This window comes from Anabrus simplex, chromosome 11 (genome assembly GCF_040414725.1).
Source record: "Anabrus simplex isolate iqAnaSimp1 chromosome 11, ASM4041472v1, whole genome shotgun sequence".
NCBI classification, from domain to species: domain Eukaryota; kingdom Metazoa; phylum Arthropoda; class Insecta; order Orthoptera; family Tettigoniidae; genus Anabrus; species Anabrus simplex.
In genome coordinates this window covers 45,525,147-45,597,235 of record NC_090275.1, presented here as the reverse complement: position 1 = coordinate 45,597,235, position 72,089 = coordinate 45,525,147, and the positions used below count along the sequence as shown (strand labels likewise).

The 72,089-nt window shown below is 38.9% G+C and overlaps 1 protein-coding gene across 2 annotated transcripts; it reads left to right on the top strand.

Annotated features, from left to right (window-relative positions):
• Window positions 1-15,526: 15,526 nt before the first annotated feature.
• LOC136883361 (N-acetylated-alpha-linked acidic dipeptidase 2-like) lies at window positions 15,527-66,481 on the top strand. Of its 2 annotated transcripts, XM_067155623.2 has the most exons (9): window positions 15,527-15,568; window positions 26,281-26,409; window positions 33,398-33,486; window positions 40,933-41,029; window positions 45,921-46,059; window positions 49,227-49,343; window positions 55,669-55,750; window positions 60,357-60,449; window positions 66,297-66,481. In XM_067155623.2, the coding sequence occupies exons 1-9, from the start codon at window positions 15,545-15,547 to the stop codon at window positions 66,463-66,465; spliced, it is 939 nt and encodes a 312-aa protein (XP_067011724.2). In that variant the 5' UTR covers window positions 15,527-15,544; the 3' UTR covers window positions 66,466-66,481. The 2 variants fall into 2 exon arrangements, with proteins under 2 accessions (XP_067011724.2, XP_068085792.1); XM_068229691.1 differs by lacking the exon at window positions 49,227-49,343.
• Window positions 66,482-72,089: the final 5,608 nt, after the last annotated feature.

Sequence of the window (72,089 nt, the reverse complement as noted above, 5' to 3'; positions counted from 1 at the left end):
ATACGGTCAAAATGAAAATAGTCACTTGTAAACCAAAGACATGGCACAACAGCCTGAAGAACATGGACAACAGCAACAGCTCCAGGCGTGAAAGTCTAAGAATCAAGTTCCTTTCTTCTGCCTGAAGCTCTGAGAAATGTGACAGGTACAAAATGGTTTAAAGTTGAAACTGGTCTCTGACAGGGAAGTGTACTATCCTCCATATTATTCATCATAGTCATAGATGAAATTCGTAAGAACATTAAACAGAGATTGGGAAGACAGGCAACAAAAGCCATGTTGTAGATGAAACGGAAGTGCAAAAACAAATAGATGTATGGGATCAAGAGATAGAAAAATTTGGGATGAAAGCAAGCACAGAGAAATATAAAACAATAGTGGTGACAAGGGGAAGGAAGGAAGGAAGGAAGGAAGGAAGGAAGGAAGGAAGGAAGAGGAAAGATAAAACTGAATGGTAAAATTCTGGAAGTGGTTAAAATTTCAAGAGATTGGGAAGTGTGATCACAGAAGATGGAAAGATAACCGAGGAAATTGGGAAAAGAATACAACAAGCAAACAGCTTCTACCAGAGTGTAAGGGGTATTTTGTGGAACCAAGATGTCCTGAAGAAAAGTAAGAAAGTGTTATATTCAACCTATTATGAACCCATACTAACTTATGCAGCTGGATCGTGGACTACAACAAAACAAGAGTAGAATGCAGGCAGCGGAGATGAAATTCCTAAGAGGTATCGAGGGCAAGACTAGAAAGGATAGAATTACGAATGAAGAGAGAAGGAAAAGGACAGGAATCGTGAACAACAAAGCTAAAGTTGTATGGGCATATGATGAGAATGGGAGAAGAGAGAAGGAAGGAAGGAAGGAAGGAAGAAAAAGGAAAGATAAAACTGAATGATAAAATTCTGGAAGTGTTTAAAATTTCAAGTAATTGGGAAGTGTGATCACAGAAGATGGAAAGATAACCGAGGAAATTGGGAAAAGAATACAACAAGCAAACAGCTTCTACCAGAGTGTAAGGGGTATTTTGTGGAACCAAGATGTCCTGAAGAAATGAAAGAAAGTGTTATATTCAACCTATTATGAACCCATACTAACTTATGCAGCTGGATCGTGGACTACAACAAAACAAGAGTAGAATGCAGGCAGCGGAGATGAAATTCCTAAGAGGTATCGAGGGCAAGACTAGAAAGGATAGAATTACGAATGAAGAGAGAAGGAAAAGGACAGGAATCTTGAACAACAAAGCTAAAGTTGTATGGGCGTATGATAAGAATGGGAGAAGAGAAAATGCCAAAAAAAGCTTTTTAAGAGAAGTTAACAAGAAAGAGACCACAAGGAAGACCCCGAAAGAGGTGGACAGATTTAGTGTAGGAGTGCATAAAGAAGAGCGGAGGAAAACCAGAAGATGTACTTAAAAAAGGAGAAGAGTGGTGGAGAGACAGGCAGCGATGGAGGTCCTTGATTCACAACCCAAACTGGGAAGCTGGAAACGAGAAATGAAGATGATGATGATGACTCTTCTGTAACAAATGATGGTTAATACAATGTTACACAGAATGTAAGGAACTGACACCTGTCTTATTTTAATTTATAAGTACATCATATGAATGTAAATTTTATTCATGTTTTGTAACTTTTTTTTTTTTGCTAGGGGCTTTACGTCGCACCGACACAGATAGGTCTTATGGCGACGATGGGATAGGAAAGGCCTAGGAGTTGGAAGGAAGCGGCCGTGGCCTTAATTAAGGTACAGCCCCAGCATTTGCCTGGTGTGAAAATGGCAAACCACGGAAAACCATCTTCAGGGCTGCCGATAGTGGGATTTGAACCTACTATCTCCCGGATGCAAGCTCACAGCCGCGCACCTCTACGCGCATGGCCAACTCGCCCGGTTTTTGTAACTTTTAATATATATTAATTTTAAGTTATTTCTAGACAGCTGAAGATTAGCTAATGTGGCCAAAACATGTCCTGTTGTTCTAATATTATATTTTTACAACTTTTAATTGTAAATAAACTTATAGGTATTGACTAGGTGGAACCAATATACTAGCTTTTCAACTTATATAACATAATTGTCAATACGGATCCAAAATGAAATTTATGAAATTTATTTCGTGAAACACATATCAGCTGGCATGACAGGGACAAGCAAGCTCAGACAAAAGAGGGGACTAACCACTAGGGAGGAAGTGATAAAAGTCCAAGTGTGGCCATGAATATCAGAAGGGAGTGGTTGGGGTTGACCTTCGTGACAGCTCTGTTCCCCGTAAAATGGTATAGAATTCCTTCACTGTGTATCACAAAATCACTGCTAACAGAAAGAATGCTGACTTCAAAACTACCATTGAAAAGCAGCTACTAGAGACTGTTCAGTTGCCGGAGTACTCTTTTTGAGGTTGACCTTCAGCGAGCATCACCCCTAGCAGATTACAAGCTAAATCATGGGTCCACTTTCCCATGCATATTCCCCCTACAGAGAAGAAAACAAAAGTCTCAAAAAGGTGTGTTGTGTGCTACAGATAAAAGAAGTGAAAATTGCTGGCAGTGCAAAAAGTGTTGTGTTGCTCTTCACTTAGAAGAATGTTATGAGGTGTATCCCACTCAGCAGACATACCAGAAAAGTGGCATTGGTAAGCTTATTCTTTCATTATCTTGCATGCAAATTTTCAGAAAGGAATCTTTACTCATTGGTTTCTAAATAATATTGTGCTGACGACTGCCATAGAGTGGCATTTAAATGCGATTTCTCAGTGATCTGCTACGGTATTTAAATGCGATGTGAATGGGTTAATTTTATCGTGACAAGTCATTACCCTGTATATTTACTGTGGTTTTATTTCTCTGTGTTTCCTCAGTTTTTCCAGAAAATAAGTACCCTGCTTACAATTCCTCCCTCTTCCTGTATTTATCTGCCCGCCCTGTTGATGAAGCTGAGAAGCAGAAATGAGCTCGGTGGGGCCTGAGAAGAGATGATTGTAGAGGAAGTAGTATTGATTTCGAGTAAGCCTATATACAGTATTCAAAGGCGATGGTTTGTGAAGATTTCCATATTGATCTGGTCCTTCTTTTTTTTTTTTCATTTTTATCCTTGTCTCCTCTTTCTGTTGTTCCCTTTTCCCACTCTGACATAGCCTTGTGTTTTTTCCTATCATGTGTTTCTCTCTCTTGATTTGATACGTGTCTCTTTCCAATACTGTGACATCATATGCTATAAGTTTCATTTTTGATTCGTATTGACACCAATTGTGTATGATTTGATTTTAAGTGGTCCACCTATTCAATACAAACACGTGAATAAAACTGTATTTTAGTATCGGTTATATCTTCATTTTTTATTTTGGTACTAATTTTGACCTTTTTGTGTTCATCATCAGCCATCATAATCATTAGTACATAAAAGCAGTAAACACCTAAATCTGTCTAAAAACATGAACCGTAGATAAAATAAACGCACATAAAACACTTTATAAAAAACACTCCAAATAAGTCTGTGTGGTGATCTTGACAGTGACGATCAGACCGACAGTCATAATTTCCAACTATAACAGTTTTGATTTAACATCAGTATGTATAACACCTGTCTTTGATTGAAGCTTGTAACTTGTGGCAGTCACCAAAACTGTGGTGTATGACCATGAATGAAGGGGGACATCCGTAAAGTAGATCCTTACAGACCAAAAGATCTGCACCTAGCGAGCTGAAGTTCTCAGACACCTCCCGGCACTAAAAGCCATACGCCATTTCATTTCATTATATACGAACCTACTACGCTGGCGTAGCAGGGGGAGAGGTGATAATCCCACGTGGCACATCCGAGGTGGCGGATAGTGGGGTCCTAACAGGCTTGCCGGCGGACTTGAGGGAAATAAAATACCTCTCGCGGACCAAACACACTACCTCCTGCGGGTGGGGGATGCTCATGCAGAATCCCCCCGCGATATCCCCTGCCTGTCGTAAGAGGCAACCGCGGGGCCCTTAGCTGAGTCTTAACATTGCTTCCACTTACTTGTGCCAGGCTCCTCACTTTCATCTATCCTTTCTGACCTCCCTTGGTCAACACTTGTTCTTTTCTGACCCTGACGGTATTAGAGCATTCGAGGCCTAGGGAGTCTTTCATTTCCACGCCCTTCGTGGCCCTTGACTTTCTTCGTCTGTTACTTCATTTTTCTCATATTTTCTCTCCCTTTACCCCCTCTGGGTGGGTGACGTAGAAGAATAATACACCCACGGTATCCCCTGCCTGTTGTGCGAGGCGACTAAAAGGGGTGACTAAGGGATGATTGAATTAGAACCATGAAACTACTTTTGATTCGTACCATCACGCGGGGAACACCATTGGTTGCCTGTACTTGCGAGTAGTACCACTATATTAGGTACGAAATAGGTTTGTGATTAGTAGCAGAAGAGGGGGTTCTCCTGTGGGTTTCCAGTACCTGTGCGTCGTACCCATGTGAGCAACACCGCGGGTCTGTGCATTGCCTGTGAGTTGTACCACTATATGAGCGACACCGTTGGTCTGCGTTGCCTGTGATTAGTACCCACTATGTGAGGAACACCACGGGATAGTACGAGTCCCTGTGGTTAGTAGACCTAGGTGAGGAACCTCATCGGTTTGCGTTGGCTATGAGTGGTGCCATTGTGTGAGAAACACCATAGGTCTGCGTTACCTGTACGAAGTGCAATACTTGTGAGTAGTACCATCTTGTGTGGAACACTGTGAGTCTTTGCTACTTTTGGATTAGTACCCCAATATGACAAATATCATGGTTCTACTTTACTCGCGACATGTACCATTCTGAGGGGCCTTTGACCTTGATTTTTGACCCCTTTAGACATCACGCATCCTCGATTCAGGATCATGCTTTATAAGTGGTCCCTTGGTCAGTACTCCATTAGTTATGATCTTTTTTAAAAAGTTGGATCCACTGTTTTTTTATTTGCTTGTTTTTTGTTTTTTGTTTCATGTCCATCCATTCCTTTTTCATGACATTTTTGGTCAGTGGATTATTTTGAACTTTTGTTGTCATTTCATTTCGTACCATTAGGGGCTGATGACCTCGATGTTAGGCCCCTTTAAACAACAAGCATCATCATCATCATCATCATCATCATCATTTCATTTTCTTTCTTAGAAATATGTATGTGTGTCAAATAGGAGGGTAAACTGTATAGAAAAAGACAGTTGCATAGAATGTGACAAAAAAATGAGCCTCAATTGAACCCTAATTTCATATATGTCCTACTAACATCCTGCGATGTTGAGCGGTCTCTTCCCCTTTACAAGTCAATGTTGCATGAAAATATAGAAGTTCATTCCTATTTGAAAAATTTTAAATGTATGTAATTTGCTATTTTAATTCTTTGTGATCGCCCATCAAAATGCGACATTTATTTCATTCTGTGCAGAGTCGAGAGTTACCTCCAGATTAAGTAATTAAATACATTCAAAATACTATATAATAATAATTAATTAATGTGCTATATTTTAAAGGTATATTTTCAGTATAATGTTAATTTAAACAGCAGCAAGATTTTGAAAATTTCAAAAAAGTTACCAAAATATTTTGAAGTCATATTTATTGTCTTATTTGAATACTTTTTAAGCTCATAAATGCTTACATATTTCTAACTTTTTTAGGTCATAAACATCCGGGCCCTAATTATCATCATAATTCAGAACTGTACATATCTTAAATAGTGGAATATTTTTAATTTAATGTATTGATATCTTGATATATTTATGTTCATGATACATTTAGCAGCTGAAGATGATCTTAACAGAGTATTGAAACTATTCCTGCACTCATAATGTACTTTTAAACATAAATACATACAATTAACACTATATAAGTATTGATCAGGTGGAAAACCCCAAACCTACAATTGTGGACTATTACCCCTGGGGTAAATGGACGTAGTTTTCATAAAATGTGATGTGAAGAAAGCAATTTTCAATGACACTTTCTTCATTATCAAAATTTAGTTCTGGTATTGTGTGGCAGCTGCAAGTGTAGGGAATTACTATCAACAGGGTATAACAGATGCTTTATATGCCCTAAAACTTTGGTGATATCCAAATATTATATGAACACTGATAAAAATGAGTCAAGGAATAAGATTTTTTTAAATCTGTACCTTCATCAGTTTTGTATGACTCAGTAGTATCCATTACCTATCAGCTAGTTTCTTGAATAATATGAGGGCTGATCTACAAAGACTGAGACTGATTTTTTTTTTCACAGATGTTTATTACTCCATTTCAATGTTTACATGATATTATCAAAGTAGTCCCCTCCTACTTCATTGCACTTTTTATAGCATCTCTACCAGTCCTTGAACACATGCTGCAGACCATTCTTTGCCAGGTCCTTGAGTATCGCCTCACTTTTCTTGAGCACTGCTTCAGAGTTCTCAAATCGAATGCCCCTAAGCTTTGCCTTTAGTGATGGGAATAAAAAAAATCACAGGGTGCAAGATCAGGGATATAAGGAGGATGCAGTACACAGGTAATGTTGAATCTAGCCAGAAACTGCATGACTTGATTTGCGTGCATTGTCATGATGAAGTCACCACCCAGTCCAAGAAAGCTCTGGTCGTTTCTTTGCAATGTGCTTCCTCAGTGTAGACAATACTGACGTGTGGTATGCTGCTGTAACAGTAGTGTGAGGGGGGAATGGCATGCTGGTCACCTCCATTGTCTGGTATGTGAAATACACGTAGTGTCTACACAATAGAACATTACTACCAACGTACCAATACGAGAGTGCTGCCGTCTATGGGCATCATACATAAAAACCTGCTGTTTTCAAATATTTATGTTACAGATAGGAAACTATCATGGAAGCTACAGGAAAAATCAGTCTCAATCTTTGTTGATCAGCCTACTTATATTCAGTTTCACAGGATGAACTTTCACGTACCGAGTGAGTTGGCCATGCGGTTAGGGTCATGTAGCAGTGAGCTTACATTCAGGAGATGGTGGGTTCGAATCCCACAGTTAGCAGCCCTAAAGATGCTTTTCCATGGTTTCCTATTTTCACACCTTAATTAAGGCCGTAATCTGGCATCAAAGAAACCTTCGATGTGGTAGTGTGACGTTAAACTACTAGCAAAAGAATAACCTGTGACTGCATTTTTCGAGTCACTCGTCAATTTCTTTCTCAGCCAGTCGCAGCCAGATCATTTTTGAACATGTAATGAAAACGTTTTCCAGCACTATTTACTGACTGACTGTCCCAGTTACATATTCAAATGCAACAATAGCGACAAAGCAACAAAGAACTGTCACCGGATGTTCTAATTTTTACTTGTCCACAGAATATTCTTGTCCCAGCTATACGTCTTGATCCAAGAATAACAGTAACTCAACTATGAACTTTCGCCTGCGGCTCTCATTTATTCAACCCACAGAATAACTGTCAGAGACAAATATCACAAGTGGTTACAATATATGAACCAATGGATAAAGAGACAAACCAATAAAAATTAAACTGATCTTGACCTAGGCTATTATTTGTCCCATCCGGTACAAAAGCCAAGTATCAGATTAATATTCAAAAAGTATGGACAGAAAGACAGTTTTATATGTTTACATTTAAAATAACATAAATCAAACTTGCTTGATTTTAAGTTTAACCTCCAACTCATATTTTGTATTTATAGTCTATCACTGACCTACTAAAATTTATAATCTGTCATTCTTCTGTTACATGCTCTGACAGCAAGATGCAAGGCAGGGTACCTCCACAGGACTGGATCGGAGGTCTCGGAAAATACAGACTGGGACTTGGTTTCGAGAAACTGAGAGGAAGGGAGCCTACATTGGTTGTAACAGTGAATAATAAATACCAAATACAAACAGTGTATAATGTGATTGGCATGATACAAGGAAGAGAAGAACCAGGTACAGCAAACGAGAGAATGTTATAACAATTGTACAGTCAACTCTTGATTTATTATCATCATCATCATCATCATCATCATCATCATCATCATCATCATCATCATTATTTACAACTGATGTGCATTTAGTACTGTCGTCCAGGTGACAGACTCCCTATCAGTTGTTAACTTAGGCTTTTCTTAAATTACTTCAAAGAAGTTGGAAATTTATTGAAGATCTCCCTTTGTAAATTATTCTAACCCATAATTCCTCTTTGTATGAATGATTACTTGCACCAATTAGTCCTCTTGAATTTCTTGAATTCCTATTTCATCTTCATTGTATGATCTTTCCTACTTTTAAAACTCCACTCAAACTTATTCGTCTGCTAATGTCATTCCATGCCATCTCTCTACTGATAGCTCAGAGTATACCGTGTAGTGGAGCAGCTCGTCTCCTTACTTTAAATCTACGCCCCTGTGGGTGGGGGTGGTAGAATAACACCCACATTATCCCCTGCCTGTCGTAAGAGGAAATTTAAAGGGGCCCCAGGGGCTCTGAACTTGTTAGCATGGGTTGGTGACCACGGGGCCCTTAGCTGAGTCCTGACATTGCGTCCACTTACTTGTGTCAGGCTCCGCACTTTCACCTATCCTATCTGACCTCCCTTGGTCACCGCTGATCTTTCTCCACCCCAACGGTATTACGTATGGAGGCCTAGGAAGTCTTTCATTTTCATGCCTTTCATGACCCTTGTCTTTCTTTGGCTGTGTCTTTCTTTGAAGTGTGTGACCCCATCCATTTTTTCTCTCTGATTTATGTTAATAGAGGATGGTTGCCTTGCCCAGTCATACTTCCTCTTTAAGCAAAAATCACCACTACCACCACTTTTAAGGACAGCAACAATTGTGATACAAACTTTTAACATATTATTTTGAAGAGTGATATTTTTGTCTTTAAGATTATGCATGTATCTTGCTAATAATGGCCCACTGGGCGAGTTGGCCGTGCGTGTAGAGGCGCACGGCTGTGAGCTTGCATCCGGGAGATAGTAGGTTCGAATCCCACTATCGGCAGCCCTGAAGATGGTTTTCCGTGCTTTCCCATTTTCACACCAGGCAAATGCTGGGGCTGTACCTTAATTAAGGCCACGGCCGCTTCCTTCCAACTCCTAGGCCTTTCCTATCCCATCGTCACCATAAGACCTATCTGTGTCGGTGCGACGTAAAGCCCCTAGCAAAAAGAATGGCCCAATCAAAGGGTTGAAACTAGTCCTTGTGGTTAAAAAAAAAATTGAACTTTAATAAATTATTGTATGATCAGGTGAAATATCCCCTCCTTTGAATTATAGATTGAATTGAGAAATCATCAGTAGTGGCAACATGAAACTTATATCATATGAAATGGTTATATTGATGAATTTCATCTTATTCCAATATCTGCATTGAAAAAATATCCAAGTCACTTGACAATTGCTCGACTAAGCGGTATGCTCTGAGCTGTCAGCAGAGAGGTGGCATGGAATGGCATTAGTTTTTTTAATTTTTTAATATTTATAGTTATGAATTTCATTTGGTTCCATATTGAAGTGGGATTACAGTAATTAAAATTCTTTCAAGGTCCACCTATTCAATACAATGACATTTTATTGTGATTCAATCACATGTCAAATGGTCAAATGGTACTAGTTTCGGCATCTATGTGTCATCATCAGCCTTAAGTGCAGATTAAACAATTATATACATATTCTTAAAACATCTAAAACACGTTTCAACACATTATAAAATACATTACTGTAATGATACATGATGAATAGATAACATTTAACACATTTAACAGAGGCAATAAGTGACCATTCTACATGGCCTTAGTGAAAAAAGAAAAGGTTTAAGATATCGGCTGTAAACTAAAATGCTAGGAGGCAAACATTTGCACTCCTTTGAAATACTCTTGAAAGCTCTTATAAACTCTACATGGGCTTATGGCCCGAAATTACAGAGGCTAAGCCTATACTACAGAGGTGACTAGATGGAGAAAAGTTAACTTCCAAAAGAAGAAATAAAATTTAAATTTTACAAAATCATAGTCACCCCCACACCAAGTTGAATGGGAATTAAAAGAGGGTAAACACTCTTTATTCCCTAAGTTAGAATAAAGCTTAAAGTTTACATTGAAAAGATGATAGATTTACATTAAGAAAGAATTTCAAAACCTTCCCCTCAAGTCAGCTTTCTGGGACTATCACATGATTAAAAGATGTCTGCCATTACCTTGAGTTCGTGAGCCTTCTAACGACGGGCAAGGCTTTACCCCTGCCTCCACTACGAACACTCTCTAAACCTCTTGACTGGAGTGATGGAAAAGACAACATGACCCAAAAGATCCCAGCTTTTATAGCAGAGAGGAAGGTTCCAGAACTCTCTGGGCTGAAGCCCTGTAAACACCCTCAATTTTGATTGGCTAATTCAATAAATATCCTAAATTTGTGATTAGTGGAAAATTTTCATGAAGAAGGAAGGGATAGCAGTGCTAGTAACCTAAGAACACAAAAAAGAATCTACAAACATTACAGTTTTGTAAACCTAGAAACTACAAATTTCTTTGAAGATTAATTGTTCATCTTTCCACCGGAGGGGGCACATGAGTCAACAGTAGAGACACCTGAAGGTAAAGTTTGAAACTTCTTCATATTACAGATGGCCTTCTAAAAGGCACTTGGTTTAAATGCACAGAGTAGGTGTACCTCGGTTCAATATTTAGGCATTTGCATGAATTTCAAAAAAGTTGTTTTTAAAATAATTGGACATGGTGAAACAAAACTATATATAGGCTTTGTTATTGCCCATAGGGGGAACTGAAAAATATAAACCGTTTCTCTGTAACAAAATGGTTGCATATCAGTGTAATTTATGGAGGGTCGTATGCAACGAAAGATGGAAATACAATCCTACCTAAACATTTAGAGAAATGAATTTCACTTTATGGGTCCGTATTGAACTTTGATTAAACCAAATCACTTATTTTAATTTGGTTTACCTAAACATTGATTGTAAACTTATTAGCATGTTGCTGAAGGGTCACTGGCCCATTTTCATCAGAGGGTTAGGTGATGCCTAACATGGGTCTTCCATGAGCATTGTGATCAGGGAAGGCCAGTACCTTGGTCTGCCTGTTCGCCTGACCTTAACCCATTACATTTTTTTTCTCTGGGGACATGTAAAGACGATGGTGTATGCAATCCCCATAAACGATGTGGATACACTACGAGAATATGTGTCCAATACCTCTGATGCAATTTGGCAGCAGCCAAATGGTCAGTATTTCCAATGAATGAATGGTTCCATGTGACATAGGGTGGAAGGCTGCAATGCAATGGATAGCGGTCACATGGAGCACATGTTGTGAAGAGAAGATCAAAGACATAGTGATCATTGATGGTAATTGGTAGTGGACCATAACTCTGAAGATATTGCTTTTGCGACCAATGTTCATAGGACCTTTTTTCTTCGTTTGTTGCGTGCTGCCTTCTCTGTAAATATTGGAACCTTTTCCAAGGACAACCCCAAACCTCATGGCACGACAGCCCTTGCAGGGCCTTGGCCTTCCAACCCTGTATAAATTGTGGAATATTATTCATCATTACTGTTTACAGATAGATATGTCATTGAGGGCAATCATCGCGATGCTTGGAGCCAGGGCAGTTCAGACCCATCCAGTGGAACAGCTCAGCTTCTGGAGACAGTGAGAATATTTGCAGACATGAAGAATAATGGTCAGTATTTGCTTTCTGTTCTCATGTTATTAGTTCAGAGCTATCAGTTAGTATGTACAATAAAACCCCGTTTGGGCCGATGACCATAGATGTTAGGCCCCTTTAAACAACAAGCAACAAGCATCAAAACCTCGTTAATTCAAAGTCATTGGGATGCAAATTTCAGACTTCGAATTATGTGATTTCGAATTAACTGTCAACTGGTAATTCAGAAATGCCGACCCTTTCTGTGTCACAAAATATTCTAAGATCCGTTACTGCATGCAGTTAACCTTGATTCACAGTTTAAACCTTTCAATTGCCATGGAAAAAAGCTATTTCCAAAATGTATCCAATGAGGTGCATTTACAGTATTCAAATATGCATTTGGATAACTCACAAACATAACCTCATGCAACGAAAGAAAAAAAAACAGACGATTCAGAGACAAGGACTAATTATGCTATCTCCCCTGTGCAAATGCTTTTTTTTATTTTATTTTATTACTGTACTGTTTGCATTTCTTAGATGCCTTGTAGTTGCACTGAAAGTGACCGACACCCTAAAAATACATCGTGAATTATCAAACTTTCATATGACAAGGGGAGGAAGTCTCTCGCTTCCGTGTGCATTGTAATACAGTATAGTGACCCCCACCCTTGTACTATTTCCCTGCTGGCACTTCTCTCCTTTAAAACTGTAAGTCTGTTTGAGCTTGGCATTAAAAGGAACCAATGCAGTTTCATCAGCATTGAAAATATTGTTTGGTGCATATGAATTGATTATATGAGTCATGCTTTCTTGCCAACTGTTGGCATCATCAGGGTTGGTGGTGGATTCTGCTTCTATGTCATCTGATGGCCAGGCTGGCATCAATCAACAATAAACATCTATGTCACATACCACTTAGTCGGGCAGCTCGTCTCTTTTCTCCCAAGTCTTCCCAGCCCAAACTTTGCAACATTTTCATAACGCTACTCTTTTGTTGGAAATCTCCCAGAACACATCGAGCTGTTTTTCTTTCGATTTCTTCCCGTTCTTGAATCAAGTAATCCTGGTGAGGTTCCCATACACTGGAAGCATACTCTAGTTGGGGTCTTACCAGAGATTGGTATGCTCTCTCCTTTATATCCTTACTACAACCCCTAAACACCCTCATAACCATGTGCAGAGATGTTTACCCTTTATTTACAATTCCATTTATGTGATTACCTCAATGAAGATCTTTCCTTATATTAACACCTAGGTACTTACAGTGATCCCCATAAGGAACTTTCACCCCAACAATGCAGTAATTAAAGCTGAGAGGATTTTTCCTATTTGTGAAATCCACAACCTGACTTTTAACCCCATTTATCATCATATCATTGCCTACTGTCCATCTCACAACATTATCGAGGTAATTTTGCAGTTGCTCACAATCTTGTAATTTATTTATTACCCTATTACTCTACTCTATTCCTGAACTTGTCCTACCTGGTCTTCTGTATCATGATGCATAGGAACTTCATTTCTGCATCTTGGAGTTTTGAGTTGTCTTGTCTCGTTAACGTGGTAGTTTCCAAGCTATACTTGATGTCGGGTGTATAATACGATTTATATAATGTTGTCTTACCATTGATACATGCATCAAACAGCCATGTGTTCTATTCCTTTGTGTTTCCCATGATTAATATAGTATGTAGAGTTGTAGAAAAGGAGTTCTAATGTGGGATCTACATATTTTTTGCTAGTGTTTTTTACGTCGCACCGACACAGATAGGTCTTATGGCGACGATGGGACAGGAAAGAGCTAGGAGTGGGAAGGAAGCGGCCGTGGCCTTAATTAAGGTACAGCCCCAGCATTTGCCTGGTGTGAAAATGGGAAACCACGAAAAATCATTTTCAGGGCTGCCGACAGTGGGGTTCGAACCTACACGGAAAATCATTTTCAGGGCTGCCGACAGTGGGCTTCGAACATACTATCTCCCGAATACCGGATACTGGCCGCTCTTAAGCGACTGCAGCTATTGAGCTCGGTGATCTACATATTACGAATGTGTTCTGAAAGTTTGGCCGTACTGTGTTGTTGATGATTATGGTACTCTTGAGAATATCTAGATACTAGGAAAGCCTTTGCACAGTTGCTCTCTCCCTCTGTGATACAACTAGTATTTTCCTAGTGTTTGTAGAAGTATATGCATTTTCAGATAATTAGAGTCTGTGTGTGACTAAGGAAGTAGTTCTGGAACTAATCGAGAAAATATACATTTAGGATGATCCTTTTGAAGGTTGCGATTGCAAGCTCATCTCTGAACAGTACAAGAGATAAAGATGCTGATTATGTTGATGGTATCAACACAGATTGATGAGGACAGAATCTATCTACATGGGTTAGTTATTTAATAGTGGCAACTATTTTTTTTATGTAGATACATTGCATACTTACAACGTTAGGCGTTTTACAGGCCTTCGAAGTAATCACCATCATTGTGTAGCACTCGTTCCCAGTGATATGGAAGCCATTGGATGCCGTTGAGATTGCCTGATCTCTGGAGGTCCCAGGCAGAGCGGTCGGTGGTCTGGAGAATGCCATCCATTGTGCGGAAGCAGACCCCTGAAAGGGGTGCTTTCATTTTAGGGATGAGATCATAGTTGTGGGGCTGATATCTGGAGAATAAGGGCTGTGGTAAAGCCCCAGTGATTGAATAACTCAGTTACAGCTCCTGCTGCATGTGACCTTGCACTGTCATCCAGAATGATGGGTGGGTTATTCAGGAAGTGTTCTTGTTTTCTTCTTAGAGCTGCTGTCAGGTTCGTTTACAAAAATGCACAGTAATACTCCGCATTAATGGTACGTCTTCGGGGAAAGGTATGATAACACCATCTCAGTTGTAGGTAACGACCACCACGGCCTTCACACTGGTTCCAGTCGCCGAACCGTTACTTTTCGCGGTGAACCGTGATGACGCCACTCGTCTGATTGGTTGTTCCAGCTGCGGTTCATAAGCTCTGGCCCAGTCTCGTTAATAGTGATTATCGGCCGTAAGAAGGCCTCACCTTTGCGTTCACATTGCTCCAAGTGCGTATGAGTTGCATCATATTGCAGCCATTTTTGATGTTCGGTCAAATCATGTGGATCCCATTTGGAGGCGATTTTCCGCATTCCCAGCCGCTTCTTCAGGATTTGCAGCACAGTTGAAGGCGCCAGCCCTGTATCTTTGGTCAATTCACGAATCATCACTTACTGCAGGATGACCAGGCCACAGCATGTTCGTCACATTTTGTCTACCGTTTTTGAAGGCCTTGACCCACCGTGCTACAGTACGGTAAGGTAATGCACTTTCACAGCAAGCCTTTTGCAATCCTGCATAACACTGCCTTGTATTTTGACCTCTAATGCACTCAACTTTCAACCAGCTCCCTTGATCTTGCTTCAAAATCATTACAGCTGTACTCCACGAGCGCGCACTCAAAACTGCATTATTGTTGTTGTCGCTGCACACGTGCATGACGTGTGGAGGGCGAGTTCATTTACGCTGAGGGAGGGTGAGTGTCTAAGCTACCTCAGGTATACGTTATATTGCCTGGCTATGTTTCACGGCATTGTTACAGCATAGTTGCCACTATTAAAAAATCAACCCATGTATCTATCTATGTATTTGAAGATGGTAGTGTATGAAGGTACAGAGATTGACCTCTTCCTTTTGTGTTTTCATTTTTTCCTCGTTTTCTCTTTCTGTTGCTCCCTTTTCCTTCATTGTGTCCATCCTATTATATGTTCCTTTTCATGCTCATGTCTTTATACAATTTGATTAGAAAAGATTATATTTAACCATTGTCTCATTACTTAATCATCTTTGCATTACAGGTTGGCGTCCACGACGGACTCTTATATTCGCAAGCTGGGGAGCTGAAGAGTTAGGCAAAATGGGATCTCAGGAATGGGTTGAGGTAATGTGAGCATTTTCTTTTATCTGTTAAAGTGTAACTTTGTTGAAGTCTGGAGTATTTAGGTACATAGATTATAGTTATAGCATATCATTCATTTACTGTCATATTCTAATTAGTGATAAACTTACTGCACTAAAACAACAGGAGATAAAGAATCTGTCTGCTATGACAGTTTAATACTAATATTCATTTGAAATGTAGGACGTGGTATGTAGGGACTGAGGATGACAACTGTGGTGACCTTCACATTGGGGTCACATTCCTGGGGTATGCGATGGACCTCTATAGGATGTCCGAGAAGTTTCATTTCTTTACAATTAACCCTTTAACTGGGGAATAGTTTCATAACGTCAACCAGCCAGTGGGTAATTATTCAGTGCAATGTGCACTTTGGAACGGGTACAGTAGCATGCGGCAGATGTAAATAATCAACAGAAAAATATATTTTACTTGATTTATTTAAATTATTAGTGATATAGTAGAAACTCAATAGCATTATATTATCACAGTTTTTCTTGTAAACCTGTAAATATATACATATACACACAGTGTGTTTATACAAAAGTGAATATAAAAAGTGTTCCTTTCACTATTATGATGACATTTTTCAAGTTTTCAGATATGTATTGTAGCGTTGCTCGAGGAAAATACGCCTACACAAATAAATAATAATAATAAAATGATAACGCAGAAAGTAATAAAACAATAATAATAATTGACACTTAATGTGAATAGGGAAATAGTAAAATGACACAGTAGTGGTGGTTACACATCAACACATGGAATACCACGGTAGATAATAAATACGCAAAATCAAACCATATGCGAAGGAAAACTTACAGGGCTAATAAACGATGACTAAGGACAGGAACGTGGAACGTGCAGGAGCCCTATTGAGGTCTGCAGGAAGTTATGCTGTTATGGGGAAGAAAAGGTTCTCAAGAATCACCCTCGAGCTCAACTATATTAAAATTAATGAAATACAACTTCAAAAGAAACAAATAAAAGAATAGCAAATTAGCAGATACTTAACATATTAAAACCAAGGATATTTAAATAGACTTGAACAAAGATACAGATTCACAAAACCAAAATCAAGACATAATCAGGATACTTAAGTAACTTAGTGAAACACAAGTTTTAATGTCGTAGGATTATGCAGAATTACAATGTGTGCAGGTGAAAGAATTGAAATTACAAACAACGGGAATCTAGGGCAAACTCAGACACATTGAATTTAAAACATTGAAAATTACATTAAGTGAGAAAATACCGAAACACAGAAGGAATTAAACAAAAATTGAACATAATCAGAAAACATGGAAATAGCATAGAAATTGCACTTTCCAATAAAGAGGAAGGGTTCTCGAGGCGAGCCCTCGAGCGCAAGCGCTTGCTAGGGCAGTCAGATGTAAATGATGCCAAGAACTCTCATCACACTCACAAAGCCGGCAGAAGACCGGAAATGGCCAGATCACAAACAACCAATAGGATACAAATTCCACTAGATTCCCGTTCTTTTTGCCAATTGGAAATCTTGTTATTTTGGCCAATCCAATTGCATGACCATATATGGTCATATTAAGATAGGTAGCAATTTCTCAACTATTCCTATTGCGACACCTGTTTCAAAAGCGGTAACCGCACGTGTGGTATAGGATGCCCCAAAATAAAAGCACCTTACATTTTTCAAATGTTACAAAATTACAATTCTTGATATACAGATCACTTAATCACTCTTGCAATGTTAACAGTAAAGTTCATAAGTCTCATTCTTGAGGTTTCCCTAAATTACATTTTTTTCTAGTTACATAAAATTTAAATACAAAACTCACTCCAAAATACTTCTTGCTTCTTCATTCTGTCCAAAAATAAAATGGTATACATATTAAAAAACACTATAATCAATGATTTTCAAATAAAGGGTAAATAGTAATTTACATTTCCAAACTCAATAATTACTTTCACAACACACAATGCTTAGTTCCAGTTCTCCGTCCCACCACAGATTACATGCATCAATAGGTTATACATACTTTCTGGTTTATAGGTCATTCAGAAATTGTGCACAGTGTGGTAAATACAGAAGTACAGGCAAGCACAAAGTGCCACGTCACATTCCTCACAGCAGTAGACAGTTTCCCGTCACCTCTGGTTTGACAGGCACACAACACTTTTTCTTGAGTGATTCCTACTTCCGGTTGCCGGGTTCTCAGATATGAAGCGATGTGCAGTTAGTCGTTGAACTACTACTACTACTACTACTACTACTACTTCTTCTTCTTCTTCTCCTCCTTCAGGATCATTATTTCCTGTGTCAATTTGCCCATCAGTGGACGCGTCACTGTCAGTGTCAGTATCTTGTAATAAATGTTCCACTATTTCATCGTCACCAATATAATTCAACGTCTTTCCTAACCAAGCCATGTTCACGTCACACGAAACAGTTTACCACCAGACACAGACCAATTTACAAAATGTTATCAGAACATGGACAATGGAGTTCGCAGAACAACTGTATCATAACAACAACAACTCCTAAATTTAGTAATTTCAATGTACATATACACAAATAAATTCTTTACAAAGAATTTAGCGCGGACCGCACGAGGTAACATGAGAGAGCTGTCGAACTGGCGCGATTAGGTGCGAACTACCCGACTGGCGTGAGACCGGACAAAATTGAATAGGACAGCAATAATCACATCTAATATGAATGGAATTAGTTTTAAATTACGATGGTAGATGGCAGAAGTGATTAAGAATAGCCAGACGCCTATAGGCAGCTAACCCAATGTAAGAACACATTTAGAATGAGAAGAACGCCTAAAGGCGTCAAACCCAATACTTGTGCGACGGCTGTTGACGCCTTTAGGCGTCAAACCCAGTTAAGTTGTTAATGCCTCTAACACTCCTTTCAGGCCATCCTTCTCTGCTGAATTTTTAATCACACACAGGTGTTAATTTAAGGTTAATGATGTTTTGCTGACGCTATTCTTTATTTGTCCTTCTACTGCATGTTTTTTAATTATGCTATATGATATTAAACTTTTGTAAAACTGAATGTGTCAAATTGGTCGGGGATCCTAGGGCTTTGACCTTTGCTATGACTACCATGAAGCTTAGATTTCATCATTCCAGAGATGCATAAGATTTTACAATAGGAGCAACTTTGAGTCAAGCAGGATGTCCCACCTCATTCTTCTCTCAGATATTTAATAAATCTGAAGAAAGACACTCGTCTATGGGAAAGGAAGTCTATGCAGTTGTTGAGTCATTATGTAACTGGCAAAGTTATTTAATCGGCCATCATGTTGAAATATTCACTGATCAACAATCTGTTTCCTTTATGTTTGATCAACAACATTCAAGTATAATTGAGAAATAACAGTTCATTCATTGGAGATTAGAGTTGGCATGTTACAAATTTGATATTACAGTATGTACTGCCCAGGAAATAAGAATGCCTCAGCAGTCACCCTATCAAGAATAACTGCTGCAACAGGCTTAGGAGCTAACCTAACCACACTACACTATGCCCTTTGTCACCCACGAGGTACTCACATGACTCCCTGGATTTGCACAAAAACCTTGCCCTTTTCTTTGAAAGACATACGGAAAGTTACAAACTCATATCCTATATGTGCTGAACTAAAGCCATGCTTTGTGAAAAATGAAGGAAGTTTAACTAAAGCAACCTCACCATTTGAAAGATTAAATGTGGACTTTAAGGGTCCCCTACCAACGAATTCAAGAATTTGGTATCTGCTTACCATAGTCAATGAATTTTCTAGCTTTCTTTTTGCTATACCTTGTCTTGATCTATCTCTAGTCACAGTGATAAAACACTAAACAAATACTTTTCAACTTTTAGAATGCCTTCCTGTGTGCACTATGTTCAAGGTTCTTCATTTATGTTACATGAACTTGAATCGTTCTTAATATCCCAAAACATTGCAACTAGTTGAACAACTCCATGTAATTCCCAAGGGAATGGCCAAGCTGAGAGATATACTGGCATTATTTGGAAGACTGTCCAACTAGTGCTCAAACCAAATGAGAAAATTCAACAATGGGAAGAAGTTTTACAGTCCCTCTGCACTCAATCTGTCCCCTTCTTTGCACTTGTACTAACACTACCTGAAAGAATGTTTCATTATCCTATAAGGTCATACAATGGGAGTTCCTTACCTATGTGGTTAACTTATGGTGGACCTGTTCTGATGAAGAAGCACATCTCCTTAAGTATATATGACCCATTGGTGGAAGAAGTAGAGCCTACTGAAGCAAACCCAGACTATGCATATGTAAGACTTTCAGAAAGTCAAGAAACTACTGTCTCACCCCACCATCTGGCCCCACAAGGAGAATTGTCAAATGGGACTTGAACAAGAAGTTGACCAACAGTACTCTCCTCAAACAACACATCAATCAGGAGATACAGAACTGAGCAGCCCTGATCAAATTCCAGATGAACCTTCCACAGAGAATCTAGAATGCCCCAAAGGCCAGATACAACCACCTTCATATCTAACAGATCCTCATCATCATCATTGTCATCATCATTATCATCATCGAACCCCTCCAGCGTGCCAGGTAGGATGGTGTTGAACGAGTCTTCGCCATCGTTGTCTGTCCAGAACTGCCTTCTACCTCACTACTGACTCTCTATTCCTTCCTCTTCTCTCCACATCCTCTCTCAGGTGGTCTAGCCATCTCTTCCTAGGTATTCCCACTGGCCTTCTTCCTTCAACCATTCTTTCTAGACATGCATGTGGTGTTCTTGTGCCACCCATTCTCTTTACATGTCCAGACCACCTAGAAGTCCTTAGCTTCTCTTCTGTCGAGTCCACTTCCAGTTCCATTCTGATGTTATCGTTCCTTACATGATTCTTGGATGTTTTTTGGAGGGTAATTCGTAGAAACTTCATTTCACTTGCTTGCAATTTGCTAACTTCTCTCTCTTTCAGAGTACATGTTTCTTTTCTAGACTGTATGTAAGAATGGGCACGAAGTATGACATACAGAGTCATCTTGCTCATCATGGGCACTTTATTATCCCAAAGTAGACGTCTGACAAGGTGGTAATATTCACGCTGTTAAGATGTCACTGTTCCTTAATATAGTCAAAACCGTTTATTATGACATCGTCTTTAATGACTTATTGGATATAACAACGAAATCTAACGGTCCCATCCAGATCCTATATAAACACTGTATTTAAAAAATCGTTTAGTATGACGTCGCTTATTATGACCTATCGTATAAAATGACATATTTTGATCACACTTTCGGAGAAATATATCATCTAAAACATCCAGTGTTGATTTTTGTTTGTTATGTATTTGGATATTGCTAACAATATTGTATGCTTACTTATTGTATATTTCTAATCACTCTGTCTGTTAAATAGTCAAGGCAAGCATCACTGTGATGACATCGCAAAGTAAAAGGAAAGTGTTTAATGTCATAGAAAGGTCACACATAATATTGCGATTAGAAAATTGGGAAACAAACATCAGCATCGTGGAGGGTTTGTGTGTATCACACTGAATGATTTCCGCAATTTCGAAAGTCAGAGAGAAAATCCAGTCTCTTTTCAAAGAAACTTATTTAAAAATCAAGCAGGCCACAATATCTAAGCATAAATTTATTGAAGAATATTAACTCAGATGGTTTAAGCAGCAAGGAACAAGTAATGTGCTGATCAATGGACTTATTCTTCAAGTAATAATAATAATAATAATAATAATGGCATGTGGCCAATAAACTAACTGAGATCATTCACGAGATCTGGGAAACAGAGAAGATCCCAAATGATTGGACAGCAGCCCTGATTCATCCCCTACATAAGAAAGGTGACAAAACAGATGTAAACAACTATCGCGGTATCTCCCTTCTCTCAGTAACATACAAAATTCTCTCCAAATCCCTTCAAACTCGGGCAGAAGAGCAGCTTGATTTACAGTTGGGTGAATACCAACGAGGCTTTAGAAAAGGACGATCTTGTGCAGAGCAGATCATGAACCTTAAGTCTGTCCTGTCGTACCAAAATTCCAGGAATAAGAATTTTGTAGTTACTTTCGTTGACTTCCAAAAAGCCTACGACTCCATAGATCTACACACACTCCTCCGCATTCTGAAGGAAATGGGCTTAGACAACAAAATGAGAGCTATCATTCAACAGACCTTAACCAGCACTACGTCCAGGGTGAAATTCATGGGAGAAATTTTGAACGTCTTCGAAATCAAGACTGGTGTTAGGCAAGGGGATGGACTATCACCGCTTCTCTTCAACTGCGTTCTGGAGAAAATCATTCGGGAATGGCGCAAGGAGATGTGCAAGGAAGAGGTTGAGAATGGCCTTAGAATAGGATATAAAAAAGATGATCTTATCATAGACTGCCTAGCTTTTGCAGATGACCTAGTAATCTTTTCTGATTCCCTAGATACTGCTAAAAAACAAATTATCCAACTGAGAATCCAAGCAGCAAAAGCTGGCCTTCAAATCTCTTTCCAAAAAACAAAGTTTATAACCAACATCAAGCCAGCTCCCAGAGAGCTCATTGTGGAACAGGGAAAAATCAAGCAGGTGGAAAAGTTTAAGTACTTAGACGAGTGGATAGTACCTAACAACTCTGAGAAAGAAGCAATCATGTGCAGAATCAACAAGATGGAGGTGGCATATGAGCTGACTAGGAATGTCTACAACAAAAGATCAGTGTCCATCAATGCCAAGCTTAGGCATTATTGTTCAGTTGTACGCCCGGAAGCACTGTACGCAGCAGAATGCCTTGCAATGGACATAAAAGGTCTGATGGAGAATCTAGAAGCTAAAGAAAGAAAAATCCTGAGAAAGATTCTTGGACCAATCAAAGAAAATGGTGAGTACAGGAGACGACACAACAGCGATCTGTACCAGCATATGGAGAGGATAACGGACACAATTCGGAAAAGGAGGATTAATTTTTATGGCCATATAGCACGCATGAGCACACAGAGACAGACCAATAGGATCTTTTCCTACTTTCTTAACAAGAAAACCAAGGGACCCTGGTTTATCAAAGTTGAAAAAGACCTTCAAGAAATAGGAATCACACTCGAAGACATCCAGAAACGTGCTCCTCTCCAGAAAAAGCTCCAGAGATACAAGCGGTTCCTAGAAAGGCCAAAGTTGAAAATAGGCAAGAAGTGGACTGATGAAAGAAAGGAGGCTCACAGAATGAGAATGCGTGAGTACTGGGGAAGAATTAAAGCTCAAGGATGCAAACGGTTGAAATAACGTGGTCCACAGCAGGCCAAAACGAAGAAAGAAGAAGAATGGCATGTGGCCTCCGGAGAGGCCTGGTGCAGGTCTTTTGATTTGACGCCCGTAGGCGACCTGTGTGTCGTGATGATGATGAAGTGATGATGAAGGTGACATATACACCCAGTTCCTGTGCCAGAGGAATAAACCATTTCTGGTTAAAATTCCCGACCCTGTTGGGAATTGAACCGGGACCCCTGTGACCAAAGGCCAGCACACTAACCATTCAGCCATGGAGCCGGACATTCTTCAAGTGAAATCCAATGAAATTCCCCATTACTGTTCCATAAATACAGTTTTTCTTTCAGTTACGTTTTTTAAAGATTTAACTTAATTCTGTTAATTAACCATTCAAGTGTGCAGCCTAAAACTTAACGACATGACATTTTTAGCAACAAAACAGAAAATACCCCAGTTTAGCGACTATCAGCTATAACAACCGTTGATTGGCAGTCCCTTTGGTATAACAGATTTCGACTGTAGTTCGTTTTTTAATTTTATAGGGCATGACAGGTCAATAAATTGTTCTCTTTGATGTCTTGTAATCTTTACTTAATCAAATCCTGTGCATCAGATCTTTTGACCCTTTGTGGGTTGGGGATGCAGACGAAGAATACACCCACGATATCCCCTGCCTGCCGTAAGAGACGACTAAAAGGGGCAACTAAGGGATGATTGTATTAGGACCGTGAAACTACTTATGATTAGTAGCATCATGCGAGGAACACCATGGGTCACCTTTACTTGCGAGTAGTACCACTATGTTAGGTACACAATAGGTTTGTGATTAGTAGCAGCAGAGAGTGGTTCACTGTGGGTTTCCAGAACCCATGAGAAACACTACGGGTCTGGGCGTTGCCTGTGATTAGTACCACTATATCAATGACACCGTGGGTCTGCATTGCCTGTGATTAGTACCCACTATATGAGGAACATCACAGGAATACTGGCACCCGTGATTAGTACACCTAGGTAAGGAACAGCGTGGGTTTGCGCTGCCTAGGAGTGGCACCATTATGTGAGAAACACCATAGGTCTGCATTACCTGTGTGACTTATAATATTTGTGAGTAGTACCGTAATGTGTGGAACAGCGTGAGTCTACGCTAGTTTTGATTAGTACCATATCATGACAAATAACATGGTTCTACTTTACTAGCGATAAGTACCATTATGAGGGGCCATTGACCTGGATTTTGGACCCCTTTAGACAACAAGGATCCTCGATTCAGGATTGTGCTCTAGAAGCAGTCCCTTGGCCAGTAATACTATTGTTCATGATAGTTTCTGTGTCGGATCCACTGATTGTTTTAAATTCATATCCATCCATTCATTCTTCGTTGCATTTTTTATTCTGGTCAGAGGATGATTTTGAACTTTTAAATTGTCATTACATTTTGTCCCATTATGGGCCAATGACCTAGATGTTAGGCCCCTTTAAGCAACAAGCATCATCATATCTTTTGCTTATTGAAGCTTATATTGTGTCGAGAATCACACCCATATTTCAGCAACTTCCATCTAATCCAGTCGCAACCATAAATGAGACAGACTCCAGTGGAAGCTATATATGGTACCCATCACATATTAAAGCAAGTTATATACATTAGGTGATATTAATAAAAGTAAAGCGCATCGCAAAAGACGTACTTAAGAAGAAAAAAAGGTATGTTGCAAGGTGTAACTCGTTAGTTTGGTATCAGTATTAACTTCACTTCTCCACTGAGCCATATCTTCATTATTTGGAGACACGTTGATGAAATTGCAATTGTCTACATTCAGCTGACATCAAAGAAAGAGGTCTGCAATGAAATGACACTATACTCATGGCAGATTTACAATGTAGCATTAGTTTATTAATTTCATATAAAGAGCCATGTCTCAGCAAGAGAGGGATGAGACGTTGTTAGTGCTCAAGTTCATGCCAAGCTTGGAACCAAAGTGAGACATAGGCACAGAAATTGAGAGTTTTAAGACACTGCTCAATTTTTTTTTTTTTTTGCTTTACGTCGCACCGACACAGATAGGTCTTATGGCAACGATGGGGTAGGAAAGGCCTAGGAGTTGGAAGGAAGCAGCCGCGGCCTTAATTAAGGTACAGCCTCAGCATTTGCCTGGTGTGAAAATGGGAAACCATAGAAAACCATCTTCAGGGCTGATGACAGCGGAATTTGAACCCACTATCTCCTGGATGCAAGCTCACAGCCGTGCGGCCCTAACGATGTGGCCACCTTGCCCAGTCCACTCACTTGTAAATTGTCATTACATTTTGTCCCATTAGGGGCCAATGACCTAGATGTTAGGCCCCTTTAAGCAACAAGCATCATCATATCTTTTGCTTATTGAAGCCTATATTGTGTCGAGAATCACACCCATACTTCAGCAACTTCCATCTAATCCAGTCGCAACCATAAATAACAAGAATAGATAGCATAATACTTGAAAATAGTTCTGATCTAATATTTAGTATCCACTAAAATAAGTCACGGTCTTGAGGATATAACACAACACTTGAAAATTCTTATGATCTGTTGGTATACTTCAATAAATATAAATCACAGTCTTGAAGATCGCCGGCCCCGTGGTGTAGGGGTAGCGTGCCTGCCTCTTACCCGGAGGCTCCGGGTTCGATTCCCGGCCAGGTCAGGGATTTTTTCCTGGACCTGAGGGCTGGTTCGAGGTCCACTCAGCCTACGTGATAAGAATTGAGGAGCTATCTGATGGTGAGATAGCGGCCCCGGTCTAGAAAGCTAAGAATAACGGCCGAGAGGATTTGTTGTGCTGACCGCATGACACCTCGTAATTTGCAGTCCTTTGGGCTGAGCAGCGGTCGCTTGGTAGGCCAAGGCCCTTCAAAGGCTGTAGTGCCATGGGGTTTGGTTTGGTTTGGTTTGGTCTTGAAGATCTATAAGTAATTTGATGAACACTTGTATAAAATTAAAAGCAATTGGTTTCAGATTTCCAATTATTTTTGTTGCAACGTGTAGCCTCCTCTTTTGTCTGTGATTGAGACATTGAAACTATCAAAGTTCATAATTTTCACGTTCCGTATTGATGATAAAAGCGTAGTTTCCATGAAATAGTACTTCAAAGTAAGGCAAAATTTGTGCCAAATACGTGATGTCATATGCATATTCTGTTATAAGATGATGCTGTGTTGACTTGTGCGTTCAGTTGGAGGCTAGTTGTTGTTGTGAATACATCGTGGTCAGTTGTATAGAATAACAAATTTAATAATAGAAAAGAAAGATTTGAGTAGGATTCGGCAACAACTTGCAAAAGAAAGTAAGACTACCCTGTGGCCATTATAATAATGACAGCCTACCACCAGTTTTTATCAATAAGCCCCATTATGTACCATGGTATTGACAGTGACTAAGATCATATGAAACTTCTCTGATTGACAGGAACACTTGGTAGAGCTGTCAATCCGAGGTGTTGCCTACATCAACACGGACACCTGTGTGTCTGGTCCACATCTGGAGATCTCAGCATCACCCCTGCTATCATACATGGTTTTCGATGCTACAAGAATGGTGAGTCTAATGCATTGCTTAAGGAACAGCTTTACTACTTGTGGATGGGGAAGAACTTGTCAAGTGGGTTGCTGACAGTTCTAGATTATTTAAATAAAAGGGTAGAACTCCACAAGTACAGAAGAATTTGGAAAAGTAAATATTACCCATTTTGAAACAGACCAGTAGTTTGAGATATTAATTCAAGCATTAATCAGAAGTCAGTTTTATGCATAGACTAGCCCCTGTACCTATTACTGACAGGCGAAGAGGCAGCACGACTCAAGACAAGGACTTAGTACTTCTGAATGGCGGGACATTGTTAAACTGCACATTCAAATAGCGCCTTTGTAGACACTGCAAGTTCTTAGCTCCTATCAGGATTGGGATCTCCTAAGGAATACAAAAAATCATCTGATCAGAAGCAAAATAGCATTTTCTCTGGCCATTAGAGACTTCAGAGTGAACAAGGAAGTCCACTGTATTGCAGCCGATAAAAATCCCCGTAGAGTTATCCTGGCAATTGATAAGAAAACGAGCAATGTTGATTCTGCAATTCAAAACTGATAAACATCAACCATTGCTGGTTGACAAATGAATTAATATTTATGAGCCTACCGTGAATTATTTGAAATAAATATACAACCTGGCCGATCTTCATTTGTATCCCCGTTTTTGACTTATAAACTTCTCTACCAAATGACAGAGAAAATGTAACTTAATAAGCTACATACTGCTAGTTCTAATTTTGTTAGATGAACACCAAATGTGTTACTAGAGACTTTATTGTACATTATTAAGTGCCAAACTTCTTCCACTCTTTAAACATCTGTCTACCTCTGTCAAGTTTGGACCCTCTGATCCTGGGATTTGGAGACAACACTATACCATTAATACACAGAGGGAGCTGTTTATTCTGGCATCTGGGGAATCCAAGTGACTGTCATTTTCATTTTCCCAGTTTTCACGGAAAGAGGCCATAGTTTTATGTAATCTGAGGATAGGTCATGAGAGATAATGTGCATTCTAATTTCCTACAGAGGGAACTATGTTCATGTTAAGCAGATTTCCCCATGGTCCTATTTCTTACCAACTACATGGATCTATCTGGCCTTAGTTGAAACCTTTAACCTGTCAGAAACAATCAATTTAAACTATCTGATGAAAAGAGTACTGCTAATCTCTTTAAAAATGTTTAAGTGTGTTGTTACGTAGGGAACTTCTGTTCCATTTTGAAATATTGGTTTCTAGTTTATTTTTAAAATTGTCCCCACTATTACACCCTGGCGTCTACAAAATTCCCTGTACTCGCGCAAGCTATACATTGGCCAAACATGCCGGTCCATTGGGACTCGCATCAAGGAAAACCAAAGAAATATCTGTCTCAACCAGTCAAACAAGTTAGCATTCTGAGCACACCCTGTCTTTGGGTCATGATGTCATGTTCCAAAATGTTTGAGCTCTTACCCACACTGAACACTATGGGTCTAATATTATACGGGAAGCTGTGGAAATACTTAAAAGTCCTAACAATTTCAGCAGGAACACTGGCTATCAATTAAGTAATATGTGGTTGCCAGCCATTAAGAATTTATGAAGGTAGTTCCCTTCCCTGTCCTTTCGATATTGTTATTTTGTTTCGGAGTTTTCCATATTCGTACGTTTGCCATCACCAGTTGGTTCATTCCAAGCTATGTGTTAATGTCGTACTTTCATAATGTGTGTATGCTGGCTATGATCCCCCCTCCCTCTCACACCATCTCACATCATCCTCTGGTTTTCTCCACATACTTTCTTTTCATTCTTAAGCTCAATTCTATTCTATTCTGGTGTTTTTTTGTTACATTTTATTTTATTAGTTTCTATTTATTTCTTCTACCACATTCGTTCCTGATTCGTCTGATGTCCTCTCTGTTATTCCTCATGCACACACGGTATGATGAACATCTTAATTGGAGCTTAATGTTGTCGTCAGCTCCCGTTTGGAGTGCGGTGCCTGCATACAGCGAACTACCTGGTGAAAAACGAGCGTACCACTACAATTCCAACGGTAAAACAATCTTAAATTCAAACCCTCGTTATTGTAGAATACTTCCTTGGGAACAGTCGAGATTTTCTTCTGAAGACGTGGAGCAAAGTTTTCTGCGAAACATAATATCTTGTAATGTAAATGTAAAGACATGGCATAAGCCCAAAAGCCCGTATCATGTCTAAAAAAATGGGCCATGAAAGCATCAATGTTAACATTATATCTATATCATTAATACCTTTCTCTTTTCCAAATTCCTTCATTGCACTTGTCTTTGACGTTTATTTTTCTATAACCTTTCAGTCTGTCAAGGCACAAATACAACATCATACACCAGTGTCTCCTCGCATTCACCTTACCCTATATCTCAACCAAGCAGCATGGTTTTCTACCAGCTGGCTTTTGTCTAACAAACCTGGCCACTCTGCATAGCTTTGCATCACATGCCATTGCAGCTATATCACAGCTGGATAACTGCTACATAGACATTTCAAAAGCTTTCGATTCTGTAGACAATACTCTGTTGCTCCATAAACTCTCCGAATGATTTAATATTCATGGCGGTCTTCTGACCCTTCTTGCTGGCTTCCGACATAACCGTTGGCAGAGAATGGTAATATCGGGCACTTCACCCTCATGGCTACCAGTCACCTCCGATGTCCCACAAGGCAGTGCTCTTGGCCCCTTGCTGTTTTCCTTGTTTATGGACAATCTGCCATCCGAACTCAAAGAAACAGCGAATACCCTACTTTTTGCTCATGACTGCAAGATATTTAGGGAGATCAGGAATCCAGCAGATGCAGCTCTGCTACAGTCCTCACTTAAATCCCTCTTGAACTGGTGCCGTACTTGGAAACTTATCCCCAATCCACAAAAATGTAGCCACATGACCATAACACTACGTAAATCTCCTCTACCAACATCATACTACCTACTCGACAAGTCCATCACTGTAGCTATGCAACAGTGTGACCTAGGTGTAATATTCGATATAAAATTATAATTTAAGACCCACATAGAAACATATACAACCAAGGCTATGAAACTACTAGGCATTCTCTACCGCTTCACATAAATTTCTGACCCCATTGCTCTTCATCACTTCTTCCTCACGATGATTCAACCTCTCTTAAACTACTGCTCTCCAATTTGGACAACAGCCTCCCCCTCCAATACTAACCATTTAGACAGAGCAGTGTCCTTTGCTGCAATTGTTAGGAAACCCCAAGCTCAGAAATCTGTCTACGCAGCAGGTATTAAGGGCAATAAATGTGTCACCGCTGCACATCAGGCAACAGGTAGCTGACCTGAGTTTCCTCCACGGGATCTTAAATGGGCATTACCACTCAGAACATCTTGTTTCACTCTTCTCTCTCCGTGTTCCTTCCCGCTCCACCAGAACCAAGGACCTTCTCCACATTCCCCACACTCAGCACTCAATACTTCAACGATCTTTCCTAATCTGCCTCCCAACACTCTTTAACAATATTAATAGGAGACAAGAGCTTGACATAGCATCAAATAAAAGCATATTCGAAGGGGGTGTAAACAGTCTCTTAAAGATAAGTTGATGTTAACGGATTACGCCGTCATCTTCACCCACGACGACGTGACTATGAACATGGACATTCACATGGTTTTCGATTTGGACAGTTGTTATTAGTAGGCTATGTACCTGATATTGTTATATTTTGTTATGTTTGTTATATTTTACTGTGAAAGTTTACATTACTTTGTTAATTAGTCTGTTGACAGTGCAAGTGAAATTTGCTCAGTGTAGCTGTATCTTGTAAATAAATAAATAAATAAATAAATAAATAAATAAATAAATAAATAAATAAATGAATGAATGAATGAATGAATGAATGAATGAATACGTGTAAAAGAACACATTGATAACAAAATGACATGTTTTGTTCAGATTCTGTAAAATTACTTTTAAACATGTGTATACTGTATATGTACATTATTGTTTACATTGTGATATATGATTGATTATTTGAAGAATTGTGACAAGTTATACCGTGTGATACAGCTGCCCCTTCCAATATAGTTTTATGCAACCTGCAATGTTAATTCTGCCCTGAAAACATCTACAGTATGCTCAAACAACACAACCAGATTATCTTGATATTTACCGCCTCACTATGATAGGACGCCATAATATTATACTTGTATTAAACACGGGAAGGCATGCACGTGCCTTCTAGATCATATGAACCTGATACGCCGATGAAACACTAAATTGATATTGTACCACAGTTAACCTAATACACGCTGGAAGCTGCACAGTGTACTATTCGGAACCGTATTGTAAAGGCGCGGCAGAGGGGCTTACATATGAGGTGGGGGGGTTCGAGTCCGGGGCAAAGATTCCATATTTTTGAAATATTTGTTTAATACATGCCACACGTAATGTAAGTTTAATACCTGTTTTCATGCAAATTGTGTGTGAATTAATGTGCTTGTGGCAGGCTGGACACGTACGGATCGGAAATAATGGGAACACAACTCCTCTGACAATGTTTTATCGCAGATGCTTGATGTGACGACCATTTTGGTTTATGCATATTCAAGCCCGGTGTTCAAGAGATCGTCTTGCGCACTGAAGCATTCCAGGTGTAATTGCTTGGCAGACATCCGTGATGAGTTCCTGGAGCTGGTTGGGGTTATATGGCACTTGAGTGTAAATGACATTCTTCAAATGCCCCCACAAGAAGAAGTCTAATGGCCTTAAATCCAGTAATCTAGGGGGCCTAGAAACAGGGCCTCCTCGTTTTATCCATTCCCTGGTAGTTCCTGGTACAGATGGTTACGAACGGGTAATGTCGAATGTGGCAGAGCTCCATCCTTTTGCAACCACATTGTTAAACGATCGTGTAAGGGCACATCCTCCAGCAGCAGTGGGAGTTCCTGATGCAGAAAGTCCAAGTAGTGTGGGCCCGTCCAATGGCCCTCAAAGAAATAAGGTCCAGTCAGGCGATCCCCCAAGATTCCACACCACACATTCACTCCCCATCGCACTTGGTGGGCCGCCTGTCGTACTCAGTGAGGATTGTCCTTACTCCAGTTAGTACATGTTGTGGTGATTGACGTTTCCATTATTGTGGAAATGAGATTTGTCCGAGAACACGATGTGCGATACGAATGCTGTATCATTGTCCAGCCTGCCTAATAGCCATTGAAAGAACTCCATTCCAGCTTCAAGATCCCACCCATGGAGCTCTTGGTGTAGCTCAAGATGGTTTGGGTGAAATTTATGTTCATGCAGTATTCGCCAGACAGATGGCTGCACCTGTTGTGCAGTTGCCCTTGTACTGATGTATGGATTATTATGAGCTGTCTCCAGAATGGCCTCTTCTGTTTCTATCGCAGACTGGTGGTTGCTTGGAAATTATGTCTATTGTCCTTAAGCGTCTTTCAACATGGCGGAATGTCATAGCAGCCGGGTGTCGCCTGTTGGGATATCATTCCTGGTACAGACATAGTGCCTAGCAAGCATTTTGTGTTACTTCCTCATAAATGAGGAGCATGTCAACAACAACAAGCCGAATGGCTGCCGAGATTACATTCAGGTCCTAGCCAGCAGAGTATGCACAGGGCACAAGATGAATAATAGCATTGTTCTACTGTTTGAATGTGCAAACGTAGGCCTGTGTTTACATATTCAAACATCATACCAATGCAAAAGTATTTGAACGATGCAGGATTCAAACCACCCGTTGACACATTCTATCAATTGCTAGACTAACGCCTAACCACATCTGCTACGCTACACTGCTAGGAACATGCTGGTAGTAAGACGAGGGTAGAGTATATACGCCATACAGTTCGATATTTAACACATTAATTACTGCATTGTTACCAAGTTTTCTGCATTGATTCTCCTCTTCATTACACCCGGTCATGAGGCACAACACATTAACACAGTTACATTGTCAAAGAACGTCGCTACATTATTTCAAGGCGTCATATTTTGCAAACAGAAATAAATATTCAGACATGAAAAACTTGGTGCAGGACAGGCAACAGTGGAAGAGGTTCATCCCATGACAAGGCAGAATACCTAGATGATGATGATGATGATGATGATGATGATGATGATATAACCTGTCGGTAAGTTTCAGAATCGTGTGCAAAATATGCTCACTGGATATTAGTACCATACAGTACGCCTGCAGGGGAGCAGCCACCTTATAACCATGTCACACTTTAGTTGGGTTGCATAAAACTGGATTGGAAGGGGCGGTTGAATCACACGGTTGAATCACATGGTTGAATCACACGGTATGAATGTCGAAGTCGTTATTGACACTTTAATAGATCTGGGAAAGATTTCTGTATTTAACTTAATTACAGCTCTGGTTCCACACTTCTGTTATCTCCAATCTCATTGCCTGGACTCTTGTATGCTTTTATTTAATTTGTTATGATGGCTGTTTTGCCTCATAAGGCAATTACCACCACCTCACAAAGTATACAACATTCTACAGTGATTGAAGTTCAGCAACATCATCTTTGTGATGGTGGTGGTTTATTATATTAAGGGACAGAGCAGTGAGATCTCTCCAGAAATATCCTATACTATTAATGCTATAAGATTACAGTTTGCTGTAAATCTGTGATGAATATCAAGTCATTTATAGAGGGAGGGGAAGAGAGAGAGAGAGAGGAACATGAAGAGGGACACACGATAGGATTGACAGATCAGTGTGGGAAGAGGAAGTGATAGCAAGAAGAAAAAAGGACAAACAAGGCAGCAGTGCAAGAAGATGTGGAGAATGTCTTTGTCCTTTTGTGTTTAGTTGATTGTCTGTGTCTCATCTTTGTTGATCCTTCTTTCTTCACTGACCTCATATTTTGTTTATCCTATTGTGTGTTCATTTTCCTGTCCCTATCTTTCTATATGACTTGATTTGACATTTGTTTGTTCCTTTTCATTACCAATGATGAATATGTTTTTTTTTTTTTTTTTTCTAGGTATCACATCCCTCAAAAGAAAATACAACACTGTTTGATGAGTTGACAAATAGTTTTAAAAAGGCAGAAGAGGATTTGAAGTATGAATGGTGAGTTCATGTTCTCATATTGTATTTGTTTAAGTGCTCAATGAGAGTGCATACATAAAGAAATAAATGAACTGGATTAAAGCCACTATATATATATTTATTTAATAATAAAGCCAAGCTTTCAGCCAAATTGCATTGGCATCATCAGGGCATGTGAAATTTTGCCTCCGACAGTGAGCAAAGAAATTCTCCAAAGGAACGTGGAAGTCATGCCCATACTATCCACGGCCTACCCCACTAACTGGACTCAAGGATCGTGGTGCTGTGCTGTGGTGGTTGGGAGGGAAGTTACTGATTCACTGCCCTCTGTCGACAGTTTGAGTGCGTCCCGCTGTGCCATGGTGGTGTTATGCATGTATTTCTGCAGTACAGGTCTCCATATTTGATAACTTGAAGCCATATTCCCTGTTGATGTTATTTGGGCGCAGCTCTATCTCTATGGCTTCCCTCACAAGACGAGCATAGAAGTCTTTTACACGCGCGATGACCTTCGCCTAGTCAAAGAGGATTTCATGCTCTGTACTGTAGAAATGTTCTGCTAAGGCAGATGGGCTTATAGCGTTCTCCGTGGAGGATGAAAGAGCGACATTCTTTACTGACCTGATATGCTCTTTCACCCTGGTGCTAACAAGCCTTTTTGTCATGCCAACATATGAACAACCACAACCACATGGAATTTCATATACGCCCGGTGTTTCAAGATGTGGTTTTTCTTTGACTGGTTGAAACAAGGATTTGAGCTTCTGGTCTGCAGTGAAAATTCTCCTTCAAACTTTATATACTAGGGTGGCTTTAATCCAGTTCATTTATTTCTTTATGTTAATACAATGAGCCACGAAAACCTATATTCATTAATGAGTGTGCATACAGTTCGGCTAAGCAAAAAGTTTGTATTCCTCAATCAATAGTCAGTCAGTCAGCCAGTCAGTCAGTCATTCAGTCAATCAATAAATCGATCAATCAGTAATCAATCACTGATCTGTGTGTATGACTGTTACCCAGGTGGCAGATACCCTATCAATTGTTTATCTAGTCTTTTCATAAATGTTATCAAGCCAGGCTGAGTGGCTCAGACGGCTGAGGTGCTGGCCTTCTGACCCCAACTTGGCAGGTTCGATCCTGGCTCAGTCCGGTAGTATTTGAAGATGCACAAATACGTCAGCCTCGTGTCGGTAGATTTACTGGCACGTATAAGAACTCCTGCAGGACTAAATTCCGGCACCTTGGTGTCTCCGAAAACTGTATAAGTAGTTAGTGGGATGTAAAGTAAATAACATTAACCATTATCAATGCGGACTGTTATCTGTTATCAATGTTTTCAAATATGCAGATTGCAATTAGGCTCACCTACTGTACAGCACTATTATTCACCACTGATCTGTAATTAGGGCAGTTTCCCTGTTGGCAGATTCCCTATTGGTCATTTACTTAGTCTTTTCTTAAATAATTTTAAAGAAGAAAACATTTAAGCTTTGTAGGCCTTTTCAATCGTGAAATTACCAGCGTTTTGTCCTGGTGTAGCAGTGGGCTCGTCAGTTGGATTGCTACACCTTTCCAGCATGCTGTTGAGACACCACTACACACCTCATATGTAGGACGATGCAGTGACAGTGCATTAGGGGAAGCATGTGCCTCCACTTAACGTAAATAAATAAATAAATGAATACTGGATTAAAGCCACTATATTTATTTAATGAAGCCGAGTTTTCAGCCAAGTTGCATTGGCCTTCATCAGGGCATGTTAAGTTCTGCTTCCGATAGTGAGCAAAGAAATTCAAAGAAACATGGAAGCCATGACCATACTATCCACTTGTATAAATGCCTGCCTTCGGCAGAATTTGGAAATTTATCGAAAATCACCCTCTGAAAATGATTCCAATAAAGAAATATTTGTCCCAATATTTCCTCTTGAATTCCAACTTTATCTTCAATATCTTTCCTATTAAGAAAAAAAACTCAGACTTATTCATCTGCTAATGTCATTCCACACCATCTCTCTGCTGACAGTTCGGAACTTACCCCCGTATGAGTATCCTCTTTACCCAAGACTTATGTTAGAGGAAGAAGATCCATTTTGGTTTTGAACATATTTTTAAGACAGAATAGGACTGACAAATTTTAACTGTGTAAAAACACTGTTAATTTATATTTTCATTCACAGCAATCTTGACCAGTATACATATAACAATCAGTTCTAAATCTCCACTTGTGGTTGACAACACATTTCAACATTAGTTATATCAAGAACATGAAAATTGATATAGGTGGGTCAAATGAGCTCCCGTATGAATATCCTCTTTACCCGAGGCTTATGTTAGAGGAAGAATATCCATTCTAGTTTTGGACATATTTTTAAGTTGGATAGAATAGGACCGACAAGTTTTAATTGTGTTAAAACACCATTAATTTATGTTACTCACATTTATGTATTGTTCACATTTTAAAAATTATTATCCTGGCATGTTAGTCCTAAGAGATTATTAACGTTCATATATTATACTATATATGGTTAAATAAGGTCCCAAACCTTGACCTAAAGGTTGTCTACAGGCTGAAGATGCCCAAATAATGGGTGAAACATGTACCTGATAAGTCTACATAAATTCATGTAGATTCAAACCACATTAAACATGGGAAGTATTGAATAGGTGGTTTTATTAAATTATCCTTGAGATTTTATGCCTAACTTACAGCTTAGTCAAGTTGCTCATCTGCTTTCTCCCAAGTCTTCCCAGCCCAACATTTTTATAACGCTACCCAGAGTGTGGGGCCCAGGAGATGACCTGGGGGAGTCATTAATTTAACCTTGTGACTCTGGCTAATAAATGGGGGTGAGATGCAAATATAAGAACTCTACATGAGAGTTCTTTTAGCGTCTCTCACCCCAATTCTACCTACACGTGGTGCCCCTGTTAAGCTGAGCAACCCAGCGGAAGGTTGGGTATCAACCCCAGCGGGAATCTGGGTCAGCGAGCCGACAGGATGTGGAGGACAGTGAAAGGCAACGGGAAACCACCACTGGCAGTATCTCCCAAGACGTTCATGAGATGGACCTCTTTGTAAAAGATTCCGGAGGTAAAGATTCCCCTCATTCGGACCTCTGGGAGGGGTGTACAATGAGGCTTTAAAAATATGGAAGGAAGGAGAAGAAGAAAGAAGAATTATTGCGGATAGGGACGTGGAATGTTCTAACCCTTTTACAGGAAGGAAAATTAGAAAACGCTAAATGTGAGATTAAGAGAAATAATTTGGATGTATTTGGAATGTGTGAAGTGAGATGGGGTGGAAGTGGAGAACTAAAAAGCGGTGATTTCCGAATGTACTATTCGGGTGAAGATAAAAATTGATAGCATGGAGTTGGAATACTGATTGGAAAACGACTGAAGAACAAAGTTATGAAGGTTGAATATATCAATGGAAGGATTATGATGATAAGACTGAAAGGGAAAAGAAAAGACTTAGTGATCATTCAAGTTTATATGCCGACCTGTAATCATTCTGATGAAGAGGTGGAGGAGTGTTATGAGAAGATAGATCAACTCATTGGGAAAGAGGAAAAGAATGCATGTATTATTGTAATGGGTGATTGGAATGCGGTTGTTAGTGAAGGATCAGATGGTAAGACCATTGGTAAATTTGGATTGGGAGACAGAAATGAGAGGGGAGAAAGGTTGATTGAATTCTGTAATGAAAATTGCATGGTGGTTGGAAACACTTTGTTTGACAACCACAAAAGGAGAAGGTATACTTGGATATCTCGATTAGATGACAAGAAATATCAAATTGATTAAATAATGATACAACAATGGTATAGAAACTGCCTAAAGAGTGCTAAATGTTACCCAGGAGCAGACATTTATTCCGACCATATATTAGTTGTAGCAGAGGTACAGATTAAATTTAAAATAGTATGGAAAGGAAAGAAGAGAGAAAAAATTAATATTGAGAAACTGAAAGATAAAGACAAGTGTAGAGAACTAGAGGATGAGTATTTTAACAATAATACATTAGGAAATGAAACAGAAAATGAAGAAAGTAGATGGGAAACTTTTAAAAATGGGATAAAAGAAGCAGCTAAGAAAACGCTTGGAGTCAAGGAGAGGAAAAGGGCAAAGAAGGAATGGATAACATCAGAAATGATAAGTAAAATGGAGGAATGCAGGAAATGGAAAACAGTAAATACAGAAGAAGGAAAGCGTAACTACAGGAAGTTAAATAATGAATTAAGGAGTGAAACAGAAAAAGCAAAGAAAAAATGGTTGACAGAAAAGTGTGATGAGATAGAGCAACTGGAGAAAGAAGGGACATATGACTTGATGTACAAAGAAGCAACAAATATAGTATTCAGAGGAAAGAGAAGAAACAACAGCAATAAGGAAATAGAGGCTACAGATGGCACAATGATATATGAACCCCAATAATGAAAAGATGGGAAGAATACATAGAATGGCTATATGATCGGGACAATCGACCAAATGAAGAAGAACTTGAATTAGAGGAGGAAGATATGGTTAAAGGGGATGATAAAAGGGAAACCATACTGAGAAGAGAGATCGAAGCATCACTGAACAAGATCCTGCTGAACTGTTAAAAACGTTAAGTAACGAAGGAAGAAAGGAGTTGATTGGATTATGTAATCAAATATACATGTCAGGAAAATGGCCAAAGGACTTTAGGGAAATCATCTTAACACACTCACGCCCGTATCCGAGTTATTGCCTATAGCGCGTGACCATGCTGTGGACCGTATCCGAGTTAGCCCGGATAGGCGCAACCTTGAACTCGAGCTGTTCCTACGCAGCTGGGATCTATTTTGGTCACAAATATGTGCGAGAGTGATGAAAGTAATACCCTTATGAATGTTTCTACTCACCGAAAACCACATGGCCATGGCGATTTTCCCTCCCAATGCACTTTCTTTCTTTTGTTTCTGAAGGTAGCCTAGTGCTCGCACAACTAGCTGCGTAGTTGGTTTGTGATTGCACAAGCGTGTGTATAATCACGTTCTGAAGTATAACCATGGCATGTAGGGACAATATAAATGATGCACGTGATGCGAATTTACAAAGCACAGTTTTACAGCAGCTTGAAAGTTATCTTGGCCAGGTGTATACAGTCTATATGGACAATTATTACGAATAGCGTTGGACCCGCGAAACAATTACGGGAACAGAACACTGGCGTATGTGGAACAATACGGTCGAATAGGGGTGTACCAATAGATCTAAAGGAACACCAGGCAATTCTCAAACGGGGTAAAAAGTGAATCCGACATACAAGTACAGTCACCTCTCTCCGAAATCTCAGCTCCATCTACGTCATCAGCTCCAAGTCAATGTCCTGCAATTTTGCCGCCAAAAAGGGCACCGGCCAAGGATCCATCATTTAGGTTAGATGCAAAGAGAAAAGAGTATATTCTCTTAAAATTTCCACCATCAAATATGGACAAGTTCCCCTGAAGAAGGTGCAAAGTGTGCTTCTAAAATAAAATTATTAGTGAAACACGCTATTTTTTGGATGTTTAGTGTTCCCATTCACCCAGGAAAGTCTGACATTAACTACCACACCCTACAGAGATACTAGAGGACTTCATTAAGGTATGTGGAAAATTTTGTTTCCATATCTTGTTCAGTTTAGAACTTATTGTGAAAAGAATTCGTTGTTGTTTGCTCTGCCACTAACAGCTGGAATAGCTGGGCCAGCCCTTTAAATAGCCGCTCAGATGATGGGCGTGAATGTGTTAATCCCTATGGAAAAGAAAAAGAACAGCAAAAAATGTGAAGAACATAGGACATTGAGTCTAATTTCACACGCAGCCAAAGTCTTACTGCGGACGCTCAACAGAAGGATATATGGAAAGCTGAATAACTTTATAGGTGAAGAACAGTTTGGTTTCAGGAGAGGAGTTGGAACAGGAGACGCCATTGGACTTCTGAGGGTGATAGGAGAGAGGTACATAGAGAAAAACAGGAAGGTTTATGCTGTATTTATTGACCTTGAGAAGACTTTTGACTGTGTCAGATGGGACAAATTGATGACAATCCTGAAGAAACATGGAGTTGATTGGAGGGATAGAAGGCTAATAAAGAATTTGTATTTAAACCAGAGAGTAAGAGTGAGAATAGAAGATGAGTTGAGTGAAGAAATTGCTCTTTATCATCGACACTGTTCAACATCTATCTCGAAGAAATAATCAATGAACGTTTTAATGGAAATAGTGGAGTTTGTGTTGGAGGTAGGAGAGTAGAATGTATAAGATTTGTAGATGATATGGTTGTGATGGGAGAAAGTGAACGTGAAATGAAACAAATGTTAGATAAACTCAACATGAAACTAGAAGAATATGGAATGAGAATTATTAAGAAGAAGACCAAAAGTATGATAATTGAAGGAAAAGGTAGAAGTTGTCATATTAGTATAGGGGGAGAAGAAATAGAGCAAGTCAGTAACTTCAAGTATTTGGGAAGTATGATCAGAGATAATATGTATTACATGACAGAAATTAAGAAAAGAATTGCCATAGCAAAAGAAGGCTTTAAGAAAAAATCAAAATTATTTTGTGGACCACTAAACAAAGATTTGAGGAAAAGACTTGCTAAGTGTTACATTAGGAGCATAGCACTGTATGGTGCAGAGACTTGGACACTGAGAAAGATGAGAGAAGATTGGAGGCACTAGAGATGTGGGTATGGAGAAGAATAGAACGAGTGAAATGGGAAGCACGGGTAAGGAATGTGGAGGTATTACGAAGAGTTGGAGAAGAACGAAGTATGTTACAAATCATTAGAAGGAGAAAAATGAACTGGATCGGACATTGTTTGAGGAGGGACTGTTTACTGAAAGAAGGAATGATGAAAGGCAAACGAGGAAGAGGAAGGAAAAAATATCAAATGTTGGACAATATCCAAGAAAATAAATATTCGGACATGAAAAACTTGGCACAGGACAGGCAACAGTGGAAGAGGTTCATCCCATGCCAAGACCTGCCATAAGGCATAATACCTAGATGATGATGAGCCAGAGTGCTATCAGTGTGGACCGAAAATTATTTCACTTGCCCATCATTAATCCAAAACATTGCTACGAACTTGCAGTTTCTACACAGACAGATGCATCTCCAGATCCAGTTACCAATGTCATTTTCTCAAGCATTTTTGGCACAACAGTCATGAAAGCTCAGCGCAAAACATTCTTCAACTCTTTCTCATTTTTATCCAAAAATGAAATATAACACATTTTCCTCTATGAAGAATGGGCATTCAGCTAGTGAAGTATACAGCCTGCTTCATTTCTTGACTCCAAGTTATTTCTAGACCAGTATAGTTTATAGTCTAGCCAGAGGTGTCTTTTTCCCGTTCTCTTCCATTTTGTTTCACTCATCCCCATGATTATGGAGAAGAAAAGGACAAAGAAAGTATAATGCCATGCTTTATTGTTATCTTTCAGGTCAGACAACCTGAGTTATGACTCAGATATTGGACCATTCCTCTACCTAGCAGGCATTCCAAGTGTCAACGTGTGGTTTAGAAGAAACAAGACACAGGTAATGTTTGAGAAATCTTATCATAAAAATGTTCATAAATTCATTTAGTAAGCTGCTGAAAATTAAGATTATCCATGGTCGTCATATTTCTTAGTGGATTATAAACCTCAAATCAGTATCTGATGGCAATTGATTTTATATTATTAGTTTTGATTATGTTACTGCATATTAGTAAATCCTTTGAGAATCAGGCTCATTTTCACAAAACTATTTCATCTGTACAGAGACTAGAAAAAATGAAAACCTACAACCTGTTTTCCAGTCATTGACCGGGTCAGGGATGGAATGAATGAAGCAGATATAGGCTGTTAGTACGATTGGGTCACCACTCCCAAAGTGATTTATTAATGAATGATAGATGCTATGAAATGAGAATGGAGAGTGTTGCTGGAATGAAAAATGACAGGGAAAACCGGAGTACCCAGAGAAAAACCTGCCCCGCCTTCGCTTTGTCCAGCACAAATCTCACATGGAGTGACCGGGATTTGAACAACGGTATCCAGCGGTGAGAGGCCAACGCGCTGCCGTCTGAGCCACGGAGGCTCCACAGAGACTAGAGTGCTTACATAATTGTCTGAACACACATAGAATCTTAAGAACTGCCTGAAGTTATAACAAGAAAGTAGGTAAATACATTATTTACCATATTTTCCACTGTAGAAGATGCACTTATTTTACTCTTAAAATAGGCCTTAAAAATAGGGTGCATCCTATGAAATAAAGGTACAGACTTGTTGTGCTATTTTTTGTGAAAACTTTTTTTATGTGCTGTCTTTTAACTTCTAAGACCTTTGTCGTACACACTTCTTTTGATCTTCTAAGAACTTTGTTTAGCCATATGATGCAACAGTACATAACCTTCCCAGGACTTCTCACATAATACAGGATGTCAGTAGAGGGTATTCTGCTGAAGCAGTCTCGCCCAAATTAACAGTTACTGAATCAATTTTTGTGTGTATGTATTCTATGTGTTTATCATTACAGTAGTTACCGGTAATTGTGGAAAATACTAACAGGAAACATTCGTACACGATATCTCAAGCTGTAAATTGCAGGCCATGAAATATGCAGAGGAACTTGGGAATAGGAAGCTGAAAGACATTTTGGGCCACGAGGAACAGAAAAAAATGATTAGAACATGGCATGGTCAGAAACACATTATGAACAAACTGTAAAGGGAAGCGTGCAAAACGCGGAAGACATGCCATGTGGCTGAAAAAAGAAAGTAAAGTGTTGAAATGGGTTCAAGGAAATCAGAAAAATGGCATTTTGATTTCAAAAAAATTATTTTACTTACATGGGGTTGAAACAGCTTGTGAACATAAGGTTGAAGATTTCAGAGGGGAGCATCATGCTGTTATTGTTCCATGAAATGTAAGGGACTCGCTGTGTGTGCCAAAACTAAAACTTGTCAGAAATTGCCAAAAGGATATGAAAATAAAATTATTTCCTTTCACAGATTTGAGATTCAACAATAAAATAAGACCAGTTTTGGAATGGGACAGAAGCGCACATGGACAACACTCTTCTTAAATTTGATGTACACTCAACGAGGACTGTGACGCAAGTGTGATAAACTGATATAACTTGAAAACAATATACTCTTGCCCATGGGTAAATAACGCAAGTGTCAAGCTTGTATTATTATTATTATTATTATTATTATTATTATTATTATTATTATTATTATTATTATTACTTGTAATGTATGTATGTTTCCATCTATTTAGTATTAGTATTGTTATTATTATTTACATAGTCGGATGATCGCATTGTTTGTGAGGTTATGTCAGTGACACTTGTGCTGTATATAGATATTTATATGAGTTCAGTTAATGTAAGAACCTGTAATTAATAGTATATAATTATTATTATTACCTGTATATATGATTTTTAACCCACTACAGTACTGAGTAACACACTGTAACATCCAGATTATCAATAGGTAGACGAGAACTATGGAAAATATTCTTTACGTTATATCTGGGCTTTAAGCACTTTAGAATTTACGAGAAGGTATTTTATAACATATCTTTCTAGAAGCCTGGCCAGCCATATATATAAGGAGGTGGTCTTGATGGTAGAGACGAGTTATTGCTTAGTTGGAGTTATGGTTTAACAGGTATGGTAGTGTATAAGTATATATTTTGTAGAATGAGAACATTCTAATTGTGAGAACATGCTAGTTATATTTGTTTAGCGAGGAAATCTTCTGGAAATATCTGCCTCTGTTAAGGTTTACCAGTCAGTAGAATTTGCTATTCAATCACATTGTGAAATTTATACTATTCAGTCACATTGTGAAATTTATATGTGAGGTAATAAGAGATGCATAATTCTTTTTAGACTCAGATCCGACTAAGGTAGATTTTCATAAATTTTGTTTGTCCATTTACATGTAATTTCAGTTTTACATGTAAATTAGGTTATGAATAATTAAAGTAATACTCCACAACTACTGGTATAGGGTCCTCACTGAGATTAAACAGCTTAAGAGTTTGTCAAAATTTTACACTTATCAAGGTCACAAGTAAACAAACAACTTGTCATAAAATCTATATTTAAAGGAGGCATCAGTAAAGTCCTTGATGCAAGTAGGTTTTTAGTAGCAAGACCACAAGGCACATCCATGGTCACGAATTACCATGCAAGAATTAGCATTATTCTGTAAGATAGCAATGGTTCAATAGTTTTAAATTTTGTATAATAAAGCTGACACTAGCGTTTACAGCTACTTTACCTCTTTAATTAAATATTTCTGGACGTTTTGAATATTTAAATTAGAGAAAGTAATAGCGAGGTCAACTTTAAGTAGCACAACTCGATTATTTATAAATACAGTAGAAGACCGTTGTTGAGAGAATTCATAACAGTGAAAAGTTTACTCACTATAACAGATTGTCATTATATCCAATTTTTTGTAGAAGTCAGGAAAAACCCCATATACATTGAAATCTGTATGAAATGGCAATCACTTTGTTCAAAACTTGCGTTTTCGCAGATGATATCTACACTACGACTTACTCGTTTGCGATCGATCACCTTCGGTACCATATCTATTTGTCACTATGTACACTTGCAAGCTCTCTCATCGACATTCGAAGGCGAACTGAATATGTACCGTGAAAACATATTTCAAGCGCACGTAAAGAAATGATAACCTCCTCGCTACAAATTTACATGGGAACAGCCTTTCCGAAATTTAACTAGACGTGAGGAAATATAAACTATCCTCTGAAATCAGTGATGTAGTCTGTCATATTTTGAGGTGTATCACATTCTTACTTAATTTCAGTACATAACATTAAAATTAACCAATTGTTTATTTCAAGTCTTTATTTCTAATGAATTAACAACTGCTATCAGCCACATTATTTATGTATTTATTATGAAAATGTGTTATCCTTTTTCATTTTGAATTTTCTTTTAGAGAACAGCAGTCGACTGGTATTACTAATTGACTCCAATGTTGCCTCTGAATGTCGATGAGAGAGCTCCCAAGTGTACATAATGAGAAAATGATACGGTACTGAAGGTGACTGATCGTATTTTGCGGCAAATGTTTCAGTTTTCTTATTTAAACAGTGTCACCTAACCTAACTTAACCGTACTATATGTATCATGAAAACATATTTCAAGTGCCAGTAGAGAAATGATAACATTCTCACTATAAATTTACATGATAATAGCCTCTCTGAAATTTAACTGGATACGAGAAAGTACAAACTAACGTCTGAAATCAGTGATGTACTCTGCTGTATCTTGAGGTGTTTCACATTCTCACTTAATTTCAGTGTAAAGTATTAAAAGTAAGTGATTGTTTACTTAGTCTTCATTTCTAACCAGTTAACAACTGCTGTCAGACACGTTCTTTACGCATTTATTACGAAAACATGTTCTCCTCTTTCATTTCCATTTTTCTTTACGGAGCAGCAGTTGAAGGGTATTTACTAATCGACTCCAACATTGCCTTTGAATGTCGATGAGAGAACTCGCAAGTGGACATAGCGAGAAAACGATATTGTTGTGAAGATATTTCAGTTTTCTTTTTCAAACAGTGTCACCTAACCTAACTTAACCGTACTATTTGTATCATGAAAACATATTTCAAGCTATAAATTTACATGATAATAGCCTTTAACCGGACGCAAGAAAATATAAAACTAACCTCTGAAATCAATGATGCACTCTGTCATATCTTGAGATGTAGTATTTAGCATTAAAATTAAGCGATTGTTTTACTTCACGTTTATTTTTAATGAGTTAACAACTGCTGTCAGATATGTTCTTTGCGCATTTATTATGAAAACATGTTCTCCTCTTTCATTTCCATTTTCGTTTACGGAACAGCAGTCGACGGGTGTTACTAATCGACTCTGACATCACCTCCGAATGTCGATGAGAAAGCTCGCTAGTGAACATAGCGAGGAAACTATAGTGAAGATGATTAATCACATTCAATATAATAGCTGAGTGCATAAATATTGATAATGGAAAAAATCGTGCATGCTTAATTGCTCATAATAACGGATGCATCAGCAACAGATGCATCAGCGATAGGGATTTTGCTGTAACCGAAGGATAATACACAGTTTAATATAGGAGTGTTGAAGAGACAGACAAAAACTATCGTTATAACGGGGTTCTCATTGTATGCAATACTCACGATAGCGGACTTCTACTGTGTAAGGTTGGTGGGATCCTTGTAGGCTCCTAAACTTTTGAGCTGGCTCCTCAATTCAGAGAAAATTTCTGCAACCCTGGATTAGTTAATTCAAAGGCTTACAGATTGATCACTGAAAGGCATAATAGAGTATGTATTATATCATCATTACTATCATCATTGTCATCATCAAATACATAATAATTCAGTATGTTTCCTATCTTCTAGAATGAAAGGAAGAACAAATTCCCAACGTACCACACAGCCTATGATACGCTTCATCGGATGACGAATTTCGTAGATCCAGATTACCATTTACATAAAGCTTGCACTCAACTGAGTCTTGCGATGATATTAAATGCAGCAGGTAATGTTAATATTAAAGTAAATAGTTTTAGTGTTATATGAAATTAATTTCATTTCTTTGGTCCGTATTGACGATTGACTACTTCCAACAGGATGGGCGGGTCCACCTATTCAGTATTGTGTATTGGTCCACGTATTCAGTACCATGTGTTACACTATTATTATTATGTATTATACATCGGGACTAGTTTAGACTTTTCCTTTAGGTCATCTTCAGCCTAGATACATCGTTTGGGGAAGATATAACATGTATACACATTTATCATAATCTGTCACATACTAGATGTCTACAACTATTAACATTCCTTAACTTTAACCCCTTCAGTGGTGGGTTCTCACAGACCGCCTGTGCCAGAAAAGTGAGGTTCTATCGGAGCAGATGATTTATTTTTACGAAGCAAGAATGAGTAACAATTATTAAGGGAACACATTCATGTATTATTCAAGATTAATTAAAACTTACTTTACACTCTATTTACACTTTTTTTACAGTAGGCCTGTAATATGATTTCATTAAATATTGGTGTTTAGTGAATACTGTCCTGTAAGCAATACATTTTAATTTCAGGCTTTTGTATTATTCTCATCAACAACACTAATGAAACAAACTGTCAAATATCATAAGAGTTTATTTCTTTCCAAAACTGTGCCATTTCATGCGGAGATTTATTTACAAGTTTTTCAATGCACTTTTCACATATGGATTTTTTTTCAGTCACTGTCAGATTTACAACTTCATCTGTTAGAAACAGTTCAAAACAGTAATAATCCAACCCTCACACCAAGATTTCCCGTAAATGGAATTAAACTAGATCGCACACTATCCCCAGCCTTACACTTTTTCCACACGAATGTATATTCAACTTAGCTTCTGACGTATCTTCCTCACTTTTACTAGAAATACTAAGAAGGTCATCGTCCGAAGAATCAATAGAAACATTATCACTGTTATCAGAAATACTAATGTCACTTATACTCTGCACGACCTTACTTCTAAATTGAAGTTTCGCAAAACAAATGAGCATAGTCTTTCCTCTGTTAGCAGCATGCTATGCCCGCGAGAACAGCTGATGCAATACGACCGTGCTAAACAGCCCTATATAGTAAAATGTAATACCGTTCTCAGAAAAACAAATAAATATGGATTGAAAACAAATTCATAAAATCTACACTTACAAACAACATCTGACACTAATAAGAGAATATATTATTAAGATTAAAAAAGAATGAGGAAATAACACAACACTCACTGCCAATGGCTGGCACAGGAAGGAGGTTATGGCCTACAAAGGGAACACTCCACTGATCTCAGAGTCACTGGAACCCTCCAACAATGAATCATTGTCACTATCACCAGCTCCCAAAGATATTATTAAACTTTCGACGGAGTTCTCCATTTTCCCACGCCTCACGTATTAATCTTTGTGTACTGCGCACAACTTTCCTCAAGTCATCGGCACTGACATTCACCACAGCTTCGGCTAACAGGTTTTCCACCTCGGGTACAGTAAAATGCTTACTTTTTGTTGCAACATAACCCTTAATCTGAGCCCAAATCTTCTCTATTGCATTGAAATGGCAATGATAAGGTGGAAGTCGAATAACATTATGTCCATGACGTCTTGCAGTTTTGTCCACGACATACACTGGAAATTGTGGCTTGTTTTCTGTCACAAGCTGCAACAGTTCACCTTTCTTCATGTTGTCCTGCACATGAATGTTGTGCCTCCTTAACCACTCGGCAAGAATCAACTTCTTTGCTGCCATTGTCGGAGCTTTGTCTTGAATTATGGAATGGTAGGGGGCATTGTCCATTATTATTGTACAATATTCAGACAGGTTATTCATTAGTGTGTATTCAAACCAGTTTTGAAAATTGACACTATTCATCTCCTCGTGGTAATCGCCAGTCTTCTTAGACCTCAGAACATATAACGAGTTAGGTACAAATCCGTTTGCGGTACCGGCATATAGCACAATAATTCTTCCCCCCTTTCCAATGGGCACTGCCATTGTACCTTCCACAGAATCATCTGTCCAGCCTTTTTCTATGGTATGGTTTGCGTTAATCCATGTTTCATCTAACCACACAATCAAATCAAAATTTTCCTTTAAAACGTCCCTTAAAAACCAGCAGCGCCACATCACAATATCACTTCTCTCCATTAACACTTGCCGACCGTTTAATTTCTTGTAACGGAATCCCAGTTCCTTTACCACAACATTCAGTGAAGTCTTACTTTCATTAAATAGTTCACTTTCCTTCAGAGACTCGCGTAGCTTCGCAAGAGTAGGGTGGTCTTTTCTGCGGTAGTAGTCATAAATATGACGACGAATGGCATCTTTCTGGAAACTGCCCAAGTTCGTCACTGGTTTGGTCCGATTCCTTTTCTTACCCGGAATTCCAAACTTAGAGGATCCAGGAGATTGTTCCTCAGCATGGTATTTCTCCTTTCCAACTGCCACTACTGTGTATTTACTTACTTTGGTAGCGTTGGCAGTTCTCTGTGTGGCTCGTGCTAAAGGAAGCAATGTAGTACTGTTCTCCTTTTCTTTCTCAAAGTACTTGCGCACGTTGGACACAATTTCATGGGCCTGGCTTCTCAAGGGCGTGCCTTGTCCCATACCTCTCAATTTTTACCACTTGTCTTTCCCGATCTACACTGAGACATGGTAAACACGACGAACTAAGTACACTGATACACGGACGTAAATAAAACTACAGCTATTTAATAATTAAACCTATATTGTACTTATGCTATGCTAAACTGTAAACTATGCTATACGGTACTATACTAGAGAGATAAAGACTAATATGAAAAAACACTAATTCCTGGAGGAAAATGCAAATGATCGTGAACCGTACCAAATACCATATACGCTGAGCGAGATAGGTTAACCACGTGGTGAATGTAAATACTAGACTTGGCAACTAAGTTTCGAGATCGTGCTCTGCCGATATAAATCGATATAAATGGCAGGTTGGGATTGGTTGGATGTCTATGTTTCAGTGCACAACCACCAGACAGAGCCAAAATCGGCCTAAACGTCAAATTAGAAGTAGAGGCGTGCGGAGTATAAGTGCATTTTTGATTGTTGTAAGCTGAAGTAATGTTTGACAATTTCTTACTCTTATCCTTTTTATTTATTGCAAGCATCTGTTTACAGACTCACCATTAGTCCCATTTAATCCAACATCCCTTGGCCAGGTTATGAAGAAAGGGTTGGAGCATCTGACGTCAGAAGAAATTTCATTGAAACTGATACGTTTTGGAGTTAATATTGGTAAGTTTTCTCTTGAATTGCTTTAAGAAAGAGATGTTATGCTATAAATTCTTTCACCATTTACTCACATTGAGATACAGTAAAGAGAACCAGGGTGCAAGAACTCCTTCACACAAAGCAACCATGGTCGCGTGACCAGTGTTTTTAGAGGCATTGTGGTGACCATTCTGGTCACACCACCAGGAACGCCACCTCCTCCATTAACACTTTCAGAATTGAAATGGAAGAAGCTGCATTTGTTAATTATCTATACAAACAGTTACATAATTATCACAAATGGAGAAATGTAATATTTTGGGTTCCCCAATTCTAAAAGATAGATCATAAAAGGACATATTTCATACTCTGCACTTTCATCTTCAGCAGAATACAGACAAGTTTTTCACTTTTCTACACATGAACCTGAGCATTTCTTGGCACTTGCACCATCCTTTTTGTATAGAAAAATGGTCTACAGCAGCTCCCAATTTTCCTCTTCAAATCTCTGTAGGATTCAGTTAGACTTGATGTGTCAATTAAACCACATCAGAATTAGAATTTTCTGCTTCTGTATTCATTTCTAAGACTGGTAAGAATGTACAATACAGGTCGCCTGCATTAAAAGCTATTTCTCATCTGAAGGGTATGTAAACGCATGGTGGTGCTGCCAACCTGACATCTTTAAAATTGCCTTTCTTGCAACTGGTAATTTTGGCACCACCACCACCACCACTACCACCACCACCACCACCACCACGTAAAGAGAATAAGTGATAAAACATTAAAAGTTAAATAGCATTAAATGGAAACCTTGTCAATGGTCTCAAAGGTGGAAGAGGAATCTGATTCCCAACGGTGGAGAGAGTGGAAGAGACTAGTAAAATTCACCATGAATTGAAAATCAAATCAAAATCCGAAAGCGACCGTTCCCAAACTGGGTGGGCTTTGGTCAGCATCTGTTTCCATGTAATAATCCTCCGGCGTTAACAACCTCGACTGTAAGAAAAGGTGACTCTAGAAGTCACCCCCAGAACACTAAGAATTATTAATCATGGAAAAGTGTGATGTGAAGCTAATTATCCCAGGCGGTCAATCCACAAGCAGACATTCAGATTCTGGGGAGTCTGCAATGTCACTCAAAGATGAATCGGACCGTCTTGGGACCTCAAACAAAATAAAATACAGGAAAGCAAACTACTTACCCACTTTTAATGCAAATTTGCTTTTGAAAATGCAGGAACTTAAGACTCTAATACACACATTAAATGAAAACACAATCATCATAACGGCTGTGAGAGAGACCAGGTTCTTGGATGAGAACAGCTTTGAATTGGGAGGATTCAGAGTACTTAAGGTGAAGATGGGGACAAGAGTTATAAAAAATGTTTCCCATCTTGGAACAGGTTTCATAATTGACAAGAAAATAGACTCCATTATAAGCTTTGAGTCTACATCTGAAAGGCTGTCCACACTCACGTTTAAGTTGACCAACACAGTATATAAAATTGTGAATGTTCATGTCCCTATAAACATTGACAACAAAAGGAATAAAGGAAGGTGGAACTATTCTGGGATAAACTAGATGACACGATCCAGAAGATACCCGATAAATATAACGTCATCCTCCCAATTCAAAGCTGTTCTCATCCAAGAACCTGGTCTCTTTCACAGCCGTTATGATGATTGTGTTTTCATTTAATGTGTCTATTAGAGTCTTAAGTTCCTGCATTTTCAAAAGCAAATTTGCATTAAAAGTGGGTAAATAGTTTGCTTTCCTGTATTTTATTTTGTTTGAGGTCCCAAGACGGTCCGATTCATCTTTGAGTGACATTGCAGACTCCCCAGTGGGGAGAGAGAAAAGGTTCAGGCATATAGTGGGATGTTATCCAGCACATAACAAAACCAACCAAAATGGTGTCATGCTCATCGAATTATGCCAGGCACACAATATGGTCCTGAAGTCAACTAGCTTTAAGAAATTACCAAGAAAGCAGAAGACATGGATATCACCTAACCCTCTCTTGGGAGAATTACAGTTAGATCATGTTGCGATAAAGTAGAAATTTCATAAGGAAATCCAAAATGTTAGGGTTCTCAAAGGGGCCAATTTCAACTCAGACTTCTACTTAAGTGAAATTGAAGATCATCCCCAGGAGTAACTTTCAAAGTAAAAACCTTGTACAAAGGAGATATGATCCAGAAAAAATAAAGGAGAACAAGGAGGAACAGAGCAAGTTAACCAGCTACCTAGGAGGTCAGGACTGGAAACAGGTGGAGAAGAGTCTTATAACCAAGGCAGAGCAGGTTGCGCACCTGTTATCAGGACAAAGAAGCACAAATGGTGGAATGAAGAGTGTGACAGACTACTTTATCTGAGGAAGAAGACATGGCACATCTGGCAAACCAAAAAAGGACGAGAGTGCCTGGCAACACTTGGTGTCCAAAGGGATCAAGAAAGTTAAGAAGGAACAACGAGAGTGTACTCACGAAGATAAATGATGACTTTCTTAAGAACAACATGAGAAATTATTATCGGATCTTCAGGGACAAGATAAACAGGTATTACCCCCCAACTCTCCAACTTCAGGACAAAAAAGGGAACATGGCGTATAGTAACAGGGGCAATTGTAAGATTCTAGCAGAATATTTCAAGGAACTTCTAAATTGCGATGAACCACGTCAAAAAAAAAAAAGCATTCGATGGTAAACCAAAGTCATCCCCCAACCCTGACTCTGAACCACCATCTATAAGAGAGATCCAGGCAATACTAACTCACATGGAAAATTTCAAGGCATCGGGGGAAAATCAGATAACAGCTGAATTATGGAAGTATGCAAGCAAAAATGCAAATGTCTCACTCCAAAAACTGTTTGAAGAGATATGAAAGAATGAGGTTATTCCAGAAGAATGGGAAATGAAAAAAAGGTTTGAAATCAAATCCCAACAACTACAGAGGGATTTCACTGGTGAATGTGACATACAAGATATTGTCCAGAGCATTACTGCAAAGAGCTGAACCTAATTTGGATCGCCAACTTGGGGGAGTATATCAAGCAGTATTTAGGAAAGGAAGATCTTTCCCTGAACAGATCTTAAACCTCAGAAACATTTTAGCATACCAGAAGCAGAGGTCGAAACCGTATATAATGACTTTTGTAGACTTCCCAAAAGCTTACGATTCCATAGACAGAGAGTCGTTGTTCAGTATTTTGGAGGAGTTTGGCTTGGGCGGGAAAACTTTAAACATCATCATGGAGATGCTCACGAATAAGTCCTCTAAAGTCAGATTCATGGGTGAATTATCAGAACCTTTTGAGGTCAGAATAGGGGTCCATTGAGGGGATGGTCTCTCCCCCCCTGTTGTTCAACTGTGCATTTGAAAAAGTTGTGAGGGAATGGAATGCAAGAAAGAGAGGGGGAATAAGACTTGGAACAAAAAACAAAGGAATCACAATTAAGTGTTTGGCCTTTGCTGATGACTTGGCGCTGCTCGCAGAAAAGTGGAAGGAAGCAAAAGAACAAATTGTCAAATTACAAGAGCAGGTGGGGAAGATGGGACTTAAGATTTCTTTCGAAAAGACGAAGATCATGACAAATATACTTGACACCCCTAAGAGAATTAAAGTAGGAGCTCAAAAAAGAGAGGTGGTGAAGAGTTTCAAATACCTAGGGGAACGGAATGAATGGAATAACCTTGAAAGGAAAGCAAGAAGGACCAAAATGGAACTAGCTTTCCAGAAAACCAAGAACACATACAATAAGAAAGCCCCCTCTTGGAACACCAAAATAAGGCACTATAACACAGTAATTAAGCTGGAAGCACTCTATGCAGCAGAGACACTAGTCATGGGGAGGAAAGGGCAAATGGAGAAATTGGAAGTCAAGGAGAGGAAAATTTTGAGGAAGATCATCGGTCCCAAATTACAAAATAACAAACAAGTTTTTTTTATAGAAACGAAGCCCTCTATGTTAAGTCGGAGAGATTCTCGGATACCATGAGAAAAAGGAGGATTGATTTCTATGGACACACATTCTGAATGAATCCTGACAGATTAACTAGACAGATCTTTGACTTCTTTTACAAAAAGAAGGCTAAACTCAATTGGTTTAAGGAATTGGAAAAGGATTGGAGAGATCTTAAGCTTACCAAACTCATGTTAAAGAATGGTTCAGCCAAGACCACGACCAAAGACAAAACTAAGAGTTTCCAAGTTAAGATCGACACCAGAAAACCGATTCATATATCAGAGGAGGAAAGGAGGAGGAGATCAGTTAGAATGAAGAACTGTTGGCAGAAGAAAAGAGCAAAAGCATCTAAGAAGTGATTGATCTGACATACCCCAAAGATGGTTGATTCTAAGTGAAGAAGAAGAAGAAGAAGAAGAAGAAGAAGATCTGCACATCAGATTTAAAAAAAAGAGAAAACTTCGAAGAGGAAATACAGAAGTAGCTGCGAGGAAAGAACATGATAGTGATGAGGGATGTGAATGCCCACATTGGCTAAGAAAGGCAAGTATATGAAAATGTGCTTGGTAAAGAGGCTTGAGGGAGCCAAAATAAGGAAGGTGAGAAGTTGCTGGACTTATGCAAATTTAGTGGTGTGTTGGTTGGAAACTGATGGTTCAAAAAGAAAGAGAGCCATAAAATAACCTGGTGCAGTAGAAATTGGTCTAGAAAATCAGTGGTGGACTAAATGCTCTTTGACAGCAAAATGAAGAGCTGTATTATGGACATCAGAGTCAGTGGAAAGTGGCCAATGACTTCTGGTAATGAACCTGAGAGGGATTAAGAACAAGAAAGAGACAGAAACTCAAGAAAGATGAATAAGAATATGGAAGCTGAGCAAGGAGAAAAACAGGGAAGAGTATTTGAAGATAGTAAGGAAAACATGCCGATGGATGAACCAAAAACGGAAAAAGAGGAAGAATATTCAGAAATACACTAAGAGAGGGAGCAGAATTAGAATGTGGAAGAACTAGAACAATGGAAAGATGTATTGCAGAAGAAGACATGGTTGCAAAATAGGATGGTGGAAGCGAGAGAAGAGTATCAGGCAATAAAGAAAGAAGCAAGACGGGTGGTAGTAGAACAGAGAAGAAGGTTGATGGAAGAACAGACTAAGATGATGGAAGATGGTGAAGGTAGTAATAAAACTAATATACTGAATGGTTAAAAGTGAGGGAAGGAAAATATATCATGGAGTACGTCAAAATCATTAATATGGAAAGAAGGTGGAGAAAGAGGGAGAACTCAAAATGATGTGGAGGGAGCGTTTTGAAGAATTGTGCCATCTGCTGTGAATGGGAAACTGCATGTTATTATTGTAGTGGAGGATAATAAGAGTATAGATCCAGTGTCTTAACTATCGTCACCTTGGTCTGCCTCTGCTTCTCTTGCCCTCTATTGCAATGTCCCTTATTCTTCTGTAAGAGAACCTATCTTCCTCCATTCACCTCATATGTTCCCACCACTGTCTAGCTCTTCGGCTGAATGGTCAGCAGTCACCTTTTGGTTCAGAGGCAGAAGTAATTTAGGAAGATGAAGATGAACTACAAATGGAAATAGACTTAACATAGGAGGAAGTGGAAGTAGCATTGAGGAAGATGAAAGGAGGGCTATATTGGATGATGGGAGTTGTATGGAAGGAGAATAAGACACCAGAAGACAGGAAGAAGGGAATTATTGTATTGTTCCATCAAATCTGTTTGTGAGCTTGCATCCAGGAGATAGTGGGTTCGAATCACACTGTCGGCAGCCCTGAAGATGGTTTTCCGTGGTTTCCCATTTTCACACCAGGCAGATGCTGAGGATGTACCTTAATTAAGGCCACGGCTGCTTCCTTCCAACTCCTAGACCTATCCTATCATCGCCATAAGACCTATCTGTGTCGTGACGTAAAGCCACTAGCAAAAAAAATAAAAATCTGTTTGGCTCTTGAAAAACAAGGCAAAGCTTCAGGCTTCAGGCCTACCTGAAGCTGACATATACCAGATGTTAGTGGACTGCTTTGAAGCAGCGCATGGAGAACACACAGTAAGGGAAGAGGAAGTTCATGATGATAGACTGGGCAGAGGCTTAACTTGGGGGATTCCAGCAAGATATAGCAGATAGATTCAGGAGGTCAAATGGACTGTATTGCTATTGATCTCTCCAAGGCTTTTGACAGGGTAGGTCATAGGAGACTACTGATGAAAATAAAGGCTATTCGACTAGACAAAATTTCTAGTGGAATTGGGGAGGCCAGCTCAACAGCCTCCCTCTTGTACCCAATTTGGAAGGTGAGAAAAATTTTATAGTATGCTGTTACAAAATCTGTTTATATAAACTTGTTTTCTCTTGCTACAGGGCCATTAAGAAGAGCTGTAGATGACTTTGTGGTGGCTGCTGATGTATGGACTGAACAATTGAAGACTGATAACTTTTCACTGTATGTTGATTATCATTTTTAAAAAACTGTTAGGCCCTTCGTACACCGGTGCAATGCAACTGCGATCCGACTGAAACAAATGTCACATGAGCATTGGACGGTAGTTGTTTCACAGTCGGACCCCTGTTAACTGTGCAGTTCTTGTCCACCTGCGCGACTCGTCGATCAACTCATGAATTACTAACTCACAAACGACTGGCTTGTCAGTTGCGTGGCCCAACTCGAGTCAGACGCTCCTGCTATTTTTCATAGTTCACCACTCGTATAATTCAATTGTACTATGTCGGATCATGATCAGGAGTTGTGTATGCAACTCGTAGAAGCAGTGGAAAAGCACCCTTTGTTCTTCAACTATAGTTTGCCAAAATACTGCTTCTACTCAAATATTTTTAGTGAAAAATACTTTTGTTTCATGATTCATAATGGGTATTTGAGTAACAACTTTGAGACTGTTTCATATTTCATGGTTTCTTCTTTCTTTTTCAACAACTTCAAGAATTATTAATAATATTTTTCCTATATATTGAACATTTGAATCCTTGAAACTTTATGTTAAAATGATTTATGTCAAATACAATAATTACAATTAATACAACTTATCTCAAAGTAATCAGGAGTCTTTCTTCCACTCAAATACATCTCCTCCTGTTTGTGTCCTTCTTCCTGATTATCGGGCCAAGTTTTCCAACTAGCTCCTTGAACAGTTCCCTGAACATCCTGTAAAATTCTTTGAACTTTTCTTCGTCTTGTTCAATTTCTCGGACTGACACAATTGAACATGAAGATTTTCACGAATGAAAGGATGAACCCTAAATTCCCGCCGTCTTTGAAGCCTTCTCAAGTACCAGGTCACAATGACATTTCGATTACACACCGTATGGCTTGCACTCTGGAACAGACTGACAAACTTTTGATTCGACCGTCACAGTAGAGTTGCGTCTGTGGACGAAGAACATACAGCACAACTGTCATAAAACAGTACTAAACAAGTTGGGTTGCGTTGCATGTCTGTACGAAAGGCCTTAGATTACACTAGCCTGCAAAATAAAACTTTTTTTGTGCGGTAAAAACGAAACTAGGTGGGTTTTATGAATTACTTAACGCAGAATTCGGGAAAAAAATTAGTTTTGGCGAATCACGTCTGGTTTGTTGACAATTTTACAAAATATTATTTTGTTCTTACGTAAAATTGTTGATACTTAGTATTGATTACATTTGATGTATTAACGTAAATTTCGGCTTGCAAAACGTAATCATATTTTTCATGCATTGAATACACATAAATGATGCTTTGTAAGCAAGTAGATAGTATGTATTATATTTTTAATGTATATTGAACTTCTTGAAACTGAAGCATAAAGCGCCTATTTAGTTTTGACTGTACAGTTGCTTTTAAATTAATATAACCGTACCTTGAATAAAAATTACATGGTTAAACATACATAGTTTTGTTACATTATGTACAGGTTAGATTCACACCTCCGTCTTTCCCCATTTGCCATGGAATTTCCGGGTTTTTGGAGTTCTTGAATGATCTCTAGAAGGGTCGTCTCGTACATTCGACCAACAGTAATCGGCCATCATATTCACATCCCAACGTCCCTGATAGCTTCGTTCTGCATCTTTGAGATCCTGGTGAAACCTTTCACCTTGTTCTTCACTGACAGCTCCTAAATTTAGAGGGAAATAATCCAGATGCGAAGCTAAGAAATGAAGCTTAAGGCTCATATTACAACCGAGTTCCTTAAACTTTACCAACATTTTCCTTACAATTTCTTTGTATTGAGGGTCCTTAATGTTGCCAAGGAATTTAGTCACTACATCTTTGAATGCATGCCAAGCCTCTTTCTCAATTTTGGTCATCGTGTCTGTGAAAATTTAACCTTCATCTGTTTACGAATCTGTGGTCCATCAAATACACCTTCTTTGATTTTTGCATCTAATAGCGAGGGAAATTTAGTGGATAAATATTGGAAGCATAGGCTACTTTCATCTAATGCCTCGACATACAGTTTCATCAATCCAAATTTGATGTGCAAGGGTGGAAGTAGAATTTTTTCACGGTCAATAAGACTTACATTCAAGACATTTTTGGATTCTGGTTGTAGTTGTTTCCTTTCTGTCCAATTCACTGTATCCCAATGTTTATCCCGTGCCCTGCTATCCCATTCGCATAGGAAACAGGGAAATTTTGTATAGCCTTTTTGTTGTCCCAGCAACAATCCAATGATCTTCAAATCACCGCAAATTTGCCACCCATACTCATGATATTTAATTTTTTCAAGCACCAACTTTAAGGCTCGTACGTTTCAGACATTTTTGTGGAGTGTGCAAGTGGATGGATGCTAGAACATTTGTATTATGAAGCAAAACAGCCTTTAAACTTATTTTGGAAGAGTCAATAAAAACACGCCAGTTACTAGGATCATACTCTTTCTCTCCCAATCGACGTAGAAGATTTGAAACATCTGTACCAAATACAAGTTCATCTTGAGTATAATACTTTCGGACTGTTATCTTTGAAAGGAAACTGCTTTATCAGTCCATCATAAACATTGCATAAGGGCTGGGGCTTTTAACACGTCTGATTATTCAAGTGGTCTAAAGACAAACTCTCAACTGTTTTATCTTCAATTCTACATACCTCGCGGTCTATTGCGTATCTGGGGGAGTTTGTTATGAATTTACCAGGAAATCCCCAACTACAAAATGAAAATTTAGAGAGAAATAAACCTGTAATAAAATGCAAACAATAACAAATCAAATCACATACTTGTATTCTAAAAAATGTTGCGCAAGAACATCTCTCAACATTACATCTTACAAATTCATGCAGATACTAAAACACTGAATTGCATCAAAACTAGACGTGATAGGAAAAAAATGGCATCATTTTCGGAATCAGGGCAGCGATTTCCATAAGAATTACATATTTTCAATTTTACCGCATAATCATGTTGGCTAGTGTTATGTTTCTTACACTTGACGCAGAATGATAAGGATCTTTTACATTAACTTTTACAGTACTTAGATTATGTTTCTTACACTTGACGCAGAATGATTAGGATCTTTTACAGTAACTTTTACAGTACTCTGATGGTGATATCAATATCTTTATAATAATGCTGAATTTCAATACATCAATACATCTTAGAAATGACTGGTTTGAGGCAAGAGCATTTAAACTTTAATTTCTATGTTGTAATTCAAGAAATGTATTCAGGAAACATTCACATTGCACTCCTTGACTAAGTGGACAGCTTACCGGTCTTCTATTCAGAGGGCCTCGGATTCAATTTCTGGCCTGGCCAAGGATTTTAACTGCATATACAGTAAAACTTTGCAAAAAAAAAAAAAAGGTCTTATACTGTCCTCCATTAATTACCCCATCTAATGTAGATGGTCTTTTGTATTGAAAAGGAGGACAGTATAAGATTAAGATTATTATTATTATTATTATTATTATTATTATTATTATTATTATTATTATTATTATTATTATTATTATTATTATTATTATTATTATTATTATTATTATTATTGCCGGGCTGAGTGGCTCAGATGGTTAAGGCGCTGGCCTTCTAACCCCAACTTGGCAGGTTCGATCTTGGCTCAGGCCGGTGGTATTTGAAGGTGCTCAAATACGACAGCCCCGTGTCGGTAGATTTACTGGCATGTAAAAGAACTCCTGCGGGACTAAATTCCGGCACCTCGGCGTCTCCGAAGACCTTAACAAGTAGTTAGTGGGACGTAAAGCAAATAACATTATTATTATTATTATTATTATTATGATTATTACATGTAGGATGAACACCATGGCAGATCAGTGTAGAAGCAATAGAAAGAGGAAATAAGGACAAACAGGAAAACAGAAAACGACAAGGGCAATCCTCGCATCTTAGTACACTGCCGTCTTCAAATGCATAGGCTTCCTTCTCATCAATCCGAGCTCTCGTATGTTCATTTCTTTACAGTCGCCAACGAGCTTGTTTCTGCTTTCCAACTTCATCTGGAGGGCAGGCATAAAAAAAAAAAAAAAATAATAATAATAATCTTATGGCCTCAGCTGCCGTGTGCAGACATTTCTATTTGACGCCATCTGGCTGTCTGCTCGTCAATTTCGATGTTCCGTTTTACTCTAGGCCCCCACTAGATGGCAGACCAAGTAAACCGAAACTCTCTTGGGCGTCTATGGCTGAGATTTTAATGAATTTTGTTGGGTAAACACCAAATGTGTCACCAGAGATCTTTTACATGCCGACATCGTTCGACATGGAGTGTCGAATGGACTTTTCTCCGCCCTTCAAAAATCTGACTACCTCTGCCGGGTTTGAACACGCTATCTTGGGATCCGGAGGCCGACACTCTACCGCTGATCCACAGAGGCAGCTGAGGGCAGGCATCAACGCTCATCATCTAAGTTAACGGAGCCTTTGTCAGACCATTAGCACTAAAGTTGTTTCTTGCAACATGTCTTTCAAACTTGTAGTACCATTAGCTTCTAAAGAAGGAATAAAATGTTCTTGCAACCCCCACCAAGTGTTTGTTGTACACAATATTCCAATTTTGAAAATTATATTTTTTTATCAATTTTTTTTCTTTCCAGGCCACTAAGACGAAGGATGTTGAATGACCAGTTAATGCTGTTAAAAAACAGTTTACTACTGCCTGAAGGTGAATCATCCAATTTTAGAGTGAGGTAAGAAAATCTATGTAACAGCATTTGTAAGAATTATTTTTCAACACTTCCTGAATTGCTAGAAATGTTATCTCATCCCACCAGTAATCCTATACAGAAATAGCCATAGCTCTTTCATTTAGATAGAGATAGAGAGAGTGCATGCGGCGCCCAACCCTTGTGCCATTTTTCTATGCCACGATCCTATCTATGCTTGCATAGCAGGGGGAGAGGTGATACTCTCGAACGGCGCGTCCTGGGTGGCAGATAGGGGGGTCTTAACCGGCTTGTCGGTGGACGTGAGCAAAATAAAATAGCTCTCGTGGACCAAACACACAACCCCCCTGTGGGTGGGGGACGCAGACGAAAGAATACACCCATGGTATCCCCTGCCTGTCATAAGAGGACTATAAGGGGCGACCAAGGGATGATCGATTAAGAACCATGAGACTACTTGTGATTAGTACATCACACAGGGAACACCATGGGTCACCTTTACTTGCAGTTAGTACCACTATGTTAGGTATACAACAGGTTTGTGATTAATAGCAGGAGAGAGTGGTTCACTGTGGATTTCCAGTTCCTATGATTAGTACCACTATATGCGGAACACCATGGGCTTTCATTGCCTGTGATTTGTACCATTATGTGGAAACACCACGGGTCTGGGCGTTGCCTGTAATTAGTACACACTATGTGAGGAATACCACAGGAATACCAGCGCCCGTGGTTAGTACACCTAGATGAGGAACCACAGTGGTTTGCATTGCCTGTGAGTGGCGCCATTATGTGAGAAACACCATAGGTCTGTGATACCTGTGTGTATTACATTACATGTGAGTAGTACCATAATGTGTGGAATACCGCAAGTCTGCGCTACTTTTGATTAGTACCGCAACATGACAAATACCATGGTTCTACTTTCCTAGCGATACTACCATTATGAGGGGCTGTTGACCTGGATTTTGGTCCCCTTTATCATCGAGTCAGGATTGCACTTTAGACGCAGTCCCTTGGTCAGTACTACTATTGTTTTAAGATACCGTATTTACTCACATATTAGACCCCTTTTTTTTCTCACTTTTACAACCAAAAATAGTAAAGGGGGGTCCAATATGCGATATCCTCAAAATTTTGTGCAGCGAACACACGACTTCTAGGCTATAAAGAGCTATAAATTGTATGTGTAAACATTCCATATTATTATTTAACAAAATTAGAATGTGTATAAGTTATACTGGCTATTTTCGTCGGAAGGCAGTATTTCTAAACGTAAAAAAGACAATAAATGGTGAGCAAGACTTTTAGGCCTACGGTACATATAAAAGCCCGTTTTAGTTACTCATATCACGTCTTTCGTTACATCTCATTAATTCCTCTGGTGAGGTTGACGTCAGGAAGGGCATACGGTCGTAAAAACTCGCTACGAAGATTTTTCTCACTTCATACTCGACCCCGTAGAAAAAAGAGATAAGGATATCGTGTTATCATATAATTAAATATTGATACGAAAGAACTTAATGGCCAGTCATTTGTCTCTTTCAGTTAAGCAGTAGGCCTACCACACAGCAAACCTGATCACTGCTTTCAGCCTTGCGCTGCCAACTTCCCTGCCCTGCTACAGGCGTGTTGGCAATTCAAGTGACGTCATCTTCACTGTCATCTCGCCAGTCGCGTCAGCCGTGCTTCATTCTCTTTGAGCCATGCACTGCAATCAAGAGCGTACAAGGTCCCGTCTTTTTGAACCTTTTAAAAATAATTTTGTTCCCGTCTATAGAGTCTAAACAGTATGAATCTATTCCCAGATGGTTTCTGGAGGTGATCTCTGATATTCCCAGTTGCTGTATATGTAGCAGAAGCCACTCCTTCCGAATAAAGCCGTACTGTAGATGGCATGCCAAACCATCAGCTGATAACTAGCATATGTTACGAGTTGTACTTCCGAATGTAATACTGAGTAACTGGAAACATTCTTTTGATAACTGCGGTTGTTGAAACACAGACCCTTATTTTTAAGTAAATTTCATGCCTGTTCTCTACATTTATCACATCCGGATTTATGTAAACAGCTGCCCATGAGATAAGACAGACCACATTGTTTAGGTTAGCTATATTATCACCCTGATAATGCCAAAAGTTCCTTGACGGAAAGAATAAAAATAAATAAGAGGAAAATATACCGCATTTATGGATATCCACAGGTGTGGCGGTAATGCGTTTTATTATCATAATGTTTAATTCCGTACGTTCGTTGTCTGCTTTCTTATTAACGCATACTCTAGTATGTTTTGTTTGGCGTCCCCGAAAATCGTTTGAAGTACGCGGGGACATAAAATTATTATTATTAGGTACGTTGGCGGGTAAAACAATCATTTTAGTTGGATAGCTTTTATCACGTTTTAAACTTACTTCTCTCTAAATATATACCTATATTGGCCCGAGTTACGAGATATTAAACGACCACTTTTTTAATGATCTCGCCTGCTGTATAAATAGCAACAACCGCGAATTATTTCTCAACTAAAGTAAACTCGTTTCCTCATCCGGAGGTGGTACAGCTCGTTTTAGACACATTCCCAGTGGAGGGGTGTTACATGTACCGCTTTTACCGCATATCAACCTTCCTGCCATTCATAAATCTCTGGCAGTACGGTACCGGGAATCAAAGTAGGACCCCCGAAAACAGCAACTAATTGTGCTAACCATTACACTGGTGGACATTATTAACTACAAAACACAGACATATAACATGACTGATGTATGCTTGCAATGCGCGAGTTGGACACGAAGCTAGGCCTATTCATCTATTTGTGCGACGTCATCAGAGCTGCAGTAGACCTACGCTATAGAGGCGGACATTTCTTAACTACGAAACAAAGGTATACCGCATGGATTCGACGTATTTTCATTGCATAGGTCATACGAACGAAACTATTCACAAATTTATGTGATGTCATCAGAGCTGCAATAAGACTTAAACATGCTTCGAAGCGGAATCGTCGTCATTCTCTGACGAATTACGTTGTGGGGTCTTACAGGCAAAATTTTTTTTATTTTTCATTTTCTTCGTCCCGAAAAGCCAGGGGGGGTCTAATACGCGAGGGGGTCTAATACACGAGTAAATACGGTAGTTTCTGGGAAGGTGGGGCATTGTGGGTCCGATCCACTGATTGTTTTAAGTTCATAATCATTGTTTATCATTGTCTTTTTGAATTCTTGTCAGTGGATCAATTTTGGAATTATTTTTAACTTTCAGTATTGTGAGTTGGAGCTGCTGATTATTTTAAATTCATGTTCATCCATTCATTCTTCATCATGACATTTTGAATTCTGGTCAGTGGATGAATTTTGGACTTCTAAATTGTCTTTACATCTCATTTCATACCATTAGGGCCCAATGACCTAGATGTTAGGCCCCTTTAAACAACAATCATCATCATCATCATCATCATTTTTCTATGGGTTGGATATGAAGTAAGATGAATCTTCATAGTGAGTTGTTACAACTGGATGCCTTCAACACAAAACGAGTCCTCAGTTTCTAAATTTGACAATAAAGGAATTTAAAGCGTTCCTATACTATGTGTTAATTGCGATGATGATAATTCTCATGACAAAAAAGCACTTCATGGAGATAACATGTTTTAAATATTAGGTTCATTTAGAAATTGGGCGATATATAGAAATATACATTCAGTTAAAAGAAGGTTCCACCTTTAAATACTATTAAAAGAAAAAATGTAAGTTTACATTCCTGTTTAATTAAAACTGATACCAGTTTTGACCAGTATTCATAGTCATCAACAGCCAATTACAAATAAGTTTAAAACAATGCATAGAAAAATAATATTGAATTTGGGTTTGTAAAATTAGCATTTTTGATGAAGCGGAAGCCGAATAAAATATTAGGTTTTTCAGAAATGTCATTTAAATTTAAATTGGAGTTGAAGTATTGGTCAAGATGGATAAAACAATTTTCAGTAGTGTTTAGAAGTTGTTGATAACTTTAAGTTTAAGTCTTTATCAATGCTGGTGAAATTATGATTAGAATCTTGTACGTGTTGTCCTAATGCAACAAATTTGTTGTATTTTATGGCATTGATGTGTTCAGAGTATTTTAAAGTTACATCCTGTCTGTCCAATATACGAAGATCTACAGTTATTGCATTGGAATCTATATACTCCAGATTTAGAAAAAAACATTAGATTTATTAATTGAGTTAGAGTTGTGTAATAAATCAAGATTTCTGTTATTTGTTCTGAAAGATATTTTCATGTTACGTTTTTAGGAATGTTAGTTATTTTATAAGTATTTTGGGAGAAACTAAAGGTGGAAAATGCAGTGAGTTTGGCTTTATCTTTTGTTATATTTGGTTGTTGGTTTACTGCCAGATTTCTCAAGTCATGAATGTTCATTTTTCTGTTTCTCTTTTTGAAATTCACTGAGTGTTTATTTAGTTCATTACACAGCATAAACCCAAAATATACATCATCAGTAATAAGATTATTATTAGTTATGGGTGGGGATTGGTGTGATTCATAGTAAGCAAGAATGTTTTTGATGATAGGTGGGCATGTGAATGTAACTGTAGGACTTTTTAAAATGTGGTTAACCCCCTGTGGGTGGGGGACGCAGACGAAGAATACACACACGGTATCCCCTGCCTGATGTAAGAGGCGACTAAAAGGGGCGACCAAGGGATGATTGTCTTGGAACCATGAAACTACTTGTGATTAGTACCACCACGTGGAGAACACCATGGGTCGCTTTTACTTGCGTGTAGTACCACTATATTAGGTACCAAATAGGTTTGTGATTAGTAGCACACAGGAGCACCGTGCGGTCGGCTTTTGCAGTACCTGTGATTAGTACCACCATATGAACAGGACCATGGGATGATAGCTACCATGGTTCTGCCTTGCCTATGATTAGTACCCACTATACGAGGAACACCACGGGATAGTGCAGGTCCCTGAGGTTAGTACTCTTATGTGATGAACATCATTGGGTTGCGTTGCCTGTAAATGGTGCCGCAATGTGAGAAAAACCATAGGTCTGTATTATATGTCAAATTTCATAACCTGTGAGTAGTACCATAATGTGTGGAATACCGCAAGTCTCTGCTACTTTTGATTAGTACCGCAACATGACAAATACCATGGTTCTACTTTCCTAGCGATAAGTACTGTTATGAGGGGCCGATAACTTAGATCTTGGAACTCCTTTAGACTGCAAGCATCATCGATTCAGTGTTATGCTATAGCAGCAGTCCCTTGGTCAGTAATCCTATTGTTTTACGTCAATTCCTGTGAATGTAAGGCATTGCAGGTCGGTTCCACTGATTGTTTTAATTTCATATCCATCCATTCATTCTTCATCCTCACATTTTGAATTCTGGTCAGTGGAGAATTTTGGACTTTTAATTTGTCATTCCATTTCATCTCATTAGGGGCTGATGACCTTGATGTTAGGCCCCTTTAAACAACAATCATCATCATCATCATCATCATCATCATCATCATCATCATCAAAATGTGGTTAATTTTTGGAGACCAGGATGATATGTGGTTATGAAGGGTATAGAATTTGGATGCTTGGGGAGACCATGTCTCCTATGACAACAACCTAAGGAAGGCCTGTATTGCTACGACTTACCCCACCCAGTTGGTTGGCCACCAGATTTCTCAAGTCATGAACTCCGTCCCCAGACTCCCCCCAAGGAACCAAACCCAGGAGGTAACCTTCATAACCATATATCATGCTGGTCTTCACAAAATCAATCACATTTAAAAATGAGCATCAAGAAAATAAATTCTGTTTAATATATGATATGTATGAATCTTTAACAGTTGTATTTATTCTTTCAGACATGCTATCTATTCTCCGGCCATTCTGGACTCCTATGTAACCACCACATTTGCTAAAATTGTAGATCTGTTGAATGAGGGACCTGAAGTCAAGACAAGATTAAATATATATATTACCAAGGTGATGGTTCAAATTCGACAGGCTATATCAGCTCTGACACCCTTTTAACTGGTGAAAAAATTGTGCAGTGGGTTGTGTATGTTGTCTCAATGAAGGCATAAATAAAAGATTTTCAACCTTGATTGTATTATTTTTAAGAGTTTATTGTTGTATTAATTTAGTATGTTGGCAACACAAAGCAGGTGAAAGAGAAAAAAAGGAGAGAAAAGGAAAAAAATGAAAGGAGTACTTTTTTGAACTCCTGTATGTGAAAAGGGGTGTAGGAATTAAAATCAGCATGAAAAGAGTAAGACAATGGTGTTGACTAGAGGAAAAAGGGGAGGGAAAGGAATTATTTTTAAAAAAACTTGAAATTGAGGAGAGCTTCAAATACTTTGGAAGTGAACTGATGCAGTATGCAGAGCTGGACACAGAGATTGGTAAAACAATTCAATAGGGAAATGCATTCTACCAGAGTGTGAGAAATCTGGTGTGGAGAAAGTACCAATGAAGTGTAAAGAGATGATGTATAAGATGTATTATCATTCTCAATGCGATTTTATTTTGGTGTAAATAAATATCACACGAGATACATTCACTTTCTTGTATAAAACCACTTTATTTCTGCTAAGTCTATTCCTTAACAACACACAGTCATACACAACACTATTAATGGAAACACACTGAAACAATTTACTGTCGATTCTGTCAAGTACAGATGTTAAAAAGTACTCACTCTTAATCGTTCACTTCACCATCACACAGTCGATTCTGAAAAGTACAGATATCAACAAGTCCAAACACTGATTATTCACTTTACCATCACAAAGCAAGACTGACTACCCTCTCACTCAAGTCGATTCTGACAAGTTCAAATATTAACCAACTTGCCAGCTCACTGTAACACTCACTCTAACCCACACTCTACACTCTGACTCTCCAACTCCCATTCTGGTCTCTCTTTTTTTCTTCTTTTGTATCAGGGGGATAGGGGGTGGGGGGCAAAGCCCACTCACCCCACGTGGCAAGCGACACAATCTACATTGCCACCGACATGCTGTTAATACTAGGAAGAAAGAGAGAGCCGACTGGATCCCTCGCTGCGCTCCTTATACCGGCCTTGACAATCGCTTGTGAAGCCCAGCATAAAGCTGTAATTGGAAAGTTTCACCATAATGCCGCTGGAGCGCTGTCCTCCTACTCACTGATAGGAAGCTGTATACCACAAATTGCCGCATTTCCAGTTTTATTTTTTTAGTATGTTGGCAACACAAAGCAGGTGAAAGAGAATAAAAGGAGAGAAAAGGAAAAAAAATGAAAGGAGTACTTTGAACTCTACAGTGTGATGGTAGTGGTACCAGACCTGTAGCTTAGATCCTTTCCAACAGAACAAAGAAGGCCTAGGCCACCATAGCTCAATTAGTAGAGCAACCGATGCGAAATCGGGAGGTTGTGGGTTTGGATCCCACTGGTGTCTGGTTGGCCATTTTTGTTCTGTACTTAACATCTCTTCAACATGTACTAAATGTACGTAACACGACCTAATAGGTTGAAAGTCGGTTTCGATTTATTTATATTGTTTTGCTGTCATAAATGTTCGCAATGTGTTCGCAGTGAGGTGCTTGTTGGCTTGATAATTTCAGCTGATAGTTATGCGCTAGTGAGTTTAATTTTTTATTGCGTAGTGTGGTGATTATATTTTTTAAATTGTGTTTACAACTAGGAATTTGTGACATTATTGTGCGCCTGTTTGTACTTCGAGCAGAAATTTCTGCAAACAAGAACAAATGTAATGAGTGGCTCAAAGTGTTTTCTCGCTGTAACTTTGTCCTAAACAAGAATTTTATTTTATGCACTAATTCGTTTTTTTAATGTTGTAGTGATTTGCTAACTGTGTTTGGAAATATTTGAATATGTATTGATGTGTGCATTTTTGTATTTCAAACAGGAAAAAAAGTGCAAAGGGACACTATCATTTCACGAATTCTCTGCAGATCAGGACAAAAATATGGAGTGGCTCAAAGTAGTTGGCACTTTCAACTTAGTTTTCCGTTTCTGTTTCGGGTATTTATCTTTTTTTTTTTTTTTTTTTTGCTAGTTGCTTTATGTTGCATCGATCTTTCTTTCTTAATCTGTTTACCCCTCCAGGGTTGGTTTCTCCCTTGGACTCAGCGATGGATCCCACCTCTACCACCTCAAGGGTAGTCTCATTAAATGTTTACTTAATAAACACTATTTAATTTGTATTGAAAATTATGTTATTTGGTTTAATCAAAGTTCAATACGGACCCATAAAATGAAATTCATTTCTCTAGAATATACATTTTTTGTTGTTCAGGTGTTGAAGTTGGCAGACAGAGTAAGGGATTTGTTAACTGCGAGTTTTTCTTTGTGTAATACGTTATTACAGAACTGCTGTGTTTTTACTGTCTTGGTTCACTGTGTTGTGTAATCTGTCTGCTCACATCTGACCCTAAGCAGACACTGCTGCCACATGAACTTGGATAGGTTGCAACTGCACTGCTTGTTGCAGAGACTCATTTCTAATGCACTGTAAAACTATCATAACATATAACATAGCTCATCTTAACAATGTACTGTAGAAACCTCCATCCTTGGTTTTGGCTTAGATGGGTTGGACATGTCCATCAGATGAGTAATACATGTAAAAAAAAAAGTCAATATTCAGTCAGGCAGTGAATACTATGTTATTACATATTCACCGAGCAAGTTGGCCGTGCGGTTAGGGCCACACAGCTTTTACAGGGATATAGTGGATTTGAACCCCACTGTCAGCAGCCCTGAAGATGGTTTTCCATAGTTTCCAGTTTTCACACCGGGCAAATGCTGGAACTGTACCTTAACACGTTGACTACCAGCTCCTCAGCGGGTGATTTAAACCTCCTGCCCAGCCTTTTTAAATCCCCTCATCTCTATAGTGCACTATTTTACATTAAATATTACTGTATGAAAACTGGTCGCTGAGCCTTTCGAGAATTGGCCTAATTTTGTATTGCCTATCAGGATTCCCCTCGTAATGACTGCTGTCATTAAAATGCAAGAATGACAATATGCTTCCGAACTGGGTTCGTGCCATGGTTTTCGAAAAAATCGGTGAGCCGAAAAAGTGTCCTTTGTCCAGAACATTTTCAGATGTGTTTTTTTCTTTTTTCATTATTCCGGTTACAAACATTAGTCCTAAAAACTTTTTCGGGCTGATGACATCGATGTTAGGCCCCTTTAAACAGCAAGCATCATCATCAAAAACTTTTTCAACTCATTTACATCGACCAGTTTCCACGTCTGGAAAATAGAATAGGCCTATTTAGTGAATGGACGCGGTGCTGCACTAGTAACTTGTTCCACATAAAGGTTTGTCTGATGGCATACATATTCAAGGAAATCGTCATTTACAAATAAATTGACAAAAGTAATAATTCTGTTGCTATTTTCAATGTCAACATTTAATCCTACCCGACCAGTGAACTTGATTGCAGGCAGGCAATAAGACGGATATGTATCGGTTAATTGAATGTGCTGAATTTCACTTTGCCCAGAGTCTGGTACATCATCATCGGAATTACTTTCGCTATCACTGAAATCAGGGATGAGATCATCACCAGAACCATCGTTCAGTAGTATGTCTCAATTTTCTCACTTCATATATTGTGTTTATAACTCGTCATGTTATCGCAACACAATAACTCGCTTCACTACACACCCTCACAAGAATACCACAACTGGCTTAGGTCCGTGTTCACTCAAAGAAAGAAAAAAAAAAAAAAAGAAAGAAAGAAAGCAATAGAATGTACCCTTTGTTCAGGTAGTCAGGGTGAGGGACTGTTCATTTATATGCCATCTATGGTTTTCAACAAGAACTACGACTTTGTACGAATTTAGCACTAAATTTGAAGCAACGTTTACATCGCGCGACCAAGCGCCTTAAGTCGGATATGGTCCCACACACGGGCTGCTCTTAAACGGCTTAAGGCCTCTACAGGAGTGAATGTGTTAATAAAGAACACGTCCGCTTCCTTCTCACTCCTAGCCCTTTCTCCATCATCACCATAAAACCTATCTGTTTCGGTGTGACATAAAATGACTTGTAAAAAAGAAAAAAAAGAAAAAAAAATTCATTATGCACTCATATTTTGCCTCATTTCAAGAGCTACATTGGTGCTTATTGCTTTTATAGAAAGTACAACTGGGCAACAATTCTCCTTTTAATACAAATCAGAAGGAAAATTTAAGAGGTCTGACACTTCAAAGATTGAAGATATCGGCAAAAGAAAGGGTACGGACATGAAAGGTGAGGAAAATGAGACTCCCTAGGTCTCACAAACTTTATACCATCGGGGTTGGAAAGGAACAAGAGTTAACTGAGGAAGGTTGGATAGAAAAGAAGAAGGAACCTAGCAGCAAACAATGCCAGACTCAGCTATGGATGCCAAGGTTGCCCAGCCATACTGCCAAGATGAGAGCCCCTGGGATCCCCCTTTTAGTCACCTTTTACAACAGGCAGGGGGTACCATGGATGAATTCTACTGCCCCACCCACAGGGAGTGATAGACTACATTGAATTAGTTCGTTCATATATGCAGGGTTTCCATAAAAGAACTCCGGGGTTTTAAAAATTCATATCTTAATAACTGTAGAAGATAGCAAAATGTAGTTAATTTCTCTGAAATGAGTAGCTCATCAAGTTTTACTGATACCAATTGGGAATGTTTTCATCAACAGTTGGCAGCGCTCCGGAGCGCTGACTTTGAAACAACGTAGCGGCAGTCAGTGCTGTCTGGATTGCCGTGCTATGGCGACAGCGCAACAAAAGGCTCAATGTGTTATTTGGCTAATAGAAACTCATTCTGTTGTTACGGTACAAAGAAACTTTTGACGTAATTATGGTGTTGACCCGCCTATGGATAAAACCATTCGCCAATGGTTAAGTGCTTTCAAACAAACAGGAAGTGTTTTAAAACAAAAGTCGCTGGGTGTCACAAGAGAATGTGGACAGAATTCGAGCTTCATGCCTTCGAAGCCCTAAGAAATCACTGACAAGACGCAGTCTGGAGTTGGGGTTACCAAGATCAACAGTTCATAAGATAGTTCATAAAAGACTTTGTTTAACTGCTTACAAACTTCAACTGTTACACCACATTAAACCGACACACAAAATTAAGAGATTTGACTTTTCTGTTTCTATGCTAAACGAAATCGATGAAAATAACGTGTTTTTTTTTAAATGTTATTTTTAGTGATGAAGCGACTTTTCATGTGAACGGGTCTGTAAACAGACATAATTGCAGAATTTGGGGATCAGAGCCGCCTCATGAGTTCGTAGAGTATGAACGTGACACGCCAAAAGTGAATGTTTGGTGTGGTCTTATGCATGATAGAGTGATAGCTCCCTTCATTTTTGTTGAAAGAAATATCAATGTGATGTCTATTGTGACATATTAGAGGAATATATTTTTCCTCAGTTAGATGACATTGAGGCGGAGAAGGGTTTAGTCTACTTCCAACAAGATGGGGCACCGCCACACTTCAGTTTGCGTGTGCGTGAGGCCCTTGACGTTCGACTCGGCAACAGATGGATTGGAAGGGGAGGACCTATTCCATGGCCTCCAAGGAGCCCTAATATGACTCCGTTGGACTTTTTCTTCTGGGGGCATATCAAGAATCTTGTGTATGCA

Bases quoted from the DNA above. Each gene is read 5' to 3' on its own strand.
- LOC136883361 (XM_067155623.2), top strand. From the start codon at position 15,545: ATGGGATCTCAGGAATGGGTTGAG. The intron at 49,344-55,668 runs GTAAGTTTTCTC...CTCTTGCTACAG, and splicing joins ACGTTTTGGAGTTAATATTG to GGCCATTAAGAAGAGCTGTA. The intron at 55,751-60,356 runs GTATGTTGATTA...TTTTCTTTCCAG, and splicing joins AAGACTGATAACTTTTCACT to GCCACTAAGACGAAGGATGT.